General features: G+C 43.6%; 1 long non-coding RNA gene across 1 annotated transcript; it reads left to right on the forward strand.

Moving 5' to 3' along the window:
- Positions 1-1,748: 1,748 nt before the first annotated feature.
- LOC138297255 (uncharacterized) lies at positions 1,749-28,192 on the forward strand. Its single transcript, XR_011203976.1, has 3 exons — positions 1,749-1,798; positions 2,240-2,301; positions 26,659-28,192. It is a non-coding gene; the product is annotated as an uncharacterized lncRNA (long non-coding RNA).
- Positions 28,193-72,089: the final 43,897 nt, after the last annotated feature.

The following is a 72,089-nucleotide window of genomic DNA, read 5'->3' on the forward strand; positions in this document are numbered from 1 at the left end:
TGTGATCCTTTTGTTGACAGGAAACCAGTGTAGGTTTCTCAAGTGGGCTGTGATGTGGCAGTGGCGGGGGCATGTTGAGGATGAGGCGTGTGGAGGCGTTCTGTATCCGTTGCAGTCTTTTCTGGAGAGCTGCAGTGGTTCCTGCGTAGAGAGCGTTTCCGTAGTCCAGTCTGCTGCTGATGAGGGCCTAGATAACCGTTCTTCTGGTTTAGGTAGGGATCCAACTGTAGATTTTGCAAAGCATGCGAAGGGTGTTGAAGCAGGAGGACGAGACGGCGTTGACTTGTTGGGTCATGGAGAGCGATGAGTGAAGGATGAAACCCAGGTTGCGGGCGGGTCTGGTAGCCGTTGGTGCGGCTCCCAGTGAGGGCGCCACCAGGAGGCGTCTCAAGCAGAGGGGGTGGGTCTGAGGATGAGGGCCTCTGTCTTATTTGAGTTAAGTTTTAGTGAGGGAGAGGATCAGCTGGTGTCATCGGCATAAGAGATAATGTTGAGGTTGTTAGATCGGACGATTTTAGCAAGCGGTGCCATGTAGACGTTGAAAAGTGTCGGGCTGAGGGAAGAGCTGCAGATGTTCTTGGTGGCTTTAGATAGGAATGGTGGGAGGCAGACTCTCTGTGTTCTGTTGGCGAGGAAGGGGGTGATCTAGTTTAGGGCCCCAGTCACGGATCTCTGCATCGTGGAGGCATGTGCGCAGGTTATGGTGACAGACGGTGTCAAAGGCGGCCAAGAGGTCCAGGAGGATGAGGGCTGCTGTTTTGCCTTTGTCCAGGAGGGTCCGGATGTCGTCGGTTGCTGCGATGAGGGCGGTCTCGGTGATGTGATTGCTGCGAAAGCCGGATTGAGATGGGTCCAGAGTGTTGTTTTCCTTCAGGTGGTGAGACAGTTGCCTGTTGACGATCTTCTCGAATACCTTTGCCGGGAATGGAAGCAGGGAGATGGGCTGGTTTGTGGGGTAGGTTTGTCAAGTATAGTCCAGGTCATGTCATCTGGTCCATGGGCCTTCTCAAAGTAATGTGCTGTCATTTTTGTGTTTGTTTTCTTACTATACTTGACAAACCTACCCCACAAAACAATGGCATCAATATAGGGGACCTCCTATTCTATCATGAACAACGGTGGATCTACCGCACTAAGAGCAACAGTCAGGGACTTAATGACGATGTACAATGGTTACAATTGCTTAAACAATAGTTGTGCCATTTTGAACATAACCTGACGAGACAAGACACATGGGTGAAAGCTTAGTATGATTTACAACACAATAGAAGCAATCACAATTACTGTAGTGGTTTCCTCGCATCCCCCACCCTCCATTTTCCCCCCACCGCCTTCCCTTTTAGAAGGGGCAAGTTTATACGAACAACAACAAAACCCCTTGTAAATTATACAGATTTTTCAATCAATACCAGATTTGAAGACTTGTGTAATTTGCTTGAATATTTATATGTATATTCGATTTTTATATGAATAGTCTCCTTTTTTCCACGTGTCCCTAACGCTTCCCCTTCTTTTTCCTCCCCTCCCTCACCCCCCCAGCTCTCCCTGCCCCAAATTACCCCTTCTCCGCCCCTGTGCCATGTCGATCCGGGCATTTCTTTTACCTTGAGTGGGATCGATATTCACGATCCCACCCAAGATGGCCGCCACGTTCAAGAAACTTGACGTTTCAGCTTCTGGTGTGATGCAAACATCGTCATACCCGGAAGCGTTTTTCTAGGGGCCACCAATTCCGGGTCTCTGTTTCCACGCGGAGCCGGGGAGCGGCAGTGACCGGCAGTACCGGACCCTTGAAGAAGTAAGGAGTTGAAGGAGGGGGTCTGGGGCCAATTATATGGAGCCATGTATAGCGGGTCGCTCTTTCACTGCCCGCATTCTAGCCACGACCACCCGTCTCTCCAGGTTGACCGACTTTTTCACTCAGTTAAAAAACATGGGCAGTCTGAATTTTAGTATTAAAGGGCCGGCGGGCGGAATGACTATTTTATAACCATATTGTCTATATTGGAAAGACGGGATTTGGGGGCGTTGACCTATGAGTAGGCGTCCGCAACATCAAGTAGTGAATATCAACCTGCCGGTGGGTGGAAACATTGGACCACGGCTGTAATAGACACATTCTAAAAAAAACTATTGACAGTCCAGAACCATTTTTTGTAAATACCTAAAGGATAAACATTCTATATGTAAATACAGCTACTCCCAATCATTATATTTATAATGATCTGTTCTTATACAGTGTGTGACTACAGGGTGGTGCTCCCACACGGCTCTGATGAAAGCGAGTGTTAATGAAACTCGGTAAGTGTACACACACACACACATACACCTTCTATTTCTGTCTATGGACCTGGGTATATGTATATATATTTATGATAATTAATCAACACAGGTGGACTAAGTTTAGTTTTATTTCTTTCACAAGATATTGAGATAATAACTAGGGGACCTTTATGCACAAGTTTAATAACTATTTTTTCCTACACATTAAGGTGAAGGTCTCGGGATAATTTACATTACTATATACCATATTCCACCGAAGTTTGGGTATCATGCCTATTTCTTCCCACTGATAACTGAGTGTGCTGACAAACAAAAGTGTACAGAGCGACACGAATCAGTGAACCTCCTGATTAAAGGACAGGTAGGGACTTTTATAAATACGGGGACAGGACGAAGGTCCTGACGAAGGCCACATGACCCAAGTTGGCATTTTGAACAGGCCGAAACATGTTGACCCTCTACAGAGATTTGGGTGTATAGGTAACTAATTCCTGAAAACACCACCAATAAATTTTTTAATCCGTTTCCAGGCTGCACTAGAATAAAATAGGATAAGTGGTCAGCCTGAGTCAGTTTTATGTCTCTCTTTGGTGTTCGTCTTTGGTCCTGGGCCATGATTGTTGGTCTTGTCCTATGTGCTCTTATGTTCCCCCACCCTTACTGCTCCACTCCGAAGGGGATTTATATCTCGGAGTGTGTTAGCAGAGCCCTATGATGAAGCATGCCACAAATTGTGGGTGAGGTCCGTTTTTTCCAAAATATTGATGTTTGAACTAGTCTGGTTCTGACACCAGACATCATTCCTTGTCCTCCTTGTGAGGATGTTATTAAGGATGTCATGAGTGCAGTAACTTGTGGGGTAATTAGCACTACATGGCAAGGGCGCGAGTTATAGTTATTTGAGATAACTTTCACTGTTGAATTTCTATAATTTGGTATGTTCAAAAAGTGAGCCTAAGTATAAAGTCCCTGCAACCTTTGTTTTTTGTGGATTTCTATTTTTTTTTTAAATCGATTTCCTAACTATAACGTCCCTATAACCTTTGTTTTTTTCAGTGAATTTCTATGTTTTTTTAAATGTATAGTAATTTTCATTACAATATGTTAAGCCAACCACTGCCACGTATGGCCTTTGGCCGTGCATTGATGGGATTGACCGCAGGGCCTGGCCTGCGGCCAGTCCTTGCAGCTAACCCCTATAACCACCCAAACCTGCATTGCGCACTGTCTTTCGGCCTTGTACAGTGGGGTTGTCCGCCTGACCTGCCCTGCAGCCAATCCCTGCAGCCAACACCTATACCAACCAAAACCTGCAAGGACCCCCACCCCAGGCCGATCTTGGTCCCGGGGACTAAATCTCCCAGTGCCTGGCCCAATCATCTAATTTTTTGGGGGTTCGGGGGCTGCGCATCCCCCCTCCCCAGGTCGATCTCTGCCCGGGGGACCCCATCCCTTGGGACTCAGCCTGATTATAATTTTTTTTGGGGGGAGGGAGTCACGTGGCCCCCGTCCCCAGTGCTGATCTTGGCCCTGGGGACCAGAACTCCGGGACCTGGCATAAACATAATTTTTTTGAGGACGGGCACCTTGTGGCACCCTTCCCCAGGCCGATCTCGGCCTAGGGGCCCATTTGAAAATATATCCCTGGGGAGGTGGTGGTCCCCAGGGCTGCAGGTAGTCCGAAACTGACGCCCTTTCTATACGTCAGTGTTTGCCCTGGGGAGGTGGTGGTCCCTGGGGCTGCAGGGGGGGGATGCATGGTCCCCCGCACACAGTTTGGTAAAAGCCCCAGGGAGCTGGTGGTCCCCGGGGATGCTGGGGGTGGCACGCACCTCACCCTGCACACAGTTTGTTAATAGTTCCGGAGAGGTGATGGTCCCCAGGGCTGCAGGGGTGCTCATGTGGCCTTCCCTCACAATTCATGAAATCCCCAGGGAGGTGGCGGTCCCAGGAAGTCCGGGGGGGCCAGGTAACCCCACTGCATTATACTAGGAGTGCCCCTCGGAGCTACAGAATTATGAAGCGCGAGAGTCTGCGCTTCATTTAAAAAACGTTTTTTACCAGATCTGCTGTGAATAACAGGGAAAGTTGAAAAAATGCTTTTTAGCCCAAGGGGAGTGGGGGGTCCCTTTGAGACCTTAGCCCCAGAGCTTAGGGGTCAGGGTGTCCATAGCCTGGCCCCTTTTGTTTGTTTAATTCTTTTTTTATGATACTCGGCTGAAGATGAGTCCCAACATGTCTGCCAACACTTCCTTGTTGAAGTGTTGGCAGCCAATCAGATCTCTGTATGAGATTGGGAGTTTGGATTTCCTTTAATTTCTCAAAAACTACTGAACGGATTTACACTAAATAACAAAAAGGGCTCTTTCTGGACCAAGAAGTACCTTTCTGCCAAATGTGGTGTAATTCCGTCCAGTGGTTTAGGCGGTATCACTGTTCAAAATCCCTATGAAAAATGAATGGGGAAAATGTGTTTTGGAACCCCCTTTTTTCTTGTCCCCCACTTGATGGATCACCCCTAAAAGCTTTTCATGCAGCAGCTTAAGTAAGCATCGTATTTCCTTGGAACATTTCGTGAAGATTCACCAAACGGTGCCAAAGTTATTAGCAAAACAAAAAACGCCATTAGGTAATTATCTATCTATCTATCTATCTATCTCTCTATCTCTCTATCTCTCTCTCTCTCTCTCTCTCTCTCTCTCTCTCTCTCTCTCTCTCTATCTCTCTCTCTCTCTCTCTCTATCTCTCTCTCTATCTCTCTCTCTCTCTCAACTCTCTCTCTCTCTCTCTCTCTCTATCTCCTACTCTCTCTTCTCTCTCTATCTCTCTCTATCTCTCTCCTACTCTCTCTCTCTCTCTCTCTCTCTCACACTCTCCTCACTCTCTCTCTCTCACTCTCTCTCTCTACTCTCTCTCTCTCACTCTCTCTCTCTCTATCACTCTCTCTATCTCTCTCTCTCTCTCTCTCTCTCTCTCTATCTCTCTCTCTCTATCTCTCTCTATCTCTCTCTATCTCTCTCTATCTCTCTCTATCTCTCTCTATCTCTCTCTATCTCTCTCTATCTCTCTATACGACCTAAAGTAACTATAAATCACTTCCTCGCCATGCACTGGTAATTACCCACAAATAATGGAACTTATGACATCTTTGATTACATCATTGATAATATCAATGTACTATTGACAGTTTGATGAAAAAACTGTGCATGGCGGGGGCGCGAGTTATAGTTACATTAGGGCACGAGTTATAGTTAGTTGAGATAACTCTAACTATAACTGGCAAATTTCTAAGGTTGTGTACGTTTAAAATGTGAGCCTAACTAAAACGTCCCAGTAACCTTTGTTTTTTTTCAGTGAATTTCTATTTTTTATTTTTTTTTATTTCCTAACTGTAACGTCCCTGTAACCTTTGGTTTTTTAAGTGAATTTCTATGTTTTATTACACGTTAATCCAACCTCCACGGTGGTGGTTGGCCACAGGGCCTGGCCTGCGGCTAAGCCTGTGGCCAACCCCCTATAACCACTCAGCCTTACACCGTGCATGGCCTTCCGCCATGTGCAGGGAAGCTTGCCCCCAAGACCTGGCCTGAAACCAGACCCTGCAGCCAACCTCCCTAACCACCCAATCCCAAGCTGCGCATTGCCCTTTGAACGTGCGTGGCGGTAGTAGTCAGCGGCCTCTCTAGGTGTGAGAATAGGTGTGAGAGGGCGTATCTGGGGGTGAGAGTGGCTGTCAAATTGTCTGTCTGGGTGTCATAGTGCGAACATCAGTGTTTTAGTTGATGCGTCAGTGTGTGCGCAGGTCTGTGAGTGGGTGCATGAGGGTGTCAATGGGTCTGTGAGCGGGTGTGTGACAGTCTGAGTGGGTGTGTGAGTGGGTGCCTAACTGTCTGAGTGTTTCTGAGTGGGTGCATGAGGGTCCGACTGGGGCTCTGAGTGAGTGCATGAGAGTCTGAGTGGGTCTGTGAGGGGATGCGTGAGTGTCTGAATAGGTCTGTGAGTCGGTGCATAAGTGACAGAGTGGGTGTGTGAGCGGAAGAATTGATTGAAAGAGAGGCAGCGAGAAAGAAAGTTAGAGGGAAAGAGAGAGAGTATTTTAGGCTCATACCTAGAATGAGGTATTTCTATCCAAATTAAAATAAAAGATGTATATTTAAAAAAAATATATATATAATATTTTTTTAATTAAAAAAAATGGTAGTGAGTCCAGCTGGACTTTAACCCCCAAAGCTCAGTGTGAAGGTCTGTTACCTTCATACTGAGCTACCAAGGTTTGTGTTTAAGAAAAAAAATGTTTAGGCCTGTATGGTCTGGGACTGAGAGGAAGCCTAGCGCTGCAGCCAAGCCACAACAAATAGTTATGTCTTAGGAGTTGGCACCCCAGGACATAGCAGGAGCTGTCCCTGGGGGGTGGCGGTCCCCCTGCAGCTGGGACATAGCCCTCCCACTCAAAATAAAATATATCCCCCAGGGGTGGTGGTTCCTGGGGTGCGGGGCGTGCCCGCTCTTTTTTGGACATTCACCCCGGGGAGGTGGCAGTCCCTGGAGCTTATTAAAGCCCAAGGAGATGCCGCCGGAACCTGGCCCACCCGTGGGCAAATAAAATAAAAAGCACAGGAGACCGCGTTTAAAAAACAAAAAAAAACATTGGAAAAATCCTTGGATGGATCTGCCGATTTTTCCAATGTTTTAAAAAAATAAAATGCTTTTTAGCCCTGGCACCAGGACTAAGGCGTCAGGGTGACTCTACCCTGGCTCCTTTTCTTTTTTGTCTTTTTTTCTGAAGCCGAGTCCCAAGATGCCTGCCAACACTTCCTTGCTGAAGTGTTCTGAGCCAATCCGATAGCAGCATGGGGACAGTTGGATCTGCGGTCCGCGTTTCTTCATATATATATATATATTTTGACCTTACATTTGTCCAAAACTACTGATTGGATTCGCACCAAATCACAAAAAACATGATCTGCTGAACAGAATTTAGCTTTGTGCCAAATTTGGTGTGATTCTGTTCAGTGGTTCGGGCTGTAGACGTGTCTAAAGGTCCTATAAAAAAATGAATGGGGAAAACCCGTTTTGGGACCCCTCTTTTTTCTCGGTCCCCACTAGACAGATCACCCGAAAACTTGAAAGACAGAAGCTAAACTTAGCAAAGTATACGTTTTGAAAATTTGTAAAGATTCGTCAAGCAGCGCCAAAGTTATAAACAAAACAAAAAATGCTCTTTCTATTGAAACTAGGTCCTACCTATAACTTCCTAGTGGCGACCACCACTAGGTATTTTATATATATATATATATATATATATATATATATATATATATATATATATATATATATATATATATATATATATATATATATATATATATATATATATACTCTCACTTGCTACTTGTAGAGACTTCAGCCAGCCCTCTCAGTCCATTGGTCTGGTGTTTTTATATCCCTCACTACAGCATCCAGCACAGAGCAGTGAGTCAGAACATTTCAGCTATTGATTAATAATTTCACTGCCCTTTCACAAGGAGCCCATCCACACCCAAAAAAGGCCCTCTTCAATGCGATGGTCTACTGGGCTAATGTGACCATTTTTCATTGTGGGCTTTCAGAAGGAAAAGCCCATGAGTGTGAAAGAAAAGCACATTTGTCACCAAAATAAAACAATAAGACCTGCACAAAAAATTCTTCCTACAAGTTCCCTCTGAATCAGCTGTTCCTGGTGTTCACAGTTTTCATTGACAGTCACCTGTTTTCATACACATACCCCCTGCTGATTTTCATTCCAGCTCAGAACTGTTTCGACAAACAGCTGTATCTTTGGCTATTAGAGTGACACAGTGCTGGCTGCATGTGTCACAATCTGGAGAGCACACATACCATTGATGCTAGTTCTTTTTATGAAAACATCCTGGAGAACTGCTAAACTACTAAAACTATCTTGTCTCCCTTTTTATTACAGAGTAACATAAACATTCAGTGAATTTAATATATCCCTCAAAATATGTATTCCAAATATTCTTATGTGGATCCTGCGCAAAGACGTGTTTGACACTTCAAGTAGCTGAACACTTGTGTGAAGTTTCATAAAGATTGAAATGACTAGACCACTCAATGGTTGACTCTACTTTAGTTTGAGTGCTGAGGTGGAATGAGACGCAAACCCATTCATGGAAAACTCTCTTGTTGCATGTTTCCTAGAAATAACAGACATCTTTCTGCTTAACCCGTTTGCTGCCCGACCTTTTCCCCCTCAGGTGCCAGCCCTTTTTTTGGCTCTTTGGGGTAGTTCGCCCTTAGGCCCTCATACCTTTTTGTCCACGTAAGTGACCCACGCCAAATTTGTGTCCTTTTTTCCCAACATCATAGGGATTCTAAAGGTACCCACAGTTTGTGGGTTCCCCTGCAGGAGACCAAGAAATTGGCAAAAAGACAGCTACACCTTCATTTTTGTCAGAAAAATGGGAAAAAAAGCTGCAGAAGAAAGCATGTGGTTTTTCCATGAAAATGCCATCAAAAAAGGGTTTGCGGTGTAAAAATCACCATCTTCTCAGCTTTCAGGGACAGGCAGACTTGAATCAGAAAAACAAATTTTTCAACACAATTTTGGCATTTTTTTGGGACATACCCCATTAAAAAAAAATGTTGTGCTTTCAGCCTCCTTCCAGTTACTGACAGAAATGGGTATGAAACCAATGCTGGATCCTGGACAGCTAAACATTTCTGAAAAGTAGACAACATTCTGAATTCAGCAAGTTGTCAAGTGTGTAGATGCTTCAAGGTCTTCCTACAGAAAGTAACAGCTAAAGCAAAATATTGAAATTGAGGTGAAAAAAAGAGCCATTTCTCTTCATGTTTTCTTCTATAGCTTTTTACAGCTATGGCAGATTTTTTAAAGTGATACACTGTTGCATCTGCTGGACTCTTCTGGTTGTAGATCTATATAGGGCTTTTAGAGTCATCAAAAACCCTAGGTACCCAAAGCCAATAAATGAGCTTCACCTAGCAACGGGATTTGGTGAAATATAAATATTTCCAAAATGGGCACAAGATAGGGTATTAAGAAGCAGTGGTTTTTTGCACATCTCTGAATTCCGGGGTACCCATACTAGCATGTATTCTCAAATAAATGTCTTTTTTACACACCGTCTTACATTTGGAAGGAAAAAATGTAGAGAAAGACAAGGGGCAATAACACTTGTTCTTCTACTCTGTGTTCCCCCAAGTCTTCCAATAAAAATCCTACCTCACTTGTGTGGGTAGACCTAGTGCCCGCGACAGGAAGCACAATTTGGACACATCAAATTTTTACATTGAAATCTGACATGTTTTTTGGAAAGTGCCTAGTTGTGGATTTTTGCCCTCTAGCTTAGTCGGCACCTAGGGAAACCTACCAAACCTGTGGATTTCTGAAAACTAGTCATCCAGGGAACTCCAGGATGGGTAGGCCTTGTACCCGCAACAGGAAACTCAACATGGACACATCACATTGTAACTTTGAAATCTGACGTGTTTTTTGGAAAGTGCCTAGCTGTTGATTTTGGCCTCTACCTCAGCTGGCACCTGGGGAGACCTACCAAACCTGTGCATTTCTGAAAACTAGACATCCAGGGGAATCCCGAATGGGGTGACTTGTGGGGCTTTCACTAGGTTCTTTTACCCAGAATCCTTTGCAAACCTCAAAATGTGCCAAAAATCACCTTTTCCTCACATTTCAGTGATAACAAGTTCTGGAACCTGAGAGGAGCCACAAACTTCCTTTCACCCACCATTTCCCCAAGCCTCCCAATAAACAGGGTACCTCACTTGTGTGGGAAGGCCTAGTGCCCGTGGAAGGAAACGCCCCAAAATGCAACATAGACAATTCAAATTTTTACTTTGACAACTGACCCGTTTTTTGGAAAGTGCCTATCAGTAGATTTTGGTCTCTAGCTCAGCTGGCACCTAGGAAAACCCACCAAGCCTGTGCATTTTTGAAAATTAGACACCTAGGAAAACCCAGAATGAGGTAACTTGTGGCGCTCTCACCAGGTTCTGTTACCCAGAATCCTTAGCAAACCTCAAAATTTGACAGAAAAAACAATTTTTCCTCATATTTCGGTGCCGCAAAGTTCTGGAATCGGAGAGGAGCCACAAACTTCCTTCTACCCAACATTCCGTTCTTGTGTGGGTAGGCCTAGTGCCCGCAACAGGAAAGGCCCCAAAACACAACATGGACATATCATATTTTCCCCAAGAAAACTGACCTGTTTTTTGCAAAGTGCCTAGCTGTGGATTTTGGCCTCTAGCTCATCTGGCACCTAGGAAAACCTAGCAAACATGGGCATTTCTGAAAATTAGACACCTAGGGTAGCCCAGGATGGGGTAACTTGTGGCGCTCTCACCAGGTTCTGTTACCCAGAATCCTTAGCAAACCTCAAAATTTGACAGAAAAAACAATTTTTCCTCATATTTCGGTGCCGCAAAGTTCTGGAATCGGAGAGGAGCCACAAACTTCCTTCTACCCAACATTCCCCCACATGTCCCGATAACAATGGCACCTCACTTGTGGGAGTAGGCTTAGTGCCTGTGACAAGAAATGTCCCAAAACACTACATGGACACATCAAAATGATCAAATACAAAACTACCTGTTTTTTTTTTTTGGGTGGGGGGCTGGGTTTTTGGTCCTTGCCTCAGCAGCCGTCTAGGGAAACCTACAAAACCTAGACATTTCAAATAACTAGACACCCAAGGGATTCCAGGGAGGTGTGACTTACGTGGATCCCCCTGTGTTTTCTTACCCAGAGTCCTCAGCAAACCTCAAATTTAGCTAGAAATCACATTTTCCCCTCATTTCTGTGTGGGATCACCACACTGGCACACATATCCTGCCACCCAACGTTCCCCTCAGTCTCCTGATAAAATATACCTCACTTGTGTTGGTGGGCAGCGTGCCTGTGACAGGGAAGAGCCAAAAGCATGTTGAAATTGGGGGGGAACCAAAGCAGATCCAAAAGGGCAGTTTGAAAAAAATGTTTTTCGGCTGACAAATGGGGCAAAATTTTTATTGGTGTATATGCGACAATGCTGGGTGGTAGGAATTTCATGGATTCCTGCAGATTCCAGAAGGTTCCATCACAAAAACGTGGGGGGAAATGTGTGATTTCAAGCAAAGTTGTAGGTTTGCTGGTCATTGTGGCTAAGAAAATGGTGGGGGTGCATGTGAAACACACCTCCTTGGACTTATCCAGATGTTTAGTTTTCAGATGTGTCTAAGGGCCTCATTCTGAGGCTGGCGGGCGGCAGTAGCCGCCCGCCTGGCGGGAACCGCCATATGGCCGCTCCGCGGTCGAAAGACCGCGGAGGCCATTCTGGCTTTCCCGCTGGGCTGGCGGGCGACCGCCAGAAGGCCGCCCGCCAGCCCAGCGGGAAACCCCTTCCCACGAGGAAGCCGGCTCCGAATGGAGCCGGCGGAGTGGGAAGGTGCGACGGGTGCAGTTGCACCCGTCGCGAATTTCAGTGTCTGCTAAGCAGACACTGAAATTCTTTGTGGGGCCCTCTTACGGGGGCCCCTGTAGTGCCCATGCCATTGGCATGGGCACTGCAGGGGCCCCACAACACCCCATACCACCATCCTGTTCCTGCCGGGCGAACCGCCAGGAACAGGATGGCGGTATGGGGTGTCGGAATCCCCATGGCGGCGCAGCAAGCTGCGCCGCCATGGAGGATCCCTGAGGGCAGCGGAAAACCGGCGGGAGACCGCCGGTTTTCCTGTTCTGACCGCGGCCAAACCGCCGCGGTCAGAATGCCCTGCGGGGCACCGCCAGCCTGTTGGCGGTGCTCCCGCCGACCCCGGACCGCCGGGGTCGGAATGACCCCCTAAGTCTCCTAGATTTTTCTACATGGCAGCATCTCAAAGTCCAAAAAGTGTAGCCCTCACCATTCCAAGTGGGCATTTTTTGAGAGTTAGACAAGCTCTCATGGCCCAAATGTAAAACCAAAACCCCAAATAATTGAATGTCTGCTTGCTTTGCCGTTGGGATAAGTTCTTTTAGTGTTTGGGGGAGAGCTGAAAGACTGTTATCCCCTTCAGTTGGGGCATAACCATACCCATACTGATTTGTAGCCACCACTCCACTATTTTTTATTTTTTTTAAATGCCCTTGCATCTGGTAGGCTTTTTGCCCCCTGTGGAGTGGATCGGGGGTAATCGCCCCATATGCCCACCGGTGGGCAGAACAACTTTGTCACTTTGTCCCCATTTATTTGGGGTGGGCATATGGCCATACCCACACCCTCTTTTTTTTAAAACAAAATCTTTCCTGGTGTCTGGTAGACTTTCTGCCCCCCCCCTTGGGGGCAGATGGGCCTTCCAAAAATAAGCTGATCTGCCCCGGGGGGGAGGGGGGGGGGCAGAAATGGCCAAAAGTAATGTGTCCCTTTGGGAAGCGACCCTTGCCCAAAACAAATCACACACACACCAATCCCTGGTGCCTAAGTGGTTTCTACCCCCCCCGGGGGCAGATCGGCCTAATAGAAATAAGCTGATCTGCCCCCAAGAGGGGCAGAAATGTCCTCAAATAAATTTAGTCTGCAGGGGACGACCCTTGCCTAAGGGGCCGCTCCCCTCCAGTAAAAAAAAAAAGTAAAAAATCACTCGTGTCTAGTGTTTTCTGCCCCCGTTGGGGGCAGATGTGCCTAATTAATATAGGCCGATCTGCTCCCAAGGGAGACAGAAATGGCCTAAAATATAATTGCCCCACTGGAGAGCGACCCTTGCCTAAGGGGTCGCTTCCCTTTTAATATAAAAAAAAAATCCCTGGTGTCCGCTGGGCATTCCTGCAGCCCGATAGTTATGCGATTGGGCTTTAGGAATGCTCAGAGAGACATGAAATGGAAAGGAAAGCCTTTCCTTTCCTTTTCATGCCTCCCTGTCCTCCCCTGCCCCTGTACAGAGGAGAAACGAATCACCTGATAGGTGCTGCTGAGGACGTAATCGTTACGTCCAGAGCACCCAAGGGGTTGAGGAAATGCAGACAGTCAGGATTTTCAGTTTTAGACCCCAACCCAGCAACCTTTCAACTAAGAATCCACTCTGAGTTTGAAGCAATAGAGTAACATTTACCATTCTTGGAAGGTCGGTAGTTTTCTGGTTGGGCTTCATGCTATAATGGATGGTAAATATTCCTCAGCAGTGGTGCAGCCCCTCTGGACCCAGTTAAGGCTGCAGTAACCAGAATTACGAATGCTTTGATGGATGTACTGTGAATTCCCATCCCTAGCCTACTTAGACGAATCATTTAGCACTCTTTTGCCATCTAATTTTATTTAACCTTTTAATATCAATTTTAATGCTTTGATCTAGGACAAAGCTTCTGCTAGGTCGAAAAAGTGTAGTATTCTTGTGTTGAACAGGCATTAGCTGTCTTTCTGTTCCTTGAAGATAACCACTAGCCACTGGAAATGGAGAATTACATTTAATACTGCACATGCAGAGCACTTTTGTCCAAAAGTAGCCTACATATAATGCTAGTTTAAAAATATACACACATTACAGGCAAATCATATTCAAACTTGATGTTCCTCATAAATTTCACTGCTTAATATCATTGGTGATTAGCAGCCATAATTTAGGAGTTTAATAGAAAGTAATAATTATATGCGATCCATTCAATGGATAACAAGAGGGGGATAACAATATGGGGAATGTACAAAGCCTAGGGGTGATTTTTCCCATAAAGAGTTCCTATAGACCGGCATTTACTGACTCAATTTCTTGTTTTGAATCTGTGGCATTGTCCATGTTTTCCTGTAAAAAAAAATCTGCCAGTATAGTCAATAATGATGATAAACCCAAAAAGGGTCAGAGGACCATCTAAAGACCGCCATGAACAATCTCCTGAATAACAATGTCAATCACAAAGATGCACAGGGGTCTACCAATGAATATCTTGATTAATATTTGAACAATCACTAAATAACAATGTTTCTGAAAAGAGAAATAAGAGAGACTTCTTTAACATAAGAACCCTCATCCCAGGGATGTCATTTAGGGGTCGACAGGGGTTCCATTTACGACACCTGGCCTCCCTGCTGCAACCCCTGACATTGTCCTTGCGATCCCTTGCCTCAGAGGTTGTAAGGGCAGTGTCATAACAAAGCTAAACAAGGCTCTAGTGAGCCTTGTATACTTGCCGTTCCCCTCGGCTATATTGTGTGCATGAAGAGGCATTTAAACCATAGGCAGCAGCCAGACCTTATCAAACACACTTGTAAAACAATAATTTAGCTTACAAGTGGGGCAGACCCCTGTCAAAGGCATCTATGTTTTTCTCCTACTGTAGTGGATCCTGTTAGTTTTACTGGAACTCAGGAGGTTAGCTCAGCCTTTTGGCTTGCAGTCCTGTGCCCTTGTTACCTAGTGACTTTTAACCTACTGAGTTTACTCTGTTTTAGTCCATTTGTTTTACTATTTCTTTTAAAATGGCTGCCATGTTTATTGTTAAAGAAATGTTTGATTTTGTGTTATCAATGCCACTCTGTGAAGGTGTCACTATCAGTGCCATAATCAAGTGATGAAAGTAGGTAGGCACATCAGGTCCCCTCCTACTTATGGGTGACAGGAACATAATGTACACTTGTCAGGATTGTTTACATATTTGCTGCCACAAGTATGCCTCCTTATCTATTGTTTTGGAACATACCTGCGTCAGGGGTCCTACATGAACTGTATAAATAATCCTCACACAGACAGGGTTATCAGAGGGATTCCTACCAGATGCTATTGACGCCATCTATGCTGCCCATCGCCTTGATGCTGCAGACCCGGCCTGCGTATCACCACAGAGTCTGATCTAGAGACCTCATTCCAATATAACGAGGGTTGGGAGGTATTTCTCATTGACACGATAATGGCTGTTTAGATTTATCACACCTAACTCTCATTAGGTTAGAGATTAGGTTTTCCATGCTAGGGATTTTACATTTCATTCCTGTTTCAAGTTAGTGGGAGTCTTTGTATTCACAACTAGCATATTTACAATCATGCTTTTTTTATTATGTGTTATCCTATATATTACGGCCCATGAATTTTCTTGTAGATTGCAGTCCTTTTAATAAACCTATTGAAAACTTTCCTGTATCTCTTTCATTGCCTGTGTGTGACTGAGACTTATTTCTAACAAGAGAAAACGTAACTTCCATTCCACCATGCCTCCCCTGAGATGCAGCTTTCTAGAGTCCATGCATAAAGGCTTCCAGAAATCACCTTTTAGTGTTTGGGTTACAGCTTGTGAGCCGGGAGTGTTGGGCTGACAGTTGTGACCTGTTGTAGGATTGGCCTAGTCACCTACAAACAAAAGTGCTGTCATCTCTAAACCAGCAGTCTCGTCTAGGAGTGAGAGTCCAACTACGACATGACACCAGCAATGATGGTGTTTTGACACTAATTTACGGATGTCCTGAGTATCTCTGTCTCAAACACAGCAGGTACCCTAAGTACCATTATACAGAGACATCCCTTGTCTTGGAGATAATCTTCAGCCGAATAGGAAGTACCTAACTAGACTGTAGGTTGTTCAAGCTTGAACTCCTAAAAGGCCTTTCTCCCCACTTGGTGGTCCATCTCTGTTCCCATTATTCAATATGCCTAATGCAATTGACATTGCAGAAAATGTCAGACACTCATTAACACAACATTTACTTGCCCATGGCTTAACAGGTGAGGGCAGGGATGTCACATTTATCGTGGAAGCTCATGAAGCTTACCAAACAGAAACACTCTATTCCTGGGTTACCTTTCCTGAGGAAGACACTACAACATACACATTTCACACATACCAAATTGCAAATGTACTACAGCGGTACTGAGCATATCAGTATTTAGAAATACCCCTTTCCTATCAAGAACATCAAAATTGGTTCAGTGGCACTCTACCACATGTAATACAACTTGTGAGATTAGGTCCATTAAGTATTAAGTAATGACAGACCAACGTGGCCCATGTTTGCCCCATACACACCACATCCTGGTGTAGAGGCTATGCAAGTAGCTGACATATGCACACTTTACAATGAGCTAGTACAACTTTACAGATGATTAGTACAACTCGCTATGCGGACCTTGAACAGCGGCCAAGCACGAGCTGCACCAGCTGGTCACCAATTGGCTGTTACTTGAATTAACCCACAAACAGTACATTCTATCATGGGCAAAGAGCCAAATGAACGTGAGAAGATTCCGTTCTGGATAGAACAAAAAACTAACCTGCTGGAAGCAGTGTTTCCCCATACGGGACCCCAAGATAAACATAGAATTCTCACAATGTGCTTGCCATTTGGAGTGGTTTCCTCAGTGGCCAACTGCACCACATGGGGTACAGTCTTCGCTGTGATCACAGTAGCACGCATGGTACCCCAGCACTTGCCAATTTACCGGAGGTGGTAAAACAAATTAAAAATTAGCACAAGGCTGCTCCAGCCCTGGATTTGGAGATGAATCTGATGCGTAAATCGACAGAGTCTCCTCAATAATATTAAGTTCCATTAAAGAGGAAGTAGTAGCGTTGGCCATATTCCAGCAGCTCTGGGAGATTCGACAGCTGGAACAAGAGCGTCAACCCCAGATAAATATTTCCGACACTTATACTAGCATAGGACAGGATAGTTTGGGAGTCAAGCCAAAAAAAAAGACATTCAGAGTACCACCCCTAAGGACGTACTAAACATGCCCAAGAGGGTTCTAAAAACGTTGGTATAAACAAAAACAAAATAAAGACAGACGAAGTCAGAGAGCAGACTCTCCACACATGAAGAGCTCCGAAAGGAGATATAATCTCAGAAACGTCGAAAATATAAAGGCTCCTGACAGATATACTGAATCACATCCCTCTCGTTCCTTTCAGGATGCACAGGATAGACGTAGCGAGAGAGTGGGCCGGTCAGAGCAACGCCCTGACTACGTGAAACAGAAGAAAGACTTACAGTGGTCTTCAGACAAGAAAGAAGACAAATCCCCACAACAAAAGCCACAATTTAAAAAGAAAAAGGTGGCAGCAATTTCAATTAAACATGCCAGCAAGCTTGAGAGCATTTCTGAAGAACAAGACGTGGGCAGTGATCCTGCTGGACAGTGCAGCAGAAGTCATGATATGTCACCAGAGTCTGAAAGATCATCTGGATGCAACAGGAGCTAACAACTTTCTTGCAGTCGAGACTGTGGATGGGCACATTCTCCCACCCCACATGGTTTATGATTTAAACATCCAAATTGAGGTAGACATAGAGCGCACCAGTAGTGTAATTTTCTGGGTTGAATTTAATTGTGATATCCTATTGGCAGAAAGAGACTGGCCACCTGAACATGTCTTTAAGCTACCACATGGGGAAATGTCATTTTGCCTTCTTTCTCTGATCTTGTTCCAATAGCGGTAAGAAAAGCCAACGCTGCCAACTGAGCTTTGGAGCAAGCTCCGATGCTATATGGCAAGCACGTAGAGTGGGATAGAGATTCCCTCTACCATGTAGTATCTATCAGGTCTACACCACAGCCTCAGCCCCAAGATCCCTTAAACACGAGGCTAAAGCTCCAGTGAAAGAGATCCTCACTCAGCTTGAGTACCAGGGAATAATAGAGCCCTGTGTCTCTGCAATGAATAACCTGTTATTCCCCGTTGCAAAACCAGACCATTCCTATACAATAGTCTTAGATTACAGACACTTAAATAACTATACACGCACATATGCAATTCAAAATGCACACAACACTGCACTAATTAACAACATAGTGCATAAAAAATACAAAAAAACCTTGAATATTTCCCAAATATTTTTCTGCTAAAATTTGAAAGTCAGGACCTGAGTGCATTCTCATTTGGCTCACAAAAGTGGTTTTGCAATTTGCCCTGGCCTATGAGAACAGTCCAGGGTGGTCCTCAGCCCATGTAAAATCAATACTGCATAATATTGATACTGAGGCGTTGTCCTATGTGGATGACATCTATCTGACAGATGAGAACCTCAACATTCATCTTGCCAGGGTCGATTGGATTATTCTAGGATTCGCAGCCCTTGGATATAAATTAAATATTAGAGAAACTAAAATAGTCTTTCTCAGTGTATTGTTGATACAAACTATCAAACAAGGGCAAGAGCCTGGACCCAAACTTTTCAGATAAATGTGCTCAACTTCAACCACCAAACGGTATCAAGAAACTGCAGTCATTACTTGGTTTCTTTAACTTTGGCAGAAGGTACATTCCTGATTATGCACAATGCATCAAGCCACTATATGATTGAATTCACCCAGATTTCTCAAGCACACACTGGACAGTTGAACACATGTGCATCCTTCGAGGATTGCAGAAAGACATGCTAGAAGCAAAACACTTACACGTGTGACAACAAAACAAATTTGGTCATCAGAAAAATTGCTGATGACATTGGGTTCACCTATGTCACCTTTAATGAGTGCGACACGGTGACCATGACATATAAATCACATTTATATTCCAATGCAGAGCAACCCTTTGCACGCACAGAAAAACTTCTGACTGCTGTACAGATGGCTGTCATCAAGGAGAGGCCACTTGCCCAAGGGAAACACATTATTGTTGTTCCCTGGTGTCGGCTTTAAAGGCCTTCAACAAAGCAAGTGTTCCTAACGCTAAAGCATTACATCCACATTTTATTCAAAGGGCAACCTCCCTGACAGCCACTGATGTTGATCACAATTTCAACCCAAAACTTCAAACACAAGAATTTCTCCAATTAGAACACGAGTACCCCGCACCTCTGACCATCTTTCCACTTGACCGATACCAACTGTCATTTACACTGATGGTTCAGCACAACCAGCTGTAGATACAAAACATCAATACTTAGCCACTTGCACAACCGTGAGCGGAGTGATGAAGGATGGTGTATTCCACCCTCAGAATACCTACATGCAGACCCTGGGGGACTGCACAGCACAGTTGGCTGAGGTTAAAGCTCTCATCTTGGCACTGGAACATACAGATCCAAGACACCTCACATTGATTGTGTGTGATTCATACTACTGTGTCCATTCCTACAATGATTATCTTAATCATTGGCGGTTGAACGGGTTTCAGATACTCAAAGGGGAACACCATTAAAGACAGAACATCTGAGGATGGCTAGCTGAGGCTCATGTAGTCAATACATTGGGCCACCAACGTGTAGGAGAACACGTTATTGGTAACATTTTGGTTGATGAAGCAGCCAAATTCACAATAGCTACGGCTTGTGTTGCTGCAGTGACTCGTTCCCGAACGAGGTTGGATAACAAAATTCTGGCTGCTGTGAAAGCTTCGGTTGAAGGTGAGCCTCTTCCAAAAGCATACCCTACAAAATATTCATACTATATCAGTACTCAGAATGTTGTCTTTGCGACAGTTCCTGAGGTTGGAGATTGAATGATCCCCAGCCAAGACCAGAGATTATATCTCATTAAAGCAGCGCATGTGGGTGTCGCATCTGCTCATGCTGGTGTTGCGGCCATGACAACACTTTTACAGAAACATTTATGGTGGCTAGGTCTATACAAATAGACCAAGCAATATGTCCTTTGTTGTGACATTTTCCAGAAAATTAAGGCCTCAAACATCAAACTCCCACTTGCAGACATCCCTCTTAGTATCACATAGTCCACTACAATGTATGTACCTGGACCACTGTGGTCCCTTACAACCTGATGATGCATACAAATACATCTTAGTCACTGTTGATTCTTGTTCTAGATTCCTCTGAGTATGACTACAGTGGTTGGTTGATGCTCAAACTGTTATAAAAGACTTGCTGGTCTTTTTTGGTACATTTTCGGTTGCAGCATTCTACTCGGACCAGTGCCCTGCTTTTGTCTCTAGGGCATTTAGGGACACCATGAGGACGATAGATGTTGCACTCCATTACTCTTCTCTATATCATCCTGAGGGAAATAGTGCTGTGGAGAGGAGGAATCGTGCCCTAAAGCAGTCAGCTGGATATTAGGTTCAGGTCGCATTTGGCTTCATCACCTATATGAGGTCCAGACAGCACTCAATAATCTACCAAGGCGGTCCTTTGGAGGATGCACTCCTTACAAGGTTCTCTTTGGGATACCTATGTATGTCCCAGATTTGGATGGCCCTGGTATAGTGGCAGCAGGCATAACCTTTTACATAATTGAACGTCTCATTGTCTTGCAGAAGCTTCAACAATTTTTTGATGATAATTCATCAGCCAGTGCTGCCACTTTAGGATTAAGAGATTTGCCAACAACTTCTACAGGCTGGATTCCTAAAGTCAGAGATCTGGTTTGTGAGTAGTTTTAATGTGAGGAAGGAATTCACCCCATTTACAGAGCACCCATTCCAGTCCTGGGAATACAAAGCACCAGAACTGTCATTCTACAACCGCTGCCAGGTTCCAAAGGAAAGAGATCTGTCTCCATTGACAACATATCGGCACCATGTGGCCAATTCTGCACAGTATACCCAGAGGCCCCTTGTGTAGTCCCAGGTTCCCTCTCACTACCCAACAGGATGTACCTCTTCAAAGAAGGCACAACAACTCTTCTGACTACACCAGCATGTACAACAATGCTACAAATGCCTCCTCGAGCATGGGGAGGGGGAAGAATGAGCTTCTGCTGATTCCTGTTTCCACATCACAGAAAAGAACTGTCCAAGATGTGGCTGTTTTCTACTCCATTATAACACAAACCAACAATACTCTCTACTATGAACCTCCAAGCGAAGTAGATCCACCCACCAGTAATGCAACAGCTCCTGTTTTTGCAGAGACTGCTTCTGGTTTCTTTCTTCAACTTCATCTGCACCTGCATCTGAAACTGTTTCAAAGACACATAAACTGTACATATGGCTTAAAAATAATTCTTTGGTTTATCAATGGTATAAGGTTGTGAATACTGGAAGAGCACTATTGATGTGAAAAATGTATGGAGAACACACGATTGGCAAATTTGGGGTAGGGAAGCCTTGTTTAGAGCATGCCTTATTCGAGGCAATTAATGCACCCAGTATCCCCACACAAGCCAAATTCGCCAATTGGCAATCATTCCTCAATGTCACCGAGGAGGAACTAAATGCTTGGGTTTGGGATGGTACCTGTAATTCCACACTTTCAAGTCCCTTCAGCAGGTTAGTGTGGCCAATAGACACAAACGGGTGTCAGGTGCATTTTGTTTTCAGGGGGTTTCAAGATTAGCCTGCTAGACCCTCGCTGTGGCTCGGGTCAACACTAGGGTATAGGTACCACATACAGTGTGGGTAAACTGTGCTAACAATAGTTACATACGTACACATTAGCAGCAGTTAAAGAACATTTTACTCTACTATCAGAGGAAGTAGACTTCAAAAATGTCTTGCTAGGTCCAAAAAAGCCACACTCTAAGCGATTCCTGAATGTCATATTGTAGGAAGGTAGCCTCTTTCTAGCCATGTTACCCCCACTTTTGGCCTGTTTGTGAGTACATGTCAGGGTGTTTTTACTGTCTCACTGGAATCCTGCTAGCCAGGACCCCAGTGCTCATAGTGAAAACCATATTTGTCAGTGTGTTTTATATGTCTCACTGGGACCCTGCAAGCCAGGACCCCAGTGGTCATAGTTTGTGGCCTGAATGTGTTCCCTGTGTGGTGCCTAACTGTGTCACTGAGGATCTGCTAACCAGAACCTCAGTGCTTATGCTCTCTCTGTTTTTAAAATTGACACTGTAGGCTAGTGACCATTTTTACCAATTCTGATTGGCACACTGGAACATCCTTATAATTCCCTAGTATATGGTACCTAGGTACCCAGGGTATTGGGATTCCAGGAGATCCCTATGGGCTGCAGCATTTCTTTTGCCACCCATAGGGAGCTCAGACAATTCAGGACTGCCACTGCAGCCTGAGTGAAATAACATCCACGTTATTTCAAAGCCATTTTACACTGCACTTAAGTAACTTATAAGTCACCTATATGTCTAACCCTCACTTAGTGAAGGTTAGGTGCAAAGTTACTAAGTGTGAGGGCACCCTGGCACTAGCCAAGGTGCCCTCAGAAAGTTCAGGGCAATTTCCTAAGACTTTGTGAGTGCGGGGACACCATTACACGCGTGCACTACATATAGGTCAATACCTATATGTAGCTTCACAATAGTAACTCCGAATATGGCCATGTAACATGTCTAAGATCATGGAATTGTCCCCCCATGCCAAATCTGGTATTGGGGTGCCAATCCCATGCATCCCCAGGGCACCAGCATGGACCCCGGGTACTGCCAAACCAGTTCCCTGGGGTTTTCACTGCAGCTACCGCTGCTGCCAACCCACAGACAGGCTTCTGCCCTCCTGGGGTCTGGGCAGCCCAGTCCCAGGAAGGCAGAACAAAGGATTTCCTCTGAGAGAGGGTGTTACATCCTCTCCCTTTCGAAATAGGTGTTAAGGGCTGGGGAGGAGTAGCCTCCCCCAGCCTCTGGAAATGCTTTGAAGGGCACAGATGGTGCCCTCCTTGCATAAGCCAGTCTACACCGGTTCCCCCCCAGCCCCTGATCTGGCATGAAACTGGACAAAGGAAAGGGGAGTGACCACTCCCCTGTCCATCACCATGCCAGGGGTGGTGCCCAGAGCTCCTCCAGTGTTTCCCAGACCCCTGCCTTCTTGAATGCAGAGGTGTGAGGGCACAATGGAGGCCTCTGAGTTGCCAGTGCCAGCAGGTGATGTCAGAGACCCCTCCTGAAAGGTGCTTACCTGGTTAGGTGGCCAATCCTCCTCCAAGGGCTATTTAGGGTCTCTCCTGTGGGTTTCTCTTCAGATAACGAATGCAAGAGCTCACCAGAGTTCCTCTGCATCTCCCTCTTTGACCTCTGCCAAGGATCGACCACTGACTGCTCCAGGACGCCTGCAAAACTGCAACAAAGTAGCAAGACGACTACCAGCAACATTGTAGCGCCTAATCTTGCCAGCTTTCTCAACTGATTCCTGGTGGTGCATGCTCTGAGGGCTGTCTGCCTTCATCCTGCACTGGAATCCAAGAAGAAATCTGCTGTGGGTCGACGGAATCTTCCCCCTGCTAATGCAAGCACCTAACTCCTGCTTCACCGGTCCTCTGGGTCCCCTCTCATCTTGACGAGCGTGGTCTCTGGAACACAGGAGCTGGATCCAAGTGACCCCGACAGTCCAGTGGTCCTTCTGTCCAAATTTGGTGGAGTCCTTGCCTCCCCACGCCAGACAGTAATCCTGTGTACTGCGTGATCTGCAGCTGCTAGGGCTTCTGTGCACTTTTGTGAGGAGTCCTTCGTGCACAACGTAGCCCAGGTCCCCAGCACTCCGTCCTGCATTGCTCAACTCGCTGAGTTGACCACCGACTTCGTGGGACCCTCTTTTGTAGTGTTGAGATGACTGCCATGCTCAGATTTCCTGAATGCCTGTTCAAGTGCTTCTGTGGGAGCTGCCTGCTTCTGCGTGGGCTCTCTGTACTGCTAAGTGCCCCCTCTGTCTCGTCCTCCAAGGGGCGACCTCCTGGTCCTTCCTGTGCCCCGGCAGCTCCCATTTTTTTCAACCGGGACCTTTGTAACTAGCAAGGCATGGTTGCGGTCTTTCTGCGTGGAAACAACTCTGCATCCTCCAGCACGCCGTGAGACATCTTCTGTGCAAAGGAAAAGTTACAGGCATCTTCTGTTGCTGCACAATCTTCAGCTTCTTCCACCCAGAGACAGCCCTCTTGCACCTTCATCCGGGGTTTAGTGGGCTCCTGCCCCCCCGGACACTTTCGTGACTCTTGGACTTGGTCCCCTTCCTTTACAGGTCCTCAGATCCAGGAATCCATCTTCAGTGCTTTGCAGTCAGTTGTTGTCTTTGCAGAATCTCCTATCACGCCTTTAGTGTGTTTCTGGGGAAGTAGGGTAACTTTACACCTACTTTTCAGGGTCTTGGGGTGGGGTATCTTGGACACCCTTAGTGCTCTCTTACACTCCCAGTGACCCTCTACACAATACACTAGGCCTGGGGTCCCTAAGTGGTTCGCATTCCACTTTCTTAGCATATGGTTCGTGTTGCCCCTAGGCCTATTGCGTCCTATTGTATTCTACAGTGTTTGCACTACTTTTCTAACTGTTTACTTACCCGATTTTGGTTTGTGTGTATATTTTGTGTATTTTACCTACCTCCTAAGGGGGAGTATCCTCTCAGATATTTTTGGCACATTGTCACTAAAATAAAGTACCTTTATTTTTAGTAACTCTGAGTATTGTGATTCTTATGATATAGTGCTATATGATATAAGTGGTATAGTAGGAGCTTTGCATGCCTCCTAGTTCAGCCTAAGCTGCTCTGCTATAGCTACCTAGCCTAAGCTGCTAGAACACTACTAATCTACTAATAATGGATAACTGGACCTGGCACAAGATGTAAGTACCATCATGTACCCACTATAAGCCAGGCCAGCCTCCTACACATATACAATGAAATATGGAAGCTTTCTGAAATAGAAGCAGCTGCATGTTTAAGGCAGGAAGGAAAATATGGAAAAGGCTTTAACTGCTGTTGATAATGGCATGAATACTCTGTCCAACAGAATATACACACTTAATAACATAGGGACATGTCTATTAGCCCCTAGTGCCACCATAGTGTCATTTTACGTGACGCTCCGGTGGCGCTATGCCCTGCACTGTATTTACAAGGCGGTGTTATGCCATTTTTTGGGGGTTTAACGCCACCTTGTAAATACAGTCCCTTCAAACGCAGCACCTTGCGTGGAAGGGGCATGCAATGTATGTTGCTGTGGGCGTGCCCCGGGGGTGGCATTAGAGTGGCACAACGAGGAGGAATACTTTCATTCCTCCTCATTTTTAGCTTTTTCTATGTGTGCTGCATTGTGCAGCACGCATAGAAAGAGTAAAATACGAGAAATTGTTGTTTATGTGAAGGAAGGTGTCACTTCCTGCACATAAACAATCATTCAAAATTACGCTTTGCCACTTCTATGTGTGTTGCGTTCTGCAGTACACACAAAAGTGGCAAATCATTAGTGACTGTTTATGTTCAGGAAGGGACACCTTCTCGCACATAAACAATCAAATCCCTCAACACAGACATCCTTGCACAATGGCGCAAGGATGCCTGCGTTGGCGCTAGGCAGCTCAATTTAGTGCCAGTGCAGGGGAAAACGCAGGGGTGTGCCGTATTCTAATAAATACAGCGCATCCCTGTGTTTCTAAAATGACGCAGCGCTGCGCTGACAATTTTGGCTCAGCACCGCGCTGTACCACTTTCTGTTAAATATGGGCCATAGTGTCTTCTGCAATTGACTTCATTCAGAATGACATGTCCCTTATACAACAAGGGCAAAGTCAGCTGTGTTCCATCATGCAGTTGGGTTGAACGTTCCAGATTCTGAAAAATGGCTGCTTCCCATGGAAATACATTAACATTAGTAGCTTGCTCTCAGCTCCAGGGAGCAACAGATAATGGCTAAGAAGGATGCTAGTTACACCATGCTTAACATAGAAAAGTTAGAAAAGGTGCCTTTCACAGTAACAGAAAGTCCCTCAACAGTAAGGCTTATGCATGGCATTATAAATCTACCAATTTCCACATTCATTTCACAAAATGTTTGAAACATTTGGCTGTAGGCAGATACAAGCGGTTAGGAGATAGCTTTAATAAAGAAGAGTGGGAGTTGCATTTCGAGTTCAAATGTCTGAACGGCAAATATGTCTTTCTGAGCGGAGGCGAATGCGAGACCACTGTTAGTCATTCAATGATTTGAAACAGGTGCAACTTCTCAGCTTTTGCAATGCAGAGGTCGCAAACTTGGCATGCTTACTGAAAGGTACTCCTGTCCCTTTGAGTCGTCCAGCATTTCATATGCTTTCGAAATTAAGTTATGTGGTCTTGAACAAACAGAGCCATGTTAGACCAGGAACAGCCCATGCAATTTCACTCTCTCAAATTGTAGCTTGTTGTGGACATATTCTATTCCCCCCCACCAAGAGATAAAAGTAACAGAAATGTAAATTATGACAAGCTGAGCAGACTAAAGGAGCTACTGTTCCAAAAACAAGTGGTGTTGACATCGGCGAGAGAGATATATGCTCTCCAGATAGCAAGATCATCAGCCGAGATACAACCCCTATTAAATACCAACTTCCCCAATCCCTTTGGATAGCTAGATTTCTGAATATTCAGTGCTTCAAGCACTGTGGGGAATGTGCACTTCTTTAAGGCTGTTGAGTTTGGATTATTTTCCATCTTTCAGACTGTCTTCGGAGTCATTTCATCAGCTATCCACTCACTCTTCTCAAGTGTGTTTGGCAGCTTTCAGGTGACTTTGGCACTGATTGGTGGGAAATTGCTGCTGCTGTTCCTAATACGCAGTGGTTGTGCCTTTTCAGCCTGGCGGAGTGATGGAGCTACTACCACCAGCCCAGCTGTGTCATGATCTCATGGTACAGTTCTTTGGTGCCCCGTTGCTGGAAGAATTGGAGCATGATTGGTCATTGTCATTCGGACCAGTCCTATGGTGCGTGCAACCTGTCCTTCATTGCACCTGGTGCCTCTTCGAGTGTCTACGCTAGATGTGTCTTGCTGTTCCGCCAGTGCCTCCTGTGGACAGAGAACTGCTGATGTTCCCGATGAGGGTTCATTCACAGTTGTGCCCCATAAGACTGAGGCTGATTGTCAAGGTCGCCTATGAGCCACCCCTTGTCAACTATTTGGCTCCTTAAGTCACTTTGGATGGTGATGCCTTCGTGAGTGATCCTGCTCTTGAGGCTTCTGTGCACTTCTGCTCCGTGGATCCGTCTGCCAATCCCATCATCGATCTGACATCTGACTATGTGGAGTCATTCTTGGATGCACTTCCTTTCAATGACTTCGGAGAAATTCTTCAAGATCATGACTATTGTTAACTAATTTGACCATTGGCTTTATTCCAAAGTTTTAAACGTTTATGCAAAATTGCCTTCTTAAATTAGATTAACTTTGGCCTGCTGTGTTTGTCATGGTTGACACTTTATCTCTTTATATGTTTTTAGCTAGTTCTAAGTAGATTTTAGCATGTTTTTAGCTCAGAGGATTTTCAGCTTGGACTTGTGCACCTTCTGTGGCATCATTTTTATGGCATCATCCTTGTTCTGGCAATGGGAAAGGTGTAGTGGATCCTGTTAGTTTTATTGGGACTCAGGAGGTTAGCTCAGCCTTTGGGCTTGCAGGCCTGTGCCCTCATCATCTAGTGACTTTTAACCTGCTTAGTATGCTCTGTTTTAGCCCATTTATTTTATTATTTATTTTAAAATGGCTGCCACATTTATAGTTAAAGAAATGTTTTGATTTTGCATTACTAGTACCACTCTGTGAAGGCGTCACTATCAGCGTCATGATCAAGTGATGAAAATATTTAGGCACATCATGTCCCCTTCTCACTTATGGGTGACAGGAAAATACTGTACACTTGTCGGTAATTGTTTCCATAATTGCTGCCACGAGCATGCCTCCTTATCTATAGTTTTGGAACATACCTGTGTCAGAGGTCCTGCATGGTCTGTGTAAATACACCTCACACAGACAGGGTTATCAGAAAGATTCCTACCAGTTGCTATCAATGCCATCTATGCTGCATGTTGCCTTGATGGAGACCCAGCCGGATCTAGAGACCTCTTTTCAAGGCAACAAGGGTTAGGGAGCGCTTTTCATGCACACGGAACTGGCAGATTATGTTTATCACACCAAGCTCGCATTTGGTTAAAGATTAGGTTCTCCATGCTAGAGATTTTACATTTAATGTTTATTGCAAGATGGTGAGGGTCCTTGAATTCATGACTATCATCTTTACAATCATGCTTCTTTTATCATGCATTATCCTAATTATTGCAGCCCACGTGTTTTCTCACAGATTGCAGTCTTTTCAATAAAGCTAGTGAAAACTTTCCTGCATCTCCTTCATTGCCTGTGTGTGATTGAAACTTATTGCTAACAAAAGAAAAGTTAACGCCCATTCCACCATGACTCCCCTGAGATGTCTCACTCTTCAGTCCATGTGTAAAAGCTGCCTGAAATCACCTTTTACTGTTTGGGTTCTTGGTGAGGTACTGCTTGTGAGCGGGGGGGGGGGGTTGTGAGAGAGACAAAGGTGAGAGATTAGTGAGAGTGTTCAGAGAGAATGAGATGAAGAGGGTGGAGAGAGTCTTGTGAGAGGTGATAGAGAAAATAATTAGTAACAGTACAGAGACAGGTGTAGGAGAGACACACAATAAAGAGACATTGTATGATGATAGGTGAGAGAACTAAGGAGGTAGACCGAGGAATAGGTGGCAGCCACAAGAATTGAGACAGTTGAGAAAGTGGTTACAAAGTGACAAAGTAGAATGGGAGATAGGTTATACAAGTTCGGGAGTGAGACAAAGTGGTCATAAGGAGACAGACAAATTAGAAAGAGACAGCTGACGATGAGGTAGTATACAGGTGAGAAAGAGACAGCGTAGAAGAGGTGAGGGACAAGTGACAGATGTTCAAAGAAGATGGGTAAGAAAAGGCAAGTAAGAGAGAGCCATAAGGGGGAAATATGATAAGACCAATGAGAATGAGTCAGTTGAGATAGAGGAGGAGAATGGGTGTGAAAGATACAGCAACAGGTGAGAGAGTTAATAAAAAACAGACAGGTGGGAGAAGAGACAGAAGAAGGGAGGGTGATAGCAGGTCAAAGGTCATTTGACATCATTTCCTGTGATATCATTGGTGTCAAAGGACATATGATGTCACTTCTGTTACCCCTAACATTTTGGTGAATTGACGTCCATGCCTCATCCACCCTAATGTGGCATGCTTCACAGTAGGGTCTCTCCTCACACCCTAACAGCCTGTCGTGATGTGGGCTACAACTCCTGAATCAGGAGGAGCTCTTTGATATTAAACCTGCTTTATGAAAGTCTAAGGTGTGGATGAACTGAGAAGAGTGCAAAGAATGTTATGTGGTGAACTTAAAACTATCTCCTGGTCAGGTCGTAGAACTATATTCTGTCTACGAGGAACAGGATTAAAAACTGTGAAGTGAAGCAGTTAAAATACTCATCCCTGACAGTGTGGATTGGTCAATATGTTTCTGCCCTAAAGTTAACCTTAAATAGGTGTGGCAGGCATTCGTCAGGACCTAATAGAGTCAGTCTGCTATAAAATACAGTGATAAGGTATAAAATTATACTGGTATCAATGGTGATCAACAAACAGCGAAGCAGATTCTCCTCTTGGGGTGTCAGTGAGATAAAAAATAATACATTGTCAGAACATTGTACATTCTTAGGAATCCATGTGTCAATTCTACATGTCCTTACTGTATTCACGGATGAATTTCAGGGTTGGATTCCTATAGTTGAGTCAGGCGTTGAACTCAAGAATAGCATTAACATCACCACTCTACGGACCACCAATATGTCATCAATATATTGGCCCTCATTCTGACCTTGGCGGGCGGCGGAGGCCGCCCGCCAAAGTCCCGCCGTCAGGTTACCGTTCCGCGGTCGAAAGACCGCGGCGGTAATTCTGACTTTCCCGCTGGGCTGGCGGGCGGTCGCCTTCAGACCGCCAGCCAGCCCAGCGGGAAAGAGGCTTCCACGATGAAGCCGGCTCGGAATCGAGCCGGCGGAGTGGAAGCTGTGCGACGGGTGCAGTTGCACCCGTCGCGTATTTCACTGTCTGCGCAGCAGACAGTGAAATACATGTAGGGGCCCTCTTACGGGGGCCCCTGCAATGCCCATGCCAGTGGCATGGGCACTGCAGGGGCCCCCAGGGGCCCCGCGACCCCCCCCTACCGCCATCCGGATCTCGGCGGTCCGACCGCCGGGATCTGGATGGCGGTAGGGGGGGTCGGAATCCCCGCGGCGGTGCAGCAAGCTGCGCCGCCGCGGAGGATTCAATGGGGCCGCGGTACACTGGCGGGACCCCGCCAGTGGTGCCGGTCCGACCGCGGCTTTACCGCCGCGATCGGAATCCCCATTGGAGCACCGCCGGCCTGTCGGCGGTGCTCCCGCGGTCCTCCGCCCTGGCGGTCAAAGACCGCCAGGGTCAGAATGACCACCATTGTTTCCAAAATCTCTGATGTATACTGACAGGGCTCAGATCTGGGTAAGTATGGGCTGTCTCAAAAATAAGCACATGGAGATTAGCCAGATGTGGGGAAAAGGTAATGCCCACAGATGTCCAGGACACCTGTAACAAGAGACCATCCTCAAACTGAAAAAAAGTATTGTCATGGCTAACTTAGCACACTTCATAATGAAAACAATAGGTGTGATGTAGCCATGGGGGCTGTGTAGCAGCACAGACCACATGGTTTCCCAAATTTCGTCCTGAAGAATAGTAGAGAGTAGAGACTGTCAAAAGAAATACAAAAAATCTGTAGTGGTATAAAAAGGCAAATCCTCCAAACTATTTAAGATGTCTTTAGTGTCTTGAAGATGAGATAGCATGGCACCCACTGAGGGTCTTAAAAAATATCTATAATTTATGACAGTGGTTCCAAAAGATATCCAAGGTCAGAAACAATTGGCCTACGGGGGTAGGTGTTGTGGTTTGTCGCTCTTAGGTAATATGTAAAAGGACGGAGTGACGGGCTTGTCTGTTGCCAACAAATCCACCTTTCTCTGAGTAATCTACCCTGCCTCCTTTGCTTCATCCACAAAATGTTTTATTACGGTCTATAACCAGTTGGTAGGATATCATTTCAAGGGACGGTAGTGACCTACATCACTTAACTTTCTAACACTTTCCTCTCTGTATGTCACTGTGTCCAAATTGACTGCCTCTCCCCCTTTATCCGTTGGCGGCTTTAGTGTAGTCAAGGGGTCAATGCCAAAGACCCTTCTTCAAAAGAAATTCAAACATTCTTGATCAAGACATAAAGTTGCTAAATATACATTTTTCAAGTGATCACAAATAAAAGTCTGAATACCATTAGGTAGACGGGAGCTAACATTGAACCTCTTTGCCACAAAAGTAGTAAATTTGCAGCCTTGGAAGTTCCACCAGGAACGGATGCAGATTTGATTCTTTTTGCAATTCAGAAACATTGGCAGTAGTACACTTGTAACCCTGCACTATATGCAAGTTATTGCAAATGTCGTGACATTTTTGGATGGTTGGTATTTCTCAAATATCTTTCTTTCCTTATGGGAAAACCATGTTACCCATTAAGAAACCTAGCACTGCCAAGTGCCACACATCTCGCGTTAGAATAACGCATTTTGGGTCATTTTGCCGCATTACTGCAATGCCTGAGATTGTAACCAAAAGAAACGTGTCCAGAAGTGCGACAAAACTGTGTAGTTCCAGTTCCTCACTTTGCTAGAAGCTCTGAGTACTGTTTATCAAAGTCCACAAGGTAGCTCTAGCGTCCACTGGAGGTATAGGATTCTCGGTATATTGTGAGAAAATATGTATCCTACCGATATTTGTATGGTGCCCTCGTCTTTCTTGCTTCCATTTTGCTCGCGAGAAAGTGTCACTCATAGTCGTTGAAATGCCACTCATAATTACACTGTAATTATGAAAATGACAGACATGGCATCCTGAAACCTTGGCAACTATGGAAACCCCTTCTGCTACACCCAGAGGCTCAATGAAAACTGGGATGGCCCTCTTCTTACTTAAGAGGCTACACTTACCCAGGCAGAACTTCATTAAAAAGTAGGAGTGGGAGCTGTATGGTTTTTAAAAATAAAGGTATCCGATGCAGGGAGTGGGCCCCTGTGCTTCTACATCCACAGAGAATGTGGTTCTCTGTGGATCCATTCCCCCTCACATCCGGAAAGGGGAGTTTCTTGACCCTTTTGCAGGACCAAATATCAGATCATTTCCAGGTTGCAGAATGGTCAGAGATAAGTTTGTGAATGACCTCTCGTGACTTTGTCATTGTGTACCATCCCTCAAGGCAAGCCATGCCTTGATCTGCCGTGCTCTGCCCTCTCTTTACCTCTATGTACTTATTACTGTGTAATTTAGCGTTGTCGTTCCGTACAATCATGCATTAATAAATTATTTACATCTGCCACATAGCCTTCTGTGGATAGGTCAAAGTTGAGCCATTTCAGCCATAATCATATAGTTTTATGGCAGCATTGGCTTTGTGAATTGGACTCATTTTATTTTTATTTCTCCTTTGCAACTGCCAGTTGCCAGGAGACATGAAAACCAGACACAATGGTAAATCTGGCAGCGCCACAAAACGTAGGGATGTGCTGTATTTACAATAGCATGTTTGCCCCTGCACCGGCGCAAAATTTTCTGTTACGCACCAATGCAACCACCCTTGCACCATGGTGCAAGGATGGCTGCGTTGAGGGGGAGATTGTTTTTTGCAGGAAGGGACACCTTCCTCCATGAAAACAATCTTGAATGTCGATTTGCTCCTTCTATGGGTGCGGGAAAATGCAGTACACATAGAAAGAGCACAAAATGAGGAGCAATGAAAGCATTTCTCCTCATTGTGCCACTCTAACGCCAGCCCTGGGGTGGTGTTAGATTTTGGCACTGCCTCAGGTTTACAACAGCTCATAAATCTGGGACAGCATCAAAATGCAATGGGTGATGCTGTACCATGCCCACACCAACACCCATTGCACGCACCATCCACACAAAGTGCTGCATCTGAAGGGGCTGTATTTACAAGGTGGCGTTAACCCACAAAAAGTGGCTTAACACCGCTTTGTAAAAACGCTGCAGTGCATAGCGCCACTGGAGCGTCGCTTAAAGTGATGCTTCCATGGCGCAAGAGGCTCTTAAATATTCCCCTTAATCTCCCTGCACCCACCAAATATTAATGTTTCTTTGCGTAATGTAACAGGTGCTCATGTAAAGCGTTCCAATACTTTCGGGTGCAGTTCACACTATATAAAGCTGCCAGAAAAAACAAAAAACTGCCACCCAAAGGTCTGATTCTATTTGAGCGCTTGACTGCCGACGCTAATGAGACCCTTGCAATAATACAATAAATGATCTTGCATATCGAAGAAAGATGCATTTTTTTTCACTCGCCATTATGTCAGCAATGGTAGATATAGGGCTCGATACATTTTTAGCTGCATAACTTCACTTTCATGGCATTCTGCTGCCACGATGTGTTTTTTATTGGTATTACAAGCATGCAAACGGGATTCGTAAGTTAATGCTTGTTAAGTATTTGTTATCCTTCCCTGTCAACAAAGATCACCCTTACCACCATGGCCGGTAGTTAAAAATCTCTAAAGTACACCAGTGAAGGACAGCATACAGTGGCGATGACCAGCACACTCTGACTATGTAAGGATAGAAGCAAATAAGGGGAAGAACAGAACCTCTATGAAGCAAGACTGCCACCTAGTGGCACTTTGTGCCATCAACACAGTTACTGGCACCAGGATACCCTCTGGAATGTTTATTGCGGCAGGTGACACATACAAAAGGGGTAACACATTCGGGATAGAAGAAAGAAAATTATTGTTTTTCTGGCTGGACTGGTCTTCTCCAACAGCTTGTTAACTCTGCTAGTGAGCGTAAGGAGAGTGTCAAAATAAATTGAAACGCACCTTATCAAAGAAAATAATGATTTAACATAGAGTGGAAAAAATAAATAAATCATCACCTTGTCTGTGGTTACAGCTATCTGTATTGGACATGGTGTGAAATATTGAGGGTAGTGTGTCCATGCTGCATCGTACAGTGCTTTGCACTAAAAAGTGCCATCCTGCCAAAGGGAGCTAAGACATTGTTTTTCCCCGCTTCCTTGTGGCCAAAAACGTCAGCTCAGGGGAGGATCAATATTTAAACAAGGCAAAGAAGGACAGAAAGTAATCGCCAAACCAGTGTCAACCAGAAACCGATAAATGAGCCTGTCCATCATCATTTCACCATGGGCGTACCTTCAGGGGAGTGGTGTTTGCTTTGTTACATTCCCCTAAAAATGTGTTCTTTATTGAATAGTTGAGTACAGATGCTCTTAGTCAGGGATGGTGAGGGAATCTGCCAGAATTCACCCATAAGTTTTACATGCCCACACTGAGAATAACACACACTCTCTCTCTCGTCTCTGTTTTGAAGGCCATAAAAAGTTGGTTTGTTTGAAAAATACTCTGGGGCATATATATGAGACCCGTTGCTTCACTCTTGCACAAGACCGACACAAGCCCAAAATGCGATTTATGAAGCCACCCAAGGCCACCTTGCATGTCCCTTAGTGGCTTCATAAGTTAGGAGTAAAGCAAAGAAGCGTAAATTGCTGTGTTGCATTACTCTGCCCAAGGGTTGCGTTCCCAGGGTGTTGAATGTGTATTCCCATGAAACATCCATGGATTTTGATGCATTTCCAGATTTACCAAAAGTGGTAGACCTAGCAATGCGCCAAAATGCTACGCCTTCCAGGTGAAGAGTAATATTTTTACACTTTCTATGTGTGCTGCATTCTGCAAATACCTCCGAAACTCAGAAAATTTGGAAAATGCCTCAGGCGATTGTTTTTCTGCAGGAAGTTATCCCTTCTTGCTCAAAAACCATTGTCCTTACAATGGAAGCAAGGGTGCCTGCTTTGGTGCTAGGCTTTCAAATACAATGCAATCCTGTCCTATCCATGTGATGGAGTGTAGCAAGGTGACTTGCTGGACTGTGCTGCATCACTTGGCCATAAATATGGCCCTGTGTTTTAAGTACCCCTAATAATCTCCACTCCTCTCTCATTTCACTGCCTCTTACGTCCCCTCATGTCCTGCTTCTCATATAATGTATTTTAACAAGACATGTCACTGTGATTGTTGTGAAATCGGAAGCTTACACCCCCCAATCTTAGCAACCAAGCTACCGCCGGACCTTCATCACACAGTTGCGTCACTTTTTTATCACAGTCCGTCAGTGAGGTCAAGAGCAAAATAAAACAAAAATGTGCGATGTGTAAACGCATGTTTCCCTTCGATTTTATGGATCACTTCTACATTGTTTCAAGCCTCCAACCAAGGCTGGTCCTGATAACACAGCAATATAATTATGACTCACACATGGTAATTCCAAATCAGTGGTGTTTAACGTTTTACATGCAGCCCTCAACTGCTTAAAACAATTTGATAAAACCCCTAAAATTAAGGTGCATATTTCTGGGTTCCTAGCACCACCTGAGTGTCACTTTTTGTGATTGTCCGGTGGAGCTAAGCACTGTGCCGTATTTACAAGGCAGCATTAAGCCACTTTTTGTTGCTTAACGCCACCTTCTAAATACGGCCCCTTCACTTGCAGCCCTTTACGTGGACGGGGAGTGCAATGGGTGTTGCTGTGGGCACGCCAAAACAACACCCATTACATTTTGACGCTGCATCAGATTTACGAGTTTTCGTAAACCTGAGGTAGCGCCAAAATCTAACGCCACCCCAGGGGTGCAGCAGTCATAGAATGAGCAAAATGCCAGACATGATTGTTTTTGTGCGGGAAGGTGTCCCTTCCTGCACCTAAACAATCATTTCAAAATGACGCTTTGGCACTACTGTGTGTGCTGCATTCTGCAGCATACACAGAAATGCTAAGTTGCCATTAGTGATTGTTTATGTGCAGGAAGGGACACCTTCCCACACATAAACAGTCAAAGCCCAATAGTGCAAGGATGCCTGCGTTGGCGCTAGGCAGCTCAATTTAGCACCAGTGCACTGCACAACACAGGGGTGCGCAGTATTCAATTAAATATGTCACATCCTTGCATCATGAAAATGACGGAGCGCAGCGCTGCCAATTTTGGCACAGCGTCACACTCTGTAATTTTCAGGTAAATATGGGCCTAAATCTTTCTTTCATCTTTATGATGAAACTTTGCAAACTTTGTTGCATTGGCTGTATACTTTCCCATAAAAAACGTGAGCCAAAAGTATTTTTCAAATTATCACACCAGCGGTATGCAGTTTAAAATATTGCAAACACTCCAAACTTTTCGAGTAGATCGGAAGGAGGCATCCTGAAGGAAATGTTCAAACACTAGGTTACATATTGCCTTTTTAAACGTCAGTAAATCCAGGAAGTCAAAAAATGAATATTAATTTTAAGTTTTAAAGCGAAAAGTCATCCAAGAAATATTGACCAGCGATGCTCACGGTTAGTTTTTATTTTCACACGAGTATGTTTAACTTTTACATACTGCAATGCTATTCAGTTTAGTGGCTTCATGACCAGTATACTGTAAAAGTGTTTTTTGTAACGTTGTGTGTGTCGATATTTTACATACATAAAATATGTAAAAAAAAAAACTGTACACGCTCATATTTCTTAGAAAGCCTCGGCCGCTCACCTACAGCCGTACCTTCTCAGGTGTAAAATACCTTTTCTTCCTGTCGCTGAGTCCAGGAATCTCAGGTTGTCACATATTGACTGCGATGATGCATTGTTCATCGGTCTCCCTAAAAGTGGGTATCCCCCCTGAATACTGAAGCTAGAATATCGAGGTATACAAATATCAAGGCAAAAGAATCAAATCCAAAATATTGAAAAGTGAGTATAGATTTTTTATGCCTAATCCCACATATACCGTGACGACGTATAGCTTCAAGGTACATACATGTGGAGTTAGGAATAGTAAGTCTATACTTCATTTATATGCACCTACCTTTCGATGGTTTTGGTCTTCCATCTTTTGTCCATGATATTCTTAGCCTCAACATGCAGTAGTACAATCCTAATGTGTCACCCTTCCACTTGAACTTTGCTTCACTCAGCTACTAGGCTCATTAGGACGACTAGGACTATGAGGATACTAAGCCTGCCCTTTCAACCTTGATATGGCTACATTTATAGGCACTTGTTTCATATAACCTGGCATGCTTTACCTATGAGGCTTTTACTTTGAAGCAACCTGGCTGTGAAACCTTAGGTCTTCGGAGGACTGTGTGCTACTTGTATTAACCGCATCTTGCACTGCCACTCAAGCCTTTTCACTTGTGGCTCCGGTGCTCTGGAATTACCTTCTCCATTCCCCAAGTCTTGATCCAGCACTTTTAGTTGTTAGGAAAGAGCTGACCACTTTTTTTTTGCTTGAGCGCTACCTGCCCTAGGATTATGCTAGTTTTAGCATTTTTCTTGAAATTTTCACTTTGGTTGTTTGCTTCTTTAGTTTAAACTGATGCTGTTTAGCACTCTGGCAGCCCATGGCTTTCAGTAACAATATAATAAAGCCTGCATTATACACTTGTTTGATGAATCACAAATTGAGTTTTGGTGACTGTTTTCCTTAGTAGCTGCTTTAGGGATTTCCTTTTCCTGGGTCGTTCCCAGGTGGACTGTATGAGAGTGATGCATAACAACATTCACATTCCACAAATCAGTGAGGTGGACTTCCACTAGGTGCTGTATGATAATGGCATCTCTTACATGAACCTTGACCTCCCTCTGTCACCTGCATGAAACATCCGCTACCGTATTTTTCGAATTTTCTCCCTCTGCTTAATTATGCAACAGCTTAGACACCTTGGAGAATCTTCTTGGGGACCTCATTCCTATGGTTGCCATTTGCCATGAGCGCCCCAAAATCATACACATTTGGCAATCCATGCACAGATGCTTGAGATAATGTATCCCTTTGAAAAGGTCTCAGGGTTCACATCCCAGACATCAAAAGACATCATGTTTGTTTTTTGTGACTCTTATCTCCTCATTGAACCATTTGCTCCTGGGCTTCGATTGGGCACCCTGGCCAAAATATCTGGCAGTGAAGAAACAAGGCATTTCCCGTGAGTTTCCACTTATTCTGTGAGCCCTTAGAATTGCTTTGGTCAAGAAGAGAATGTTTATGGCTGATCTATAAGGGGCATTTCCCTGTTATTATTGGTCGGCTGGTGACACTGCCCCTCCTCAGTCACCCTGTATGTCATCCATTATCATCTGGACTGGCACCTGGTCTGCCTGTCAGAAGTTTTGTTGGTTGATGGAGCAGTCTCTGGTCACCCGTCCTGTGGAGCCGGAATGGCAGTTAGGGCAATTCCAGGTTAATGACTTGCATTTCCAGTTAATGACTTTTGGCTAATTGGGATGAAATGGTAATTTACAAAAAAGTATCTGGAGCCTCTTGACAAAAAGATCTTACGGCTGTTGCACTGGAACCCGAATGGAATTTTGCTTTACTGTTATGTTATAGGCATATGCATAGCACTCACTACTAATAGCATGGCACTGGGGCACATTTTCAATGTGGGTGGTTTTTCATACATAATTGTTCCCCTGGTCGTTATGGGTTTCAGGCAAGAAGCTGTAGAAATCTGTGTTTCCACAGCAAGCAGGACATGAGATGCAGCACGGCTTGGGAGTTGACTTTTCTCTCGCCTGAAAAGATATGTTTAAGCAGAGATCTGCCTTTGTTTTAAGGCATTTCACTGTTTAAAATGCATAAACTCCACGCACAAATTCTCAGAGTTACGACATGAGCTGCAGGCAGCACATCTTGCAACCAGGAAGAAGTCATCATCACTCAACAGTTCCAAGCTGTTCCATCTGCAGCTCATGAACTGAACTCAAGAGTCTCTGAACACTTGAAATTGCAGCGGGCTACCCTAGCCTTAGAGGAGGAAATGTTGGCTTTGGCTACTAATGAGAAAAATACAATTGCAGCAACACTCTTTGCATTTTTTCTCTTCTGTTTACTGCATGCTTCCAGCAAACTTCACGGGGCTATGCAAGCCGTGAAGCCTCTTAGCACTTGCAGAGGATGGGATTCTCTAGCAGGCTCCAGGCGCATAAGCTTGGCTGTAAACAATTTTTTAAATCAGAAGCAGCCTGTCTTATGCAAATACATGGGTTTGTTCATTGCCTGCCTGTTTATCCATGGGCAGAGACATTACCTTTTTGGAGTGACACAGACAGCATTGGGGAGAGCCAAGCCTCGGGTCTGGTTTTGCTCCAATCGCCGAGAGCTAAAGTACGAGCATCACAAAATATGAGAACACCTTTGAAATGAATGAAACAATATATATTTTCAACATGTGCCGGTCTCTCAATTAGGTACATATAATTATATCACGTAATTGAGTGACATTTATTGAAAATATTACTTTTAAAAGGAAACATTCAAGAATATACCCATGCCCTAACAACGTTGTCACAAGTTACACAAAATGTGTCAGATTATCATGTTATTTATTATGTAGCCCATATTGCTATCACATATTAAGCAAGATTCTTGTATATTAAATATAAACAAGTGAGGGTTATTAGAGCACAGGTCCTGTACTGAATGACTTCAGTGTGCTCTCAAACTAGGCACTAAAGCACATGATACATAGTGAAGTAAAGTCATTAGGTCATGTGGGGAAGCTGGGATACAGGACGGTATATTGTACATTGGAGAGAATGAGTGTTGCACCCTTTTCTCTTCCATTTAATTCCAAAGGGCAGTGCTTTGTATTTAGGCAGTCAGCCAATGTTATTAGTTTTGGTATGTGGACGTCAAAAAATACATTAAGCACACCTTTAATCATATTGAGACTTCACACACTTATATAGTTGTGTGTAGTCATAAAAAGTAAAGGTGTACTTTTCTGTTTGGAATGTTTCCACAGACACTGAAGACCAAACACAGTGACAGAAAACACCTATGTAAAATCACTTCACTAGTGCCTCCTTGAAGAGCTGTAACACAAGGAACAAACTCTGCGGGGAATCCGAGATTCCTTTGTGTTCTACTGATTATTTAATTGTGGTCATTGCGGTGTCGAGCCTCTCCTGAAATCTCGTTTTCTCCAAGTCAGTTGAGCCAGAAGTAACTTTAACATTGGGTGATCAAGTGTTCCGGATTTGCTAAGACAGTCCCTGTTTTTCCTACACTTGTTACCAAATACAGCACATGCCCCAGTTTTTATCCATGGTAAACTGAATTAAGAATCGGGCAAGTATTCATGTGTTGCAGTGCAGAAAACGTTGCCTGCACGAAGCAGAATGCTATTTAGTTGACACAAGTGATGTTGTTTTTTAAAAGTTGCATTTAATTCCCTTAATGCCACATTGTCTGTGTTATTGAAGAAGCCAGTTTATGACTCCTGGTGGATGCAACATTGTAGTCTTACTTCTGTGTTTGTGGATCTTCCCTGTTTTGGGGTTTCAAAATCTGGTGACGCTAAAGTGACATAAAATAGCATCTCTTGATTTACTCTGTTGGCTTGTCTAACTTGCCTTTAACTGCAATTAAATAATTAAGAAAACAAAGGTCATAGAAACTCCACAGATTATGGTCCTCTGGTTACAGCGCTTCAAGAAGACCTAGGCGATGTGCAGCCTGGCTTCAGAGAGACGGTCTGCCACAGTTTAAAATCATTTTCCATTTAAAAATCTGTCCCCTGCATCCCCCACTTCAAAATCTGGTGGGGATATATCCTCCCTGTACCCCACAGTTCCTACGCCCTTGTGTATGACATAAAGTACAAATATCTTTATGATAAATAGTAATGTAAACCAATTGTATGTATTTATTTTAAATGTAGATCAAAATAAAAAAGCTACATCACTACTGACTTAATTTTGAATTCAATATTTAAGGAACTTAAATATATTAAATGAAAATTGTTTTCTTTAAAGATTTATTTAAAATATCCCACCTGGAAGAAAATGTTTATGTTTACTTATTGTGTAATAAATAATAGGTTTGTGAATTGCATTTTGTAGCAAGTAAATAATACTACTTTAGTGGTACATTACATTCTACAAAATCTAGTATTGTGAATCAAGCCCTTAGTGTGTGGTTGTGTGTGTATGTATTACTAAAAGGCGATTTATAATAATAATTTCCTGGCCTGGGAGAACAGAAATTAATGTATCCTACTCAGGATGGCCCCTTTAAAGACACCACAGGGCACATGCTTAGTTGAACCAATTAACAATGCAAGGTTGGCTTATGGCAAATGCTTGGTGCGAAGTGATTGATGTGTCCTATTGTGCAGCATTGCCGAAGAATCTGTGCAGTAAAAGAAATACACCCACTGAGGTTTAATAATTATTTAACTGTCAATGGAGTTTGTATTCTGCAGGAGATTTAAATCCACAATTTCAAACATTTTTTAGGGAATAGTGTGGAAAGATGTCGCTCTGACTGCAGTGTGGACTTGTGTAACTTAACTGGACATGGGCCCGGGAATTATGTGGCAGCAAGGGAACAAATTGTGAGGGTTGGCTACATTATGCAGCAAGAAAAGGCAAATTATGTGGCATAATACTGTAGATTTTTTATTATATGAACTCATAATTTTGGCATTTTTTTACACATGTCAGCACTTTCTGTGCAAAGGGTTTACCTCATTAATATCGTTTTGACACCCAAGTAAAGAAAAAAGCAATAGAAAGGTGGTCAGTCAATCTTTGCGAAAGGTCTTTTATTATGCAGCAACACACACCACCTGCCCTGCAGATGTGGATCCTAGCTTATGCAAAAAGGTATAGAAAATGGCAGTCATTCTGTTTGAAAATCTAAGCTACATTCTCAAAATTAATAAAGACATGCCGTTCAAGGGGCAAAAGTGGGTAGCGCGGATGTAGCCACCAATAGTGGAACTGGTGCACTGGCACCCAGAGGTATGGGGGCTTTGCACCCCACTTAAGATTGCGATATACCACACAATCACGGAGCTGGAGGGTCATTTTAATTCCTTTCTTTATGGACCATGGCCCCATTGTCATGCCACTGTGAAGGACAGGGATGGAAAAAATACAGTACAGTACATCCTTTAAAGTGAACAGCAAATACACCACTTCCTTTAAAATATACTACTTCTGTTAAGGTACATATGTAGCACTATCTACTCATTACTATACAGTGATGACCAGAGCCAGCTTTAGGGCTGTGTGACAAGTGCAGCTGAACTGGGTGCTGAACTCAGGGGGCACTTTTAAAATATCTGTTTGGTTTAAAAACATTGCTGCAGAGTTCATTGTGTGGCTAAGCAATTTCAGGTAATAATACACATGTCACGAAATCTCTTGTTATCAATGTACCCTCTAGAGAGATCTGAGTTGCAGTTTTGAATATATGAAGTGGTGCAGACCGTTAATGTTCCTGCACACGTGTAACAAGCATACCACGGAACTGCATTCTATTTTTTTATTTAAACTCTGTTTTATTAATTTTTTAAAGAAGATAAAAACAGTGCAGTGCATATCATTGCGAGACATCATATTATCTACAGAACCCCAGAGTAGAAAAAGAGGCATATAATAGAGGACAAACTGAGCACAGCCAAGTATTAAAACAGAGGAAACCCCAAACCTCCCTTACTGAGGATTTGCTGTGTAACCAATTCCTAGTTCTAGCATGGGCATAACAACACAAATACACCACAGCTGGTTGTCACATCTTCTAAACCACAAAATCAACCCAGGCGTTAGCCCTCATCTTCAGTGCTATGGTCCGAGCTCGACTCCTCCACCCCGTGAAGTGTTCCAATAATGCCCCCCAGGCCATCATATCTCTTAGGGCACCCTCCTACGTTCCATTCTCATATTTTGCTCTTCAGAAGTGCCCCACTCCAGAACATCTCGGGTCCAATATGGAATGGAAGGGCTCCAAACACTCATCCATCGTATAGCCACTCTACGTCTAGCTAATACCAATGCAAGCTGTGCAAATCTGTATGGGATACGCCTGCCTTTTGATCTACGCATCACACCTAAAAGACAGGGTAAAGGTGTTGCTTCGAGTCCCAATCCTGTGACCCCATCTGTTATCCGGATCACCTCCTGCCAGAAGAGCAGCACCTCCCTACTGGACCAAGGCAGGTGGAGAAAAGTAGCACCTATCTCCCCACATCGAGGACACCCAACCACTTTTGTCTTGTTAATCTTATTTAGACGGGCAGGCGTAAGATATACACGATGAACAAAGTTAAAATGTAAAAGCATAAATCTATTATTACAACAGACCGTGTGCACCAACGAGAGTGCCATATCCCATTCCACGTCCTCCAATGGATCTTCCAGTTCTCGATCCCATGCCCCACGTGCCACACACTTCACACCCGGCTGATCCTCCATAAGCGCCATATAAAACAGGGTAATCAATTTGTTCATCATCTGCGAGGCAGGAAGGGCCACCGGAAATCCAGACCAAACCTCTTGTGCCACGCTCTCCATCTTGGCCTACTGCAAAAACTGACCAGACCTCAGTCCAAACGTTTCCTGTGCTTCCTGAAAGGAGATAAACTCCCCATTCAGACATAAGTCACCCACAACTAGGCAACCTCCTGCTCTCCAGGCATCCATAGACATTAAAGTATCCATATTCCTGAAAGGGGCTAAACCCCAGATCTTCAACTCCCTATCAAATGGAGTGCAGCAAAGCACTTTCTTAACTGCCTGCTCCCAAATCCATGCAGTAGTTCTAACCAAATAAGGAACAGCAGTCTCCGATCGACCTCCCGTCATCAAGGCATGCACCAGTTCCTCTCCTCCCATTAGACCTGAAAAAAGTTGCTTCCCCCAATTATCAAACTGGGTCATCCACCTTGCAGCATGTTGTAGATGTGCTGCATAATAGTAATGCCTGACATTGGGGATAGCCAACTCTCCATCTACCATTTCTCTCTGCAGTGTGGACAACGCCACTTTGCTACGACGACCAGCCCAAACCAACAAGATCAACAAACTATCCAGCTGCATGCCCCAGGGCGCCAGCTCCCCGCGAACCCAGACCACCAGTGGCTCCACGGCCAATGCAAAAAGAAGCAGTGAGAGAGGGCAACCCTGCCTGGTACCCCTCCCGATTACCCAGGAGTCTGAGAGCTCCCCGCTCACCCGGTAGGTGCAGTGTACAGCAAACGGACCCAAGAACAGAAATGAGGGCCACACCCCATTCCCAGTAACACTACCAGTAAGTAGCCAAGTGTCAAGTGTCAAACGCCTTCTCTGAATCCAATAACACCAGTGCTAAATCCTACCCAACCCCCGTAGTTTCATGCATGCCATGTGCTAGACGACTCAAATTATAAGTCCTGCTATGACCGGCTATGAAATCACATTGATCTTCGTGCACCAAGCCCCGAATCACTCCACGTAGCCGAGTGGCCAGTATTTTACATAGAATCTTTATATCGCTATTCAGCATAGTAAGTGGGGGATAGGAGGAGGGGTCACAAGGGTCCCCGCCAGGCTTAAGCATTAGACAGACGACGCCTTGACGTATGGTTTCCGGGAGTATACCCCGCACCGAGCCTCCTCAAACACCTCCAACAACCGCTCCCTCAGCTGAGAGGAAAACATTTGGAAGAGCTCAATCCGGAATCCATCCCCGCCTAGAGATTTAGCTTTCGATAGTGCCTCCCCTGCCTCCAGCACTTCCTCCACTGTTATTTTGGCATCTAGACTCTCCATGTGTTCCGAATCTAGCTGCGGCAGACACATTCCCTGCAGAAACCCTTCTAGATCAGAGTCCGAGACAGGCACGCCGGCGCTGGACACGCTCTGCAAGTGCTCCACTAACACCTGAAAAATCTCCCTGCAATTAGTGATCTGCGCACCATCAGGATTCCTAATACATAAAATGGGAGGAGATTCAACTTCCCGCTTGAGGATCCACGCTAATAATTTACCAGACTTATCACCCTCCCTATGGAGGCACTGCCTATACGATCTAGGTGTGACCTTATCCAAAGTCTCCCAGCATCTACCAACCTTCTTATACAATCTGAGCTGCTCTGGTTCCACCTCCCCTGTTAATGCCACTCGGTGTTGCATCGCCTCCAGCTCCCCCTCAGATCTGGATAGCTCCTGTTCCATTTGCTTACGTCCACCACAGACCGTGCCTATACAAACCCCTCTCAAAACGGCCTTCAAGACTTCCCATTCCACTCCCCAAGAGTCTGTCACCCCCCAATTGTGATCCATATAGTCTCCAAGAGCCACTGCTATTTTCTCACGACAGCAAGCATCCATCAGGAAATTCGTGGGCATGCACCAACTGCGCCTCACCTCCGCATCAACTCCCAACTGCATTTGCAGCAACACTGGTGCATGATCAGCTAAATCCCTCCCGAGATGTTTGATGTCCCCCACCTGTGAACGAGTTAAGCCACCCAAGAAGAAATGGTCTAGACGACTATATGTATTATGCGTCTTAAGAGTGACAAGTGTACTCCATGCTCGCTGGATTCAGTTCCCTCCATCTATCCCAGAGCCGTAAGTTATGCATAACATCTGTGGGAGACCTCACCATCAGAGGCTTGGTGCCCAGTTTACCCGGATAGCGATCCCTTTCACCATCCAATATACAATTATAATCTCCTGCCCATATTAGGGGATCACCAACACCCTCCCCCAGCACAGCAGGGATATTGTCAAAGAAAGCTCGGTCATCTATATTAGGTGCATAAGTGTTGAGAATAGTAAGTGGTAATCCATCCAGTGTGCCCTATACAAGTATATCTCTCCCATCCACATTCGCTTTGCTACAGCTATGCGTAAATGGGACACCCGGTGCAATCCAAACCATCACACCCCTTGCATATGAAGAAAAGGACAAGGAGAACACCTGCCCCTGCCACTTCTTAGCCAGTTTTTGCGACTCCTCCTCAGTCATGTGTGTCTCCTGGAGACAGGCTATATGTATCTTATGTCACCTTAGAAAAGAGTGCACCCTATAACTCATAGTATAGGTTTTCAACCCCCTGACATTCCATGTCAGCGTGTTAATTTGTCTTCCCATGTGAGTGGTGCAGAAATTCCATCCCCCTTAATTCTCCTCCCCCTCCTCCCTCCAGAGTAGCAAAAGCTTTGCAAGTCCATACATCATATCTCACACATCCATGCATTGCTGGCGTAACCAACAAACACATGCAAACATGCACAATCTAACCAACCCCAACCCCCTGAACCCACCCCGGATAGACAGTAAAACAGATACATCAAAACATACTGTAGATCCATGTATATGTATGTTGCCAGGACAACAGCCTTATCCCCAACGTCCCACGTCCTACCACAACAGTGGAAGTAACCACCCCCATCCCGTAAACAGAGGTCAGTGCACCTAAGACTTTTATCAGTTATAAGCGAGAAAAAGAACAGTCCTCCCTCATCTTATTGATCAATTCCATACAGTGCCCACTGGTATCTATGCCCATCACAGTGCCCGGAACCCCAGCCCATGCAGTGCGCACTCCTGAGACACAAACCCAAACTCCCCCAGCGCTCCCATCCAGACAGCACCAGCCGGGAGCGAACAATATCAAGTGTCAACAGCACTCAATGCCACTCGTGCATCCGATGGCTCAATGCTCTCAACAGCCATCTCAGGTCCCACAACAGCCATAGTACCATCCTGCTGAATAACCCCTGCCATTGGACATGTCAGTCCCCTGGGCAGAGAGATGTGTCTGGCTCTCCCTACGCTTCCTCCAGTCCATATCGTCCACACCAGAAGCACGAGCAGCCCCTTTGATGGGCTGCAAGGAGCGACCTGTGCCAGCCTTGTCCCATATTTACAACCATCTCCAAACCTCCTCATAATGATGGAAAAAGTGCGACTTGCCCCCTGAGAGCACCTTCGGATGTGCCAGATATAATAACATATACCTGATGTTCATGGGGTGCAGTTCCTTCACCTCCAAAAACCCTTTTCTGGCGTTCTGAACTTTGTTTGTGTAGTCCGGATAGATGGAGATCTTAGAGTTTTCGAACACAGCCCTGTCAGTCTCTCGAGCAGCCTGTTGGATAAGTCCCTATCTTTATAGTTCAAGAGGCGCGCGATGATGGCCCTCGGAGGCGCTCCAGGTCTAGAAGGGGCTACCAGAGCCCTGGGCGCTCGCTCCACCACAAACACCATAGACAAACCCTCCGGTTTCAGCAAACCTGTGATCCATTGCTCCACAAAGCCCTCTGCTGAGGAGCCCTCCGCTCATTCTGGAAACCCAAGGAGGTGCACGTTGTTCCTATGGGATCTGCCCTCCGAGTCCTCCAACCTCACCTCCAACATCCCAACTGTGGAAGTGACCTGTGCCATCTGCTTGCGCAGAGTGCTTACCACAGTTTGTAAGTCCACAATGGACCCCTCCGCCACTTTGACCTTATCAGAAACCTTACGGAGGTCCGTCCGAAGAAGGTTCACCTCCACAGCCACAGCTTCGATCTTTCCCTTGAGGACCACATGGGAGCCCTGTATTGCAGCCAGCAGTTCATCGTGAGAAGGTTCCTCCGCCGGGGCTGGCAGTTTCTGAACCTCTTCAGGACCCCTCATAAGAGACTGGTGCTGGGGCAACTGGGCAGGCGTAGTATATTGCTCCATAGTATTCCCTTGCGAGGTAGTGGATTGCCGATGCCTCCCCATCTCACCAGCCACTTAATGACAATCAAAATGCAACACCACTATATCTGAGTCAGAGGGTGGCAATAGTGCATGGTCCAGGGCCGCACTCCTGAACAGAGCAATTCAGCCGTCAAGTCCCTGAGGATTTACCACAAATAACCATGCAGTCACAGTACACAGGGCATCCCAGGCCCAGAAGGTCCGACCACCCCGCAGAAGCTTCACACAGCCGGGCGTAGACTCCACATTCCAATGGGTCCACAATCAGGAGATAAAATGCCCACCTCTAGGCAGGTCCACCAACAGGGCACCCCAGCCATCCTCATTAGGGCCACAGAGCAGTCCACCAGGTAGTGCCCACGGCACCCCCACGAGACAGCCAGCCAAGCACCCTGTCAGCGCCGCCAATCTGTGCTGGGCTGGAGCCGATCCAGGACCAACCGGCTTGAGCCCCGAAGCCACAGAGCCCTCTGCAGCACCACAGGAGGCCCACACACGCCAGGCTGCTGCCCCGACCAAGCGGCAAAATTATCTGTGCCAGAAAGAAGTGGGCCCGCAAAACAGCTGTTGCCCCCAGGAACAGGGGAGACGATCCACTAACGGGGGCGCAGTGCAGAGTCTCCCACGCCCCGCCCAGCCGAAGTCCTTGCGGCCCGAAGTGGGCCCCACACGAGGAAGGATTGAATCTGGGGGCTAAGAGCCCCAAATCGCAGCCAGAAGGCGCCACTACCCCTATGGCTCTAAACCTCGCCAATGGGGGAGGTCCAAACACATATGGCACCACAGGATCACCGCAGGATTGGGCCGGGACAGCGGGATCTCACTCGGAGCGCGTCCCGTCGGCCATCTTGCAAGGCCACGCCCCGAAACTGCATTCTATTTGGATAGCTCAGTGGGTTAGTGATTTTGTCACAGTGATCCTTTTGTTTGTAAAGACAACCCCAGCTACTGAGTTATGTTTTAAATTAAATGTTTGTACTTCTTCAGACTTGTATGATTCATTGTCTCTTTATAATACATGTGTGATGTAAAGTGTTCCGACACCCTACACTGATATGAGTAACAGTATAAAGTAAGCTAAAAACATGTGGGAGACAGGCTATGGAGAGATGAAGAGCGCCAATTTAGGGTGATAGTGAGAGAATCCTTGCTTATTGAGGTCAATGGAGGGCGCCAATATAGAAAGCAGGCCCTGGTGATGACAAACTACTGTAGTATGTTACAGTAATCAATATAGTGATATTAACATAGTAGTGTTTATAATGCAGGGAGCAAGGAATTTTGATAGCACACACCATTTGCCATTTAATTTACACAGGCGAAATTGTGAAGGTGAGAAATGTACAGAGATTAGGGGAGACTAAGGGAGGAGTCAGTTACCTGGTGGTGTATATTTGAAAAATGTCAAGAGTTTACAGCGAGGTGCAGTCGGTCTCCACAGGAACATCTCCTAATGTGAGTCACTTTGTGTGCGTAAGGCATCTACTGGTTGGTGAGGTCACGAAGCATGCTGGGATAAATTACACTTTGCATCTTGACATTCTCGGCTTGCTTCTGGCCGCCATTTTGGACTGGTCACAAACGAAGAGCAACGTATGTTAATGTTGCATTAGTGGCAGTGTGAGCAGCATGAGCAGTGTGAGCAACCCTTGCACATATTTGATCAGTGCTGATGACAGGAGCAATGGTCTTTCAGCACAGCAACACTTCATTTTGACAGTATTTGACGTTACTGAGGTAAAGAATAATATTTTACATTCCTGGTATAACTATTAGTCACAGTGACATCAATTTATTTATGTGTGGTGCATTGCCCTAAAATCAATTTACTATGGCTACCTATAACAATGTAATTCGCACTACGCCTTTTCTACAAAGTTCAGGGAAACCTGTAGTAAAATAGAAATAATGGCTATGAATCTTTGAGAATTATTTGGTGGCAATTGGAGCAGCCAGGTATGAAGTGGAACGCAAAACTGCATTACTTTTCAACCACTTAGGAATAGCTGGTCAGAAAGTTTTTGATAATCTGTCTACTTAGCCTACACCTACAGGAGAAAATGTCAGGTGGGACGTGTATGAAGAAGCAAAGGAGAGGATGCAGATACAGTATTCAGAGAAAATAAGTGTTTTGCTGGAGTGGCATAATTGTTTCACGGGCAACCAAAGTAATGAGAAGACTGTTGAGGACTTTAATGCTGCCTTGCGTGTTTTAGCATCAACATGTGCATTTGAGAATAGCATAGATATCTACATCTGTGACCAATTTGTTTTTAACTGTTGTTCAAAGGAAATTCAGGAGAGACTATTAACTTTCAGAAACCCAACATTATCTGAGGTCATCAATGTAGCAAAAAGCATAGAACGGTCTATCATTTCTTTAAAAGCTTCAGCAAGAAATGAGAGCTCCTCTGCCATGGCGCGTACTGTGGATGATGATGATGATGTGGTGTGTGCAGTGAACATGAAACTAAAGAAAGGGTGCCCAGAGGTATGAATAAAATGTGCAACACATGTACAAAATTGGGGCATTTCAAAATCATGTGCAGAGGAGGTGGTAAAATGTACAAAGGAAACTATAGCAGAGTTAAAATTGGTGATGTTGAGATGGGAGATGAGGATGAATGTTCAAAGAAATTTGAAAATGTTTTATTAACTATTGAAGGTAAGAATGAAATGTCTAGAATCAAATGTCCTCTTGTGCAAGCAATTATAGATGAAAGACATATTCTGGTCATGGCTGATTCTGGAGCATCTGTGACAATTTTGGCAGATCATACTTTGTTCAAAATGTGACCACCTGAATATAAGTTAAAGCAAACAGACATTAATCCCCAAATTTTGGTGGAATTTGATGTAGAAATGTTGGGTTATTTTTAGAGTAACCTAGAATGATTGGGTAGGAAAACTCTAACTAAGATATATGTGGCAGATGGAGGATGAGATATTATAGGATGGAAAGATCTTGTCAAACTAGGAATAGATTTGAGACCTGGATATGAAGAGCCAGTTACTTTGGGTGAAGTATTTATATGTGCTATTGACGAAAGGGAAGATGAGTTATAAGAGCTAATAAAGAAATTTCCTGAAGCTTTTAGAAAAGACATAGGGAATGTTTCGGGAGCTGAGCATAGTTTCAAACTAAAGACAAATGCACGTCCAATAGTTCACAAAGTGTGTCCAATTCCTTTGAGTGCTCGTTCTGAACTTGAAGTTTTGCTTGATAATGTGTGCAAAGAAAGGGTAATGCAACCAGGAAAAGTTCTGAATTGGTTTCTCTGGTTGTTCTAACCAAGAAAAGATCCTGTGAGTTGCGACTGTGTTGATTTCAGGTCTCTAAATAGAATATAATTGTGGACTGTCAATCTCTTCTTGACATACAGGGGATTCTAGATAATAGTAGTGGAACTAGGTATTTCTCTATAGTTGATCTCCACTCAGCATATCACCATATTCCTCTTGATAAACATTAATAAGATGTCACAACATCGTGCTTATAAATATCCGAGGCCATCGTTTGGACTGGCGTCAGCTGCCAAAGTGTTTTAGAGGATGATACGCTTTGTGTTTGAGGATTTAGAGTCCATACAGGCTTTCCAAGCTGACATTTTGATTTTTATGAAGGAGAAAGGGGAACATGTAATGGTATTGGAGAAAGTGCTAAATATCTTGAAACAAGGGGCATGATAGTAAGACCTGAAAAGTGCAAAATCATAGTGCAAGAGGTTTGGTACACTATTTCCACAGCAGGTATTAAACCAAAGTTTAGTAATCTTGAGGCTATTCAAAAAGCATTGGCACCTTGTGACAAAGACACTTTTGTGGTCCTTTTTAGGACTGTGCGAATATTATCCCAGCTTTGTGTTGGGGTATGCCATTGTAGTTCAAGCCCTGAGAAAACTACTTTACAAAGGAATTAAATTTATATGGACACAAGAGATTAACAATGTTTTTGAGAAAGTTAAGCATATGGTGATCAAGGCTCCCACTTTGAAACCATATGATCCAAAAGAAAAATGTTTTGTTACAGTGGATGGCAGTTTAAAAGGGGTAGTAGTGTTTTTTGGACAATTTGTTGATGGGAAAGAATTTGCTTCTAGGACACTTTCCGAGGCAGAAAATAATTATATTACTATTGATGTGAAGTGTTGACCTTTGTTTAAGGCTAATATTTGGGATATGTCATTGGAAGTGTTCACAGATCATAAAACCTTGGTATATCTATTGTCAGGAAAAGGGTTAGGAAAGGCATCTGCACTCCTAGTTTGACTTCTAGCCAGATCACAAGAGTTTGATATGCAGGTGAAATATATTCAAGGAGGTAAAAACTTCAGAGTTTCTCTCTCGCTTACATTTGATTGATTCACAGCAGGACAAGCCTGACCAAGATTATTCTGAATGTGTTGTGGGAATAATTAATGCTGTGCAGGGTACAGATGGGCACATTTCTGAGAAAGAATGGGAAAAGGTCATGGAAGAGGATGTTATTTTGAACACAGTTCTGTCACAAATAAAGAAAGGATGGCCAAGAAAGTAGAGGGTGAACTACAAAGTTATGTGCAGGTGTCATCAGAGCTTACTACTGAATATTCATCAGAATATTACTTGCAAGAGTAATATTTGTATGCGTAATGTATTTTTTGTACATCTTGTGAGTCTCCAAGTGAAAATCATAAGAATTTATCATGTAGGTAATTTGGAAGTGTCTACAAACATGTAAAAAAATTAGACAATTCTTTTGGTAGCCAAAAATGAATTCTCAAGTGAAATCTTTGATTAATATTTGCCTGCCATGTGTTGTTTCAGACAAACACTGGTTAGTTAGTGAGAAACCTCTGTCACCAGCTTCTTTGCCTGAGGGTCCTTAATTTTTCCGGTCCTTTTCAAATTTTACCTCATGGGAGTCAGTACCTCATTGTTTTAATCAATTATTTATCTAAGTGGATTTAGTTTGAGTTTTTGATTGATCACAATCTAAATATATTAGTTTTCTTCAAAAACTTTTTTTTGGGTGGAACCATCAAAAGAAATTGTTACAAACAATGGCGCCCATTTTCTATCAAAGGAAATGAAACAATTCTTACAAGTATCAAGTATATTCAAGTAGCTTTGTACAGTCCAGCAGCTAATGATTTGTTGGAAAGAACAAACTGTTTTCTGAAGGAAGGACTATAGACTGCATTATCTTCAGGCATGAGTTTGTAGATTATCTTAAAGAAAACGTATGGGCCTACCATACCACACCTCATTCAACCTCTGACGTAGCTCAATTTAAAATCTTGAGATGTAGAAATCACAATTTGAAACTTGTTGCCAATTGGTTCATCGCATGTGTTGACAAACCCTCACTTTCAATTGAAGATGTGAGAAGAAGAGTTTCTAAGAAACAACTCTCCCAAAAAACATATTTCTCCGAGCATGTCATAGAAACTCTTTTTTTGAGGGAGGATGGGTTTTAATTAAGAAACCCACACAAATTATAAAAGGGGAGTCCACATTTTCTGCTTCTGTCAAAAAACTAAAAGTAGGCAAGAGTGCAGTATTGCTCTCTGGAAAAGGTTAGTGAAATGAGAACAGTGTCGTACCTGTCATAGATTAACAGAAAAAGATTTATGCTGAGTCTTGTGTCAATGTGAAGCTGAATGATGATTCAATGTTGGGTACAGATTTGAATTTACCTTGGTATGAAAATGTTTGTGATAGTCAAAGTCGAAAGTGTGAAACAAGGGAGTCTGTGATTCCTGCTGTCATATCTACAGAAATGTTGAACACCAATGGAGTTTTTAGATGCCACAGATCTATTAAAGTGCTTTCCAAATTAGTAGACTATGATATTTCCTGGTTTTATGGTTTAAGATGTATTATCTTTTTTTTTTTTAAGGTGGGAGGTTTGTAGTATGTTAAAGTAGTTAATATAGTGATCTTAACACAGTAGTGTTTACAGTGACATTGACATAATAGTGTTTATTTATTTGCATTTTCATTGCTTTATTGCCCTATTACATATGTGCATTCTTGAAGAAGAGTATTGAAGGAATCTATGGCTCGAGTTCCCTTTCCTGGCTGTTGGCTCTCCAAGACTTGCCTTCCGTTAGCTCTTGCTCTTGGTCGTGGGTTCTCTTTCTACAGAATAAATTAATTCCTCCACTTCACTATGTTTTTATTCATCTCTTATTTCCACCATACCACAACTATCTCATTTAAAGTACACATATATACTCAATCCTTTCAATAAATGCATGCAGCACACTACCATATAAATATGCATGCACCAGGCATTAGACTACTGCTTTCTATAAATAATAGGATGATGTAGTCCATTACCATGTACCAATGCAGCACATGCTGCCCTCCAAACATATAGCACTGTTTGGAGGAGCCAGCAATATAAACATGCAGCACACTACCACCTTCTATTTAAAACTCTAGCACGCAGACCTCTTCGGATGACATGCCGTTTCCATACACACTAACAGAACACACCCAAGTGTCATGTAACCTGCCTTTCATGAAAGCAGTTCCTTTCATATAGGCATGTGGCACACAGTCCTCTTTCATACACACTACCAGTGCACAATCCACTTTAAACAGCCTCATATAGCCCCATAGTTGTCCTGCAAAATATCGCTTTCCATCTAATCAAGTAATACGCAGTGTCCTAAAATCATACCATAGACACATGCAGAAAACATTCCCCTTCCGGGCTCTGTATTTAGAGGTAAACACTTAGGACCTTATTACGATATTGGCCGATGGGATAATCTGTCACAAACGTGATGGATATCCCGTCTGCCATATTACAAGTTCCATAGGATTTAATAGAACCTGCAATACAGTGGATGGGATATCCGTCCGATTGTGACCGAGTATCCCATTGTCAAAGATCATAATCAGGCCCTTATTCATGCAATCCCTGATGTATTACACTGTTCCATTCTTGCACAAGTGCAGTACAGCTCCATTGTACATATACAGCATGCTGTACTCTATGACACACACATGCAAACAATATCATCTTGTGTAGCACACTACCATTTCCATGTATACCAGCACATGATGCTCTGCAGTAGACCCTTGTATTAGACTGGCAACTTTTTTATACATGTGTAGCAATTAGGTCCCATACAATGAATGCATGAAATACACATTCTGCTTCCATGCACACAAGCAGTACAACTTCCAAAACACATGCTGCACACTACCTCTTCGAAGATGCACAACCATTCTACCCTGCCAGTATTACATGCAGAAATCTACCCCCTTTTATACACATGCAGCTGACTATCTCATTTACACAAGTAATGCAACATGTAGTCATCTACTGTACACAATTCTCACAATTATACACACTTGAAGCACACAGATCATCATAAGCGCAGGACACTACTTTTCATTTACATATGTAGCGCACAATCTTTTACCATCACACATGAGCACACTATCTTATTTTATATAGATCTTTAAATAGATATGTCCTTCCGTTTACACCCACAGAACGCAGTCTCTAATAAACATATGGGACACTACTGTTTTCAATGCACAAATGTGCACTGTTGTACCCCATTCATGTTCTACACCTGCATACCACTAAACAGTTCCACGTGGAGGCACATATGACCATCTTGCAATGTTTTTTCAAACTATGATAAACATAGCAAAGTGGCTTTCAGTGCATGCAAATGCATGCACACACACACAGTGGCCATCTTGGAAGTATAATTTTACAAACATTATTCCAAGGTTGACACCTGTGTGTCTGCATACATGTGCATGCAATAACGTCAATTTTAGAATGGTTTAGGCATGCAGTATGCAAAAGTAAACCAGCACTGGTAAAGTTAAGAGGTCTGTGTCTGCATATTTAATGTGGGAGCTACTGGCTTTGCTAATGCTTATTTACAAGAGATTATTGAATGAGTTTCTTTAAGGCTAGGTTGTAAAACTCAGTGATATTACTTGCGTGGGTTTTTATGGGATTCACAAATGATCTCAGGAGCACTTCTGAAAACTTGTGGCAATAATTTTGAGCAGTACAACAATTCACAAAATGTAAACAGCATGGAGAATTCACACAAGATGGAAAATTGCATGAGGAAATGTGCACACACATTTTTTTCCCTCCTAATTCACCTCATCCCCAATAAATATGTGGGCGCTCTTTATCCTCTCCCACCTTGGAAAGGCACTTACACCTGTCTTGTGTGGATTTTCATGGTGAGAACATTTGAAAATTGTGGCTACACAGAAATGTATGAGTTTATTGTTGCATGGCCCTAATTACTGTAACACACACATCATCACTCTTGCTCCTACATTTATGAATGTGAAAATTATACCATTCTGGTGGATTTTGCATATACGTAAATAGATTTTATGAGAGTTAGGACCCATGTAGAATTAGGTGGTCAGGGTATTCCATTGCCAAACCATAGGTCCACCTGCATTGTGTAGAGACTGGTGGACTTTAAGTTTTCTATCAACAGAGCTCCTGTTGGCTTCATTGACAGAATATTTCCTCTGATGGTTCATCAGACAAGGGACTGTAGAAGGAAGGAAATTTTTTTCTGTCGGTCACCACCAGGAAAAGCCTGGTAGTGAGGGACAAGAAAACAATAATGACCCCCCAGACCCAAAGAGAAAACTAGTTTTTGTTGAACCTGAATCTGGACTAGAAGAGAGTATCTCAGCATTTTGAGTTTACCTGGGGGGGTTTCAAGGATAACATTAAAAGCTGTGTGGAGCTTTTGGAAGCAAACATTTCTAAAGGTCCCGCAATGTAGTGTCAGACGCATGACACCAAGAAAAATTCAATTTAAGTGCTGATTTATGGAGAGTTTGTTTTAATAGGAAAGAGCTTGTCTCTTTTCTATCAAAACCTCTTCAGTGCGACTTGCATACTGGTGACTCTCTCGGCTTCACCACTAGTTTTATCTTTATCTTTGAGGTTCAAGCTTGAAAACATTATGGGGGTGATTCTAGACCGCCGCCCGCCAAGCGGGAACCCCCAGAAGACCGTACCGCGGTCAAAAGACCGCGGCGGTCATTCTGGCTTTCCTGCTGGGCGGGCGGGCGACCGCCAAAAGGCCGCCCGCCCGCCCAGCGGGAAACCCACAGCAACGATGAAGCCGGCTCCGAATGGAGCCAGCGGAGTTGCTTTTGTGCGACGGGTGCAGTTGTACCCGTCGCGATTTCCAGTGTCTGCTATGCAGACACTGGAAATCAATGTGGGGCCCTGTTAGGGGGCCCCTGCAGTGCCCATGCCACTGGCATGGGCACTGCAGGGGCCCCCAGGTGCCCCACGACACCCGTTCCCGCCAGCCTGGTTCTGGCGGTCAAAACCGCCAGAACCAGGCTGGCGGGAAAGGGGTCAGAATCCCATGGCGGCGCTGCCTGCAGCGCCGCCATGGGGGATTCTGCAGGCCAGGGGAAAACCGGCGGGAAACCGCCGGTTTCCCTTTTCTGACCAGAATGGGCCTGGATGCACTGCCAGCCTGTTGGCGGTGCATCCGCGGTCCCCTACCCTGGCGGTCTCGGACCGCCAGGGTAGGAATGACCCCCTATGTTTGGTATTTTCTGATACTAATACCGAAGATTCCACCCATAGAATCTGGTATTGTTCCAAGTAACAAGGGCTCAGAACACATGCTCGCCATTTGGGGAAAATGGGGCGAGCATGAGAGAAACACTGTGAGTGTCTTTGGTGGTTTGATATCAGCTTCATATGGATTACTAGTCCTTCAGATCAATGTTTATGAGTACACATCTTGTCTGTAATGTCAGGTTCAAAGTTAGAAGGTGCTGCTAATAGGTCAAGAGTACTGTTAAACCTCTGGCAACCTGGAGTACATGAGGACTGGGAAATGGATGGTTCAAGATGACCCAGCAAAGAAACTAGAAGAATATTATCAGAGCAGGCACGAGAGAAGTACATCGGCTAGGTAAAGTAAGACTGTAACTGATGCGGTGAGGCAGGCGATGGAGGTGCAAGCAAGCCAAACAAGGGAGACACTGCAGGGGGAAGGAAATAAGGAAGAAAAGGGAGAAAACAACAAAGGTGCAGAGAAAGAGCAAGCACTGGGTAATAATTATGATTTTGAGAGATGTACAACAAACTTCTGAGACAACTGACCACTGTTTCAGCTAGTTCTTAAATATCCCTGGATGTTCCTGCCTTCTTTTATGTTATACCGCTGATTGGTCACTGTAATGAAAATAATTATGTTTGACCACTGACTTTGTGTTTCACCACTGTGCATATTAGTTGTTCAGTGTTCGCCAGTAGCACATTACATTTTGTGTTCAGTTTAGCTGCCTATTGGCTTTAAGGTGGTGTTAGACATTACATTTTGTATTCAGTTTAGCTGCCTATTGGCTTTATCGTGGCATTAGACATTGCAGTTAAGACATTGCAGATGAGCTGTGTTTTTCCACATGGTAAACTAAGATTGTGTTTTTTGTATTTTCTCTTACCGAACACGATCGCATTATAAGGAAGCACATATTTTGTGTTTTTCGGCATTGGGAGAGACAGCCTTGAAAACTTGGCCAACTTTCGACGCTTGTTTCTTCCAACTCTGACCTACAGTAGCCAGCCTGTTTTGAATATTATAAAAGGTGTCCCTGGGCAGCAGTGAGGGGAATTTTCAGAGACTTCAGTCAGGAGAGGACGTCAACTGCCTGACCTGTCCCGTGAGGGTGGAAAATCTCTTTCTCGCAGTTGAACAGGGGTCATCAACTTGCTGGCATGAGAAGGATGACGAGCAGTGATAGGCCCTACGGTGATGAATTATGACTTTTATTCTTTGCTTGTCAGTTATGCTCTAATATAATCACATGTATTTGCTGTGTACATTGCAATTGAGAATCACTTTGATATATTTTCCTTTCATTGCTGTGACTATTTTTAAACATGGGCCTCCAACCTACTAATCTCCACTCTCAGGAACCTCGTGGTGAAGTAATAATAAATGTCTTCTTTAAACTAAGAAGTGCATTCTAGAGATTTTTGTCAGCTCGGTCATTAGTGGAAGCAAAACAGTCACGTAGTGACCTTGACTTGAAAAGCTTGCCTGATACCTTTATGTTCCAGCTTCCACTGATCAGCCCTCCAGATTCTTTAATCTCACTTCTCCCTTTTTTTCTCTGTCCAGTCTGTCTTCTATCCTTGTTGATGACATGCTTCCAAATACCCTTGATCCTAAAATCACATTGGTAAGCTGGCAACTTCTGGTAGATAGTGGAGTCCTTCAAACAGAACAGAAATATTTGAGTATCAGCAAAAAATGGTCTGATTCTTATTTTAGAGTTTCCTCATCACCACAACACCTTCTTGTGTTATTTTCACTGCCTTAATAGTATAGTTTTAGGGCAGCACTCACTTCGCATCAGTCAGCACATCTTGAATTCCAAAATACCATTGGATCTGATACATGCATTTGTGTTTCTAAAGCCAACAACTGAAACAGTGAAAAATAAAAGGTTGTGCTACTTTCCTGAGGCTACAATCACATCCCTTAACCATGGTTCAGAGAGCCCCGCTCCTCTCTTGCACACTCAGCTGCTTTCAGTAATGTAGGGATTATGGTTGGTGTCCATCTCGCTTTGTAATCCTAGGTCAGGGTCTCTTGATTTCCCTTCTGTTTCCACTTGCTCTGTATTTCGATATTTACTTTGGCGGTCACACTCTAGACACCCTCCGGAGCTTCCAGATGCTCCTACGTGCTGTCTTCCTTGTGGGGTATTCATCTGACATGTCTCCAGGTCCTGCAGTATTGCGTTCTTCTCCACTTCTGCACATTTCACCCTATTTCCTCCAGTCTCTCTTTTTATGACTTCCTGTCATAATTCCAGAAGTGATGTCCTCAGTACTTCCAGTTTTTCCCCAGCTGCAGTGCTGCTTTTTTCTCTGCTTTCTCTCAGTGGCTATCCAGGTCACATATTGTACTAATTTCTTTCCCCTCATGACATATCTCTCCTCGAAGGAGTGGCCATTCAGGCCATTCAGATAGGCTGTGAGACAGTCTACAAGAATTGTCTGGAAATAGAAGGCTTACAATGCTGAAAACCATTGAAGGATTCACGCAGTCATGTCTTTGTGCTTAGGAAGCCAAACTAAGGGTGCATGATCAGTTTGTAAAACACATTTCTGCCTAAAATGTAGTATTGTAGTGCTTGCATTGCCCATTTTATGTCTCATCAGTCCTTCTCAATTGTAAATTATGTAGTTCCTGAGCTAGTACCTTGTGGCTGATACACACAATTGGCTTTAATTTGTGGTGATCATCTGTCCTCAAACCAGTGCCTGAACAATCTGTTTTTAAGTACAAATTCCTTTTTAAAATCAAGACAATTAAGTACTGGATATTTACATAGATTTTATAATCTGTTAAACTGTTTGTGCATTCATCCTTTCAAGACTTAATTTTGGGTTTGTGTTTTTAGTAGTATAGTGAGAGGACAAACAATCTCTTCAAAATGAACTACAAATCTTCCATAATATCTGATCAACCTCAGGAATTCCTTTATATCTGTTTCTGTAACAAGAAGTAGAATATTTGTATTGCTTGTATCTTATTAATTTGTCGAGTTATTTTCCTGTGACTGATACAATAGCCCAAACGTTTAGTCTCCTTAGTTCATTTACTTTTTTTTAAATTGGCATTTAACTCTGATTGTTTAATAGTACCCAGCACTTCTTGAATATGTTGAATATGTGTTTCCCATGTGGGACTAAATATCACAATATCATCCAAATATGCCACTGCATATGCTCTCTGAGGCCTCAAAATCTCATACATAAGGGATCTTTTTATTGTGCTTTCCTTTATGTTTTTCCTAAGCAAGGCTTTGATAGTTGTCTGTTTGTGGATGATACACAGTCTTACTGATTTTGTGATCCCTAGTTATCTACATATCTGAGACACTAACCTAGACATCAGAAATACCCTGATCAGTGAGTAACTCTTTTAGAAACTGTATTCAGGGAAAATGTTATCATGGCTTGGGCTACAGTTGAAGTTATCATGTATATGATAGGATGGCTTCAGGATATCATTTGTGGTGATCATCTGTCCTCAAACCAGTGCCTGAACAATCTGTTTGAAGTACAAATTCCTTTTTAAAATAAAGACAATTAAGTACTGGATATTTACATAGATTTTATAATCTGTTAAACTGTTTGTACATTCATCCTTTCAAGACTTAATTTCGGGTTTGTGTTTTTAGTAGTATAGTGAGAGGACAAACAATCTCTTCAAAATGAACTACAAATCTTCCATAATATCTGATCAACCTCAGGAATTCCTTTATATCTGTTTCTGTAACAAGAAGTAGAATATTTTTATTGCTTGTAACTTATTAATTTGTCGAGTTATTTTCCTGTGACTGATACAATAGCCCAAACGTTTAGTCTCCTTAGTTCATTTACTTTTTTTTAAATTGGCATTTAACTCTGATTGTTTAATAGTACCCAGCACTTCTTGAATATGTTGAATATGTGTTTCCCATGTGGGACTAAATATCACAATATCATCCAAATATGCCACTGCATATGCTCTCTGAGGCCTCAAAATCTCATACATAAGGGATCTTTTTATTGTGCTTTCCTTTATGTTTTTCCTAAGCAAGGCTTTGATAGTTGTCTGTTTGTGGATGATACATAGTCTTACTGATTTTGTGATCCCTAGTAAACTACATATCTGAGACACTAACCTAGACATCAGAAATACCCTGATCAGTGAGTAACTCTTTTAGAAACTGTACTCAGGGAAAACGTTATCATGGCTTGGGCTACAGTTGAAGTTATCATGTATATGATAGGATGGCTTCAGAATATCATGTTGTGTATTCAACTGGGACTTTCATATAGTGATATCCCTGAGAGGAAGGCATTCATGATTCCTTCAAATCTTGACCTACTCTATTGAATGGTACATCGTTAAACAATATCTCCTAATATAAGAGGACACACACGGCAAGTAACATTTTTCCAAAAGATATTCTTCAGTCTTTTCTCTTCTACACTGTCCTCCCCTGACTTGATTATGAGCCAAATACAAAACTTGAGCCCAAAAAGCCATACAAGCTATTAATTGAGCAACTGTTCTAGTGGAATTACCTGAAACCTTATACAGCAATCCTTTTTAACGAGAAAGTAAGGTTCTACCTTAGTCTTATTAAAGTAATTAGTGGCATGTTACCGGGCATTAGCCAAAGTGGAATGTTCTTTCTGTACAGCCCTGAAACTGAGATGATGTTGCCATGTCTGATCTGTTGTAAGGAAGCATCTGTCATGCCTGCGTCTCCATGGTTTAGGTAGGCTTGCCTAACTAAACAACTTTTCACCAAGTTGTCTTCGGCATGCATGATTGTAAATAATTTTTAAGCTGGGAGTGAAAGAAGGAATGTCTATTCCCCGTGGAGTATCTTCTATCAGCCTAGGGACCACTGTCACTTTTGTCAATTTTTCCTGTCCAATGATCTTCAATGAGGGAATTCGGGCTTTAGGATAAGGGCTCTGGTCACAATGTACACAAGTTATCCTTATATGTTTTCCCTTCTCCTACTGTTCTGCTTTCACCAACGTTTCACAAATCTTTGTAAAGTGACATCCTGAATCCAACAATGCTTTTAATATTAGTGAGTTACCACTACTTTGTTCTTAAAAGGGTCTAAACCATTTAATTTATAAAAATCATTCCACTGCGTTTTCCTAGACAGTTTTGGGCCATGTACCGCTATACGCTGCATCATAACATTATGGGCCCTAAGGCATTTTTGTGGATGGAGGTCTTATATTTGGTTTAAATGGAAAGGTGGGTCAGGGTGTAAATGTTGAAGGGGGTTTGACCAAGAGCCCACCAAGGGCTCACTAGGTTGTACCCTAGTTGGGTGAATTCTAAACTCAGGAGATCAATGAAAGGCACATGCTGATTCAATGGCAATCATAGCTGTAAGGTTAGGGTGTTGTTTAACCGAAGCTTAAGTTGGACCAGGCAGCATCTAAAAACCTAAATACATTTTTTTTACATTTGCCTCCACTATAGAGTAGATGAGTGGAGCCATCAACCACCTAAATCTAAATCAATAGAATTCCATATCTCACAGAATCTTTCCAGGTCAACAGTTTTGTGTCAGGATATGATCTTTCCAGATCAACAGTGAGTAGCATTAAATATTGATTTAGTTACTTGGCATAGATGGCTCCAAAGGGATTGTACACAATGCAATGTTTCAAAACCCTGTATTGTATTAATTGTGGCTCCAGAATTGGGTCCTGGGTGCACATAATTTTATTATTTTCGAAAATACAGATCTTCAAATATCTGCAATAATTCGTTCTAGTGTGGATCACGATTGAAGCTTTACCATTTTGGTAATGTATTTACGTTCACTTTCTTACATAGTGTGTAGTTAACCTCAGGGGTTATATGACACACAGAATAGCATAGACCTTGCGCTAAACAATTAGCAAGTAACCAGTCAACACAAATTGATAACCACGTTTGACATCATTTTGACATAATGGAACGAGAAAGAGCTGCAGAGAATGAGATGGAGAGTTGGGAGTGATAACGCGTCCAGCCCTTATAAATTACCTGTACCTGGACACGTTGGAGGTCGGTGAATCTTTTAACCGAGTCGGGCTCTCCTCATCCTCAATAGTCGAGTCACTCAGATCAATAATCAATAACTTTTGTAATCGGTTATCAGCACTCACTTAATAGATCAATATAACACATCAGAAATCAATAACAGTTGGTATTTCGGCGCACCATGACCTTTCAGTCATGAATAACCACACCAGTTTATTAAAAGTTAGTGAATTTATTTCCCTATATTAACAAAGCTAGCAAGATATATATGTGTCTCAAAACCAATTGATATATGTATATGAACATTACTAGCTGTCCATAACGGCGGAAGAAACGCAATCTACGTAAAATCTGAATAGTGATACACTCTGTTATAGCAATGCAAATCACCAATGTGACTAACTGTATTTGACTAATTGCATACATTCGGTCAGCATAACAAGATTTCAATTCTTCATGATACATTGAATGAATACCTCGACTAACCTCTAATTAGCATTGGCATGTGGGACTTCATGCAAAACGAATTTAGTCAACACAAATTTGGAAAAGTGCTAGCTAGGATCCTATCAAAATAGCAGTTGGTACCTAAAAGAAAAAAAAAACACAATGCATAATACATTTATCCTTTCATATTTACCAAATACAATCAGCATTCAAGAAAAGTCTTCGTCCTTCAGGTACCGGTTGATCAGCATGGGGTAAATTTCAAAGGGGCAAAGTTAAGGGCAAGCTTCCTTGCAACGGCAAGGAGAATAGGGCAAAGTTACTGCATGGGCAAGACAGGGCAAATCAAAGTTAAAGTCTCTAGGGTGAGAATTCTTAAAGTCTCCTTCTCTCAGATAGAGAAAAGGGCATCAGGGTGTCGTCCCAAAATGGAGTCTGGCATCAGGCTTCAAACTGGCATCGAGGAAAATGGCTGACTTCTCTTTGTCCGGTGGGTTTAAGTAAGAAACATTCCAAATTCTGTAGGGTCTTCCATTGGAGGGTTCATAGGTTGGCTTCAAATTGTCCAATCAAAAATTGTCTTTTACTAGCGCCCATTTATGCATACACTGTCCTTGGCGCCTTGGAACACAAATTGTATCATGGTTTGCCAATTATTTTACTATCTGTACCTTCATTGTCCGCACCTGCAGAGACTGACCTTGTATCAAAGGGGATGTAACCGGCCTAGCACGAAACCTTGGAGATAAGTGTACCAGCCAGTTTCTACTGGAAAAATACAACTTCAAGCAAGAATATATTTCATTAATTCAAGGAAGAAAAGAATCACGCAGTTAGAATTTGAAACCAAGCAACTAGGCCAAAGCCTGTACTAAATTTAAGCTAAGCAAAACAGTTTTCAAACAAGAAATCATAGCATACATTTGCGATTATGACGGATTAATACATTTTTAATACTTCATGATTAATAAAGCTCGTTTATAATGATGGCGAACTGCCCCGAGGGCACAATTTCCCTTGTACATTATTTCTTTTACTTAAAATCACACTTCAATATATATGTCGGTTACACAGTATACATGAATATATGTCGAACCCTCTTTTTCTGCGTCATCAATCCCTCCTCTGATGACTAATTATGTCATCACATCAAATCTACCCACAAATTTTATTCCATTAAAATTCTGTATAGTAATTTGGCACTTCAGTCAATTCCCTTTTTCTTTTAGTCCCTTTTGACTTCTCCCTATAAATTTCCACCATTTTGTTCTCTATTTTCTCTTCTCTTTTTCTTTTGTTCCTTGCTTTTAACATTTTGAAAGCTTTCCATATTCCCCAAGAACCTAATAGACAAATTAATATTATTAATATTCCCTTTATTATTTTTAGTAACAATCCGTTCCAAACGTTGCTGAGCCAATTTCCCACAGAAGCAAATCCTTTTCCAATTTTCTCCCAAACTCCGGGTTCTTTCAATTCCTTTAAATCTACACTTTCTCTAGTTAAATTTGTAAGCATTGTTCTAATTTTTCCACTGTTGTCGGGTATATAGGTACAACAGTGACGCGTGGCAAGCATTTTGCAAACGCCGCCATCCTTTGCTAAAAGAATGTCTAAGGCAAGCCGATTTTGAAGAGTCATAGCTCTTTCTGCAGCGAGTTCAGCATCCATCAGGATTATAGCTCCCGAAAACTTCGTCAACATGTTATCCACAATAGTAGACAACTTTCGTATTTTGATTGAATTCAATATGACTCCTACTGAAGGAATCATAGCTCCAAATATATCTCCTACCACACCAGTAGCTGTCTCCCTTTTCTGAACATGATGTGATTCAGACAGCCTTGGAAATTTCTTTAAGTCATCTAACTGGTAAACCTTTGGGAACAATATTCCCAAATAACACCTCCCATACCATCCTTTAGGTAGACGATAATAGGCGTTGAGTCCACAAATATAATATACTCCAGGAATAACTGGGTCTTGTCCATTCAGCATGAACGTCCACTTTTGTTGAAATGCGTATGTGTGTTTACATTAACTCGTTCCCACAAAAACTGTGTCATAATATGATGGAAATCTATGTATACAAAATCTTCCCACATGCAATGTATCTAAGGCTATTTTCCCTTGTGTCTTTATTGCGGCAAAAGCATAATTATCTACAGACGTCCTTTCGTGCAACTCCTTCTCTAATTTCTCCTTCATTTCGTTCTTTCTGTCGTCAGTGCGGTCTAAAAATTCTATTTCTATTGGTGAAAGCAAGCATGTAAGGTTCTCCCTATTTTCGTGAGCTGTGTGGAAAGGGGACATTGGTTCGAAAAATTCCCTCATTAATTTGGCAGACCAATCTCTAGCTATCTTACTTAGGTGCCCTATTATGGGGACATATGCAAATGTAACATCGTAATTAGTATAGAAATAATGAATGTCCTTTTGAGCATAAAATCTGGAAGCTACTATACTACATGTAATTCCATACGTAAGAGGCATGCTGTGATACGTTACCCCCTCCACTACTGAGGTAGGTATTTGTGTACACACATAACAATCTTTCGCATCCATGGTCTCAACATACTCACTCAATAAGCGATAGAAAACGTTAGATGAAAGTTCCTTCTTATCATGCAAGTGTCTCTCGTCTTGCTCGAGTCTCTTCAGAGCTGTTAGTTCAGTAACGATAATAGGTTTAGAAGTAGAAGCATCATTCGTCTCACTCTCGCCTTTACCATGCATTCCAAGAACTATTGCTACAATTATTAGTACGCATGCGATCAGTAATCCTATACACATGTATTTACAACACTTCATTTTACGCCCCTGTGTAGTGAAGCTAGTCATGATCTGTATAGAATCAGAAAGCTGAAGACACTTTATCAAAGCGTATTTGCAGGGTTTTTTTTTTTTTCTAAGTTGCAGGTATTTACAAAGCTGAACGAGTTCAATGTTCACACAGTTTCTTTAGCAGCTTAGTCTCTTATCGGTTAGCAGCGTTGTCTCAAAATCGGTTTCAAAGTCAATCAAGTTAGCAATGTCTTAGCCGGTTGAAAAGTCAATCAGGTTAGCAATGTCAAGTTAGCAATGTCTTAGCCGGTAAAAGAAAATCAATCAAGTGATCAATGGTTTCAATCAACAGAGTCCATAAAGTTTTTATTTCCAAAATGAAGTTCTGCCTCTTCGTTCTCAAGGCTGAGGGATACGAATTCGTCTGACCAATCGTTATTGGCTACGTATGCCCACTCCGGACCGGAATACCTCCTGCTCGGTATCCTTTTTCTTTTCAGTTTTGCATCTCTCTTTGATTCTGTCTCTGGTACTTTCCTCTTTGGCCAAGTCCTTTTCTTCACTTGATGTTGGTACCACGACAGACACTTCCTTTCTTTTCTCTTTCACTCTTGGCCCTTCACTGTCGTTCAACGTTTCTCTAGTTCTTAGTTTTACTGGTGATATGCTCGGTCTTCTCTTTGCACTGTGTCCACTTGATGGACCTGCGATCTCTTCTGAAGAAGTTTGAACAGTTTCGTTCTGTTCTGCCTTGTCCCCTCCTTCTGGGGAGTCAATCAGGTTTTCCTTTTCCTTTTCTGTATCGTCTGCTTCTGGGAAAGCCCTCCTCTGATCAGGCTCTCCTGCTTCTTCACCTCTTTCGAGCCCTTTGTCATGTTACTTTCTTCAGGCTCTTTGTCACTTTCAGCTGCTTCAGGCTCTTTGTTACCTTCAGCTGCTTCGTCGCTGTCTGAGGCTCCTCCTTGGTCTTCCCCAAGTGAATCGGTTGTTTCGTCCTAAGAGAATATTTCTCCCTCCTCTATTTCTGCCTGTTCGCTTCTAGCTCTGTTTTGCTCTGCCTCAGCGCTCGGCACTTTATCAGGTACTGGCAGTTTCAGCGCTTCAACTTCCTCATCTGTGGGACACAACACCCTCTTTGTGTGACTGGCGTGAATCCAGTTGGGAACTCCCGCACACTTCACAGCGGTGGTAGTCGTCAAAATCACTTGGAAAGGTCCTTTCCAACGGGGTTCCAAACACGACTTCCTCACGTGCTTCTTTATCACGACCCAGTCACCTGCTTTCAGGGTGTGTCCTGGACCTTGGATCGGTGGCAAGGTGGTTGCCTCCACCTGGTGAGAGAAAGATCGAACCACATCAGCTAGACCTTTGCAGTAGTCTAACACCATATCATCTGTAATATTCAAAAGCGCATTTGCAGGAACTGCTGGAAGTCTCATAGCTCTGCCCATGAGAATCTCGTGTGGGGACAATCCAGTCTTTCTGTCAGGGGTGTTTCTCATTGACATTAGTACCAAAGGCAATGCGTCAGGCCATTTCAAATTTGTCGATGCACATATTTTCGCCATTCTCGATTTCAATGTGCCATTCATTTGCTCCACTAGACCTGATGCTTCAGGGCGGGAGCTACAATGCAGCTTTTGCTCAATGTTCAGTGCTGCACAAAGCAATTTTATTACTTCATTATTGAAGTGACTTCCCCTATCTGATTCTAAAGAGATCGGGAATCCGAAACGTGGTATTAACTCTCTCAAGAGTAGTTTTGCAACTGTGAGACTGTCGTTTCTGCGTGTAGGGTATGCTTCAATCCAGTGACTAAAAATGCACACAATCACCAACACATACTTCAAGCCTCCATGCACAGGCATCTCAATGAAGTCCATTTGCATCCTGCTGAATGGACCCCCTGCTCTTCCAATGTGGCTCAAATTTACTACTGTTCCCTTCCCTGCGTTCATCTGTTGGCAAATGATGCAGCGGTGGCAAACTGCTTCAGCAACTTGACGGAATTTGGGGTTAAACCAATCAGTTTTAAATAACCTAATCATGGCATCCCTCCCAAGATGAGCTTGTCCATGGTAAAATCTGGCTATCTGTGTCAAAAGGCTATTTGGAAGAACGAATTTCCCTTCACTTGAAACCCATAATTCATCTAGTCTCTTTACACAGTGTGATTTAGTCCACGAGAGTTTTTCATCCTCACTGACACCATTCTGTAGGGATTTCAATTCATCCATTGTATCTATAACTTTTAGAGCAAATATTTCGCTTTGTTCAAGTTCTGGTTCACTTATCAAATTCCATTCATCCCTGAGCAATATACAGTTCAATGCGCAAAACCTTGCGACTTGATCCGCATATCCATTTCCTAGGGAAACATAGTCCTGTCCCTTCGAGTGTGCACTGCACTTCACCACTGCTACTTCCCCTGGTAACTGAATGGCATGTAACAATTCTCTTATTCTTTCACCATTTTTCACTGGTGATCCTGAAGAGGTCATGAAGCCTCTCTGTGACCACAATTGTCCAAAATCATGCACTATTCCAAACCCGTATTGGCTGTCAGTGTAAATGGTAACTTTCATTAGTGCAGAAAGTTGGCATGCTCTAGTAAGAGCTACCAATTCTGCTACTTGTGCAGAGTAAACCCCTTGAAGCCAAGAGGCTTCCAGAACACCTGTTACAGTACATACAGCATACCCTGCTTTCAATACACCCAGTGCATCTCTTAAACATGAACCATCAACAAAAATGATTTGATAATTTTCTTCTAATTTGGTATCTTTGATATCAGGCCTTGGTTTGGTGCAAAATTCAGTCACCTGAAGACAGTAGTGCTCGATGTCTTCAGCGTTCTCAATTTCAGCATTTTCACTGGGAAACAAGGTTGCTGGATTCAACGTAGTGCACCTTTTCAGCTGCACATTAGGTGATCCCAGAATTATTGTTTCGTACCTTGTGAGTCTAGCACCAGTCATGTGCTGTGTTCGGGAACGTGTCAAAAGTATCTCGACTGAGTGAGGGACCATGACTGTTAATGGGTGTCCCATCACTATTCCTTCACTCTGAGTGAGGCTGATACCAACTGCTGCTACAGCGCGCAAACACCCTGGCAGTGCTGCTGCGACCGGATCCAAAGTAGCTGAAAAATACGCTACTGGTCTATTAATGCCACCATGGGCTTGGGTCAAGACAGACAAGGAACATGCATCACGTTCATGACAAAACAATGTGAAAGGCTTTGTGTAATCAGGCATACCTAAAGCTGGAGCCCTGCACATGCATTCTTTCAATTCAATAAAAGCATCCATCTCATCTCCTTTCAGCTCAATTTCATCCAATGCATCCTTCTGGGTCAGTTTCAGTAAAGGTTTTGCTAGAGTTGAGAAGTTGGGAATCCATTGGCGACAGTAGCTCACCATCCCCAAAAACTTCCTCACCTCCCTCCTCGTCTTTGGTGGACTCATTTGAAGTACACTTGTTATTCTTTCCTTCATTATTCTCCGTGACCCTTTCTCTATTTGATGACCCAAATATTTCACTTTCTTCTGACAGAACTGCAATTTTGAAGGAGACACCTTGTGTCCATTCCTTCCCAAATGGTTCAATAGGGCAATGGTGTCGGCTGTGCAGTCACTTTCTGTCTTGGATGCAATCAGTAAGTCATCAATGTACTGTACTAGGGTTGACTCGAATGGCAATTCTAACGCTTCCAAGTCTTTCTTTAGAATCTGATTGAAAATTGACGGTGACTCCGAAAACCCTTGAGGAATTCGACACCAACTGTAAACTCTGTCTAAGAATTTGAAACAAAAGAGAAATTGGCTGTCCTCATGAAGAGGCACCGAAAAGAATGCTTGTGACAAGTCGATGACTGAGAACCACTCGGCATCGCAAGGGACTTGAAACATTATCACAGCTGGATTTGGTACTACAGGGCAGCATTTAATTATGATGTCATTTATTTTCCTCAAGTCCTGCACAATTCGGACCTTTCCACTTGGCTTTATTAGTCCCATGATTGGTGAATTACATGGACTGCTTAACACTTCTTTCAGTACTCCCTGTTTTACAAACTCGTCAATGAGTTGGGCGACTTTCATGAGGGTGTCTTGTGCCATATGGTATTGTGGGGTCTGGGGAAAGGTTACATTGGGTTTTACGGTCACTTTCACTGGTTCCACTCCTTTCACCAATCCCACCTCTTTTCCTGTCATATCCCACACTTCTTTTCCGACTGTTTCCCGTAATTCAGCTGGAATATCTGCTTCAGTGATCATCGGAAAAAGGGTAATCAGAGGATATTCTTCATTGACAGTTTCCATCTCATCCCCTTCTACACTGTCCTCTTCTTCCCCATCACTGCTCGTCTGAATTCTAATTCCATAGTTCGAACACATAATCGAACATCCCAATTTGCACAATAGGTCTCTCCCTAACAGTGATATCGGGCTTGAGTCACATACCACAAAATTATGTGACCCTTGATAGTTACCAATTCTGACTTGTACTGGATCTGTGATTGGGTTCGTCAGGTACCTGTTTGCTACTCCCACTACTTGAACTGTTCTCCCTGAAAGTGGCAGATTTGGTACTTCAATGCTCCTAACAGTGGAACGTGTAGCTCCTGTGTCAACCAAGAATGAAACACGATGGCCCATAACTCTTCCCTCCACATACGGGCCCTTTTGATCAACTTCCAAGGATGCTGCAAGCACACAATTTCCCTCCTCATCTGAACTTTCACTCTCCCATGCATCGTTTATTCCATTCTCACTGTGTAACGGGAACTGATGTACTGTGTCATTTTGATTCATTCCTTGACCCGTGACCTGTTGAGGAAGCATTGCTTGCTGCTGATTCATTGGTGCTAAGGGTATTTGCATTTGCTGATTAGGTACCATAGGAAACTGCTGTTGCATTGGCTGCAATTGTGTCATTTGCACACGAGGCATTTGCACCTGTTGCGGTTCCATGGGTTGTAGACCCTGCATCTGGTTCATATTGTTTTGAAAATTTGGATTCGGACCTCTCCGTTTCGGTCCTCTCATAGTCTGAAATGCATTGACATCATTGTTTTGCTGGCCTACACCTTCCTGCACCATCATTGGGCACTCCCGTTTCCAATGCCCGACAATTCCGCACGTGTGACATGGCATCACCTTCTTCATTGCCTGTATACCATTTGGAATCATAACGGTATTCAAATCTGGACCATTATTCACAAAACCTCCTCGACCTCTGCCTCTCATCTGTGGCTGAAACATAACATTTCCCTGTTGCTGCTGCTGCGGCATCTGTTGTTGAAACCCTTGCAAACCTTGTAAACCTGTCTGAGCTGCTCTGAGCTGCATCACCATCACCTTTTCCTTCAATCTTTTCTGCTTTGTCTCAATCTCATCACTGCAGTATTTTGCATAATTCAACACTTCATCGATCGACTTTGACTGCCAACAAATCAAATGCGATTTAATCATCTGGCTAATTTCGGGTCTCAGCCCTTCCACAAACCTGAACACAAAATGGAGCATGTCTTTTGGTTCAATCGTTTCCGTGCCACTGTAATTTTTAAACGCTTTCAACAACCTCTCATAATACGCGTGTATAGATTCTTTAACCTCTTGAGCGGTCCTGTCAATCCTTTGCCAATCCACATTTTTCGACGCAACCTTGGTTTTCAAGTACTCGATCACCTTGTGGTACAAACTCATTACCATAGGTGATGGCGCACCTGTGTCCC

This window comes from Pleurodeles waltl, chromosome 5 (genome assembly GCF_031143425.1).
Source record: "Pleurodeles waltl isolate 20211129_DDA chromosome 5, aPleWal1.hap1.20221129, whole genome shotgun sequence".
In the NCBI taxonomy this organism is placed as follows: Eukaryota; Metazoa; Chordata; class Amphibia; order Caudata; family Salamandridae; genus Pleurodeles; species Pleurodeles waltl.